Source organism: Euleptes europaea, chromosome 8 (genome assembly GCF_029931775.1).
Source record: "Euleptes europaea isolate rEulEur1 chromosome 8, rEulEur1.hap1, whole genome shotgun sequence".
NCBI lineage: Eukaryota > Metazoa > Chordata > Lepidosauria > Squamata > Sphaerodactylidae > Euleptes > Euleptes europaea.
The window spans coordinates 18202145-18274233 of record NC_079319.1 but is presented as its reverse complement, the minus strand read 5'-3'; the positions used below and the strand labels follow the sequence as shown (position 1 = coordinate 18274233).

The window sequence follows — 72089 nt, the reverse complement described above, 5'->3', positions numbered from 1 at the left end:
TTATCCTGAGAAGCTGACTAAATGGAAGATTCCGTTTTAAGTGTAACGGATGATTGGAGGAAAAATGTAAACCCGCTCCCACATCAGTGGGTTTGTGGTATGGCTTTACCGCAAGAGTGTTCCGTGTGGTCCTAAAGACCACCACATCTAGAAAGGGAATCTCATGCTCGTCCATATGTCCTGTGAATTTCAATGAGGGGCTCAGAGAGTTAAGACATTCAAGAAGAAGTTCATAAGATGAATTCGAATCAATAATACAGAATAAATCATCAATAAAACGAAAATATTTTATGACATGATTTTTAAACAACTGATGTCTGAAAAGTAGTTTGGATTCAAAAGAGATCATAAAGGTGTTGGCCACTGAGGGGGCGCAAGCTGCGCCCATAGCCACCCCCTGCACCTGCAGGTAAAACTGATCTTTATACCTGAAAAAGTTATTTTCAAAAATAATATCCAATAAATTTAGTAAGAAATGAGAGGGAATAGTCTTATCCTCCCTAGATTCAAATAGTTCCTCAATGATGTCACGAGCCTCTTCCAACGGAATATTAGTGTACAATGAAGCCACATCGAATATGGCAAGAATAGCATTCTCGGGTATTGGTACATCTTCGATCTTCTTAATAAAGTCACATGTGTCCTTAATGTAGGACTCAGTCATTTTACTAAAAGGTTGCAAAAAATAATCAATAAATTTTGATAGGGGTTCAACAATGCTGCCAATGGCTGAAATGATAGGACGCCCAGGAGGGCTATCAAGGGTCTTATGAATCTTAGGTAAGGAGTAGAAGACAGGTGCCCTTGGATATTTGACCATAAGATAATCTGCAGTAGGTTTTTGTATATAATTTAAAGTAAGCCCCTCATAGATAACCGTTTTCACAATGTTCATAACTTTTAAAGAAGGATCAGATGGTAAAGGTTTATAGAAACGTGAGTCACTAAGCTGTCTTAAATTTTCAGTATCATATGCTTCACTGTTAAGAATAACCAATGCCCCGCCCTTGTCCGCAGGCATACAAGTAATAGATGCATCCGACGAGATATCCTGTAAAATTTTAAATTGTTGGGGAGTAAAATTGGTATACTCTTGTTTCCACCTCCTTCTTTTCTCTAATTTATCAATATCCCTGAGGACTAACATTTGAAATGTGTTAATTTGAGAACCAGAGTTCTTTGGGATAAAAGTAGACTTAGGGCGGAATTGGCTGTAAGTATGAGTACCTCTAGATTGTCCCTGGAAAAATTCCCGAAGTTTAATGCTGCGGAAGAGTTTAAATAAATCAATCCGGGTCTGAAAACCTGAGTAAACAGGAGTCGGGACAAACCCCAAACCTAAATTTAAAACTCCGGTCTCCTCTGGAGTAAATTGTCGGGAAGAGAGATTCACAACTAGGTTGGCAGTTGTTTCTTTCTTTCTCTCTGGGGACCCCGAGGTGGTCTCGGGGCATAAGAAAAATCCCGACGATTGGGTCTAAGATAATAGGAAGAGCCGTAAGAACCACCACTGGAGATACTGGACCCGCCCCTATCACCAGAGGATCCTTCAGAGTCAGTTGATCTGCTCGGACCCGCTCTATCAAGGAAAGGGCGGGATCTGTTCTCCTTATTATTCCAAAAGTAAACTCTCTCCCTAGCATAATCATCTTTGTCCCTGAGAAATTTTCTCTTTTTATATACTTCAATGTCAGAACTGTATTTGTCCAGGTCCTTCTCCAGTTGTTCCAGTTGATTTTGAAATATATCCTCAGAGGTAGTAGCTTTAACATCAGCCTTACATTTATCAGCCTCCTCCTGGGCTGTTTCAACCTCTTTGAGAGATCTTTCAATAATGAGCATCATCAAATCGTATGAGCACTTATTAAGTATCGCCATCCATTTAGAGTTAAAATCTTTGTCTGAACGATATAAAGCTGGGGATTTTTGTACTCTCAACCCTCTAGGTATGATATTATTCTCAATGTAATTCGATAATGTAACAGCATGAGATTCTGACCTTATCTTGCGTCTAAGGGCATTCCAAACTTTACTCATATCCCCATTATTGGGTTTCTTAGTCATCCCCTTTTTTGGTAACATTTTGAAGATTCTTTCTTTATCAGAATCCGTATAACTAAACATCTCCATGTCAACAGAGCCTAAGTATAGAAGAATCTAATAAATAGTTACATATGCTGAGCAAACAATAGTTGAGAAAACATACAGCACTGGCTCATAAGAACAACTAGCAAGTTATAATTACAATCACTTTTACTCAAGATTCAGTATAGAAATACTACAAAACTACTACAAAAAAAAAAAAAGGGGGGGAATAAATGTGAAGCCACACAGCCGGTTACATCACCGGAATAATTCAGCAAGTACAAATACCCAGTTCAACCAACTGAAAAGAAAAGTCCAATTCCTCTTGTTCTTGTAATCCACAACTTCTGATGAGATTCAAGGAGAATTCACGTGTAAATCAGTTCATCAAAGTAACATCTTCTACGCTGATATTCAATGTAACGAAAAATGGTGGCAAAAAGAAGCTCAAAATCCAACTCCGATGGTTTCAAAAGTCAAAAATGCCAAATCATAAAAATTCAGTGACAAGTTGAAAATCAGTGACAAAACGACACTTCCGGATACGTGTTCGTTTCGCTCAAAAGCTTCATCAGTTGTTATAATTATATAGGGTCAAAGACCTCTGAAAACATAAATAAATAAACGTCTCAAAGTCATAGCGCTCATACAATCAGATAATTTCATAACATAGTATTAATACCGCAATTTATTGCTCATATGCTTACCCTGCAGACCAGCAGACCAAACGCGTGTCTCACCTCGATTGAGGGCTGTGGCTGGAGATCACCCACTATTACACCTGATCTCCAGATGACAGAGATCAGCTCACTTGGAGAAAATGGCCGCTTTGGAAAGTGGATCCCATGGCATTATACCCCATTGAATACCCTCCCTTTCCCAAACCCCATCTCTCCCCTCAGTCTCCACCCCTAAAATCTCCAGGTATTTCCAAACCCAGCGCTGGCAACCCTACTTACCTCACAGGGTTGTTGTGAGGATAAAATGGAGTCAGGGAAAACCATGTATGCTGCCCTGAACTTCTTAGAGGAAGGGTGGGATAAAAATGCACGAAATAACTAATACTCTATCCCCTATGGCTCTTGGGGAAGACATTGTTTAGGAATGTTATTGTGGAGAAAGCAAAATAATTCTGTATATCTTTCTAATATATTTTTACCCAACCCTTCTTTAAAGGGGCTTATTGTGGCATATGTGATTGTGCTTTCCTCGTTTTCTCCTCACAAAAAATGGGAGATGAGGCTAAGAGGGAGAGTGATTGACCTAAGAGCACCCAGTAAGCTTCATGGCTGAGTAAGGATTCACTGTTTAAAGCCAGAAAATACACAAAAACTGCAGTTCAGGCAGTTTTCACAAGGAGAGGGGTAGTGGCTCAGTGGCAGACACTCTGCTTGGCATGCAGAAGGCCCCAGGTTCGATCCCTGGCATCTCCAGTTAAAGGGATTAGGCAAATAGGTGTTGCAAAAGACCTCCGCCTGAGACCCTGGGAAGCCGCTGCTGGTCAAAGTGTTGTGACCCCAGTTGTCATAGAGTCCAATGAAGACAATAAGGAGGAGGTTGGGTAAACTACAGCTCTTTATTGTGGCCAAAGCAATAGAACCGGGTGCGCAGACTCCAAACCAAACAGAGTCGTGAGACTGCCACACCCGGGCAGAGGGAAATCAGTACCCTTTATACCTTGAAGGCGGTTACATTCCATTAAAAGATACATTTGACTATACAGTCTTCAGCAGCATCACTGAGTATTAAAGATACGAAGTCAGCACTTGTTCTTGCGCAAGCGCGCCTAACTGTTCTTTCGCTCTATTGAGGAACAAAGCAATCTATAGGAATCAGAGAGTTCTTTGTGTGCACGAAAGGGGATGGAGGGAGGGAGGACTCTGTCCTTGGGCAGAGGCAGTCTAATAGGGATGTGTGTGCGTGTCTGTGGTGCTGGGGTTTTCAGACAATGGAGTGTGTGTGTGTGTGTGTGTGTGTGACCGGATGATTTTCAGGGACACAACAAAAGTAGACAATACTGACCTTGATGGACCAAGGGTCTGATTCAGTATAAGGCAGCTTCAGGTGTTCAGTGCATAGGCATTTAGCCCAAATCCAGATCTGCAGAAAAGGAACTGTTCCTTTGTTTCCTGAATTCTGTCGCCCAATCAAGGAGTTCCACACTCCTTGCATATTGAGGTGGACTCCTTTTCTCTTCCCCTAAAAACAGAGTAGCGAAACAGCACTGGAAAAGATCTTATTACTATCGTGTCAAGATTTTAATTGCACTTTGGTGTAAGAATGGTCTTCAGAAACCCAAGAGGCAGTCCAGCCAGGCCTCATTTGCGTTCAGATTCATGACGCTAATGCGGAGATTTTACCTAGGCCACTTTCCTTTGGCTTCTTGGTTGTCCCTAATGTCCTTTCTGCTCTTTTTAGCCAAACAACACAAAGGCTAACACCCTTATATTATTTTCTTTCCTTTAATTTACGAGTAGTATTCCTTGCCGGCCCTCCTTCCATTAGTACATCAAGCAGTGGTGAATGTCTTGATGGAAACTACTGCCTCCTTCCCTTGCTCAGTTGTTTAGGAAGTGGGGAGAATTTACAGTGCAATCCTAAAAAGAGTTAATCGAATCTAAATCCACTGATTTCAATGGGATTAGACAGGAGTAACTGCATAGGATTGCACTGTTAGACACAGTTGTTTTCCAAACAGTGTGTTCAAGTTGGACATATTGCAAAAGTGCTCGATTATATTAAAATCACAAGCACAGATAAGGGCTTAAATTTGTTTAAAGCATTACCAGAGGAGCAAATTATATTTATATTACAGCACACCCCCATTCAAAAGTAGCTTTGTGTTTATTGGGGCTTGTGTTAAGAACTGTGTATTCAGTAAATGTTCTCTGCCCCCAAAGGCTTGAAGCCTTAAAATCCTAAATAAATAGTTGCTTTTATTTGATTTTAATGTTATCAGTTCAGTTCAGCAGGCTATTCTACCCACCCCTCCCCTCGTTGTTACCATAATACTGCTCTGGATTTTTGTATTTGATGTTTTTGCTATCATGCCAATAAATAAGGTTATGGATGGAATACTGCTCTGGGGTGGAACAAGAACCATTCAATACAAATTAAAGCCAGCCTCAACTCTGCCTCTGGAGTTCTACTAATCAGGTCCTTTGCTCAGATCTCCCAGCACATCTGTCAGTGGGAGCCACATACAAAGAGTGCTTATGATATGCAATTGACTCATTTACACCGAATATGCCCAACCTCCTTCCCTTCCTCTTCCCACAACAGACACCTTGTGAGGTAGGTGAGGCTGAGAGAGGTCTGACTAGCCCAAGGTCACCCAGCTGGCTTCTTATGGAGGAGTGGGGAAGCGAACCTAGTTCACCAGATTAGCGTCTACCACTCTTAACCACTACGCCATGCCGGCTCTCTGAATTACTAGTCTGAATTACAGCAGATTCCACCTCTTTTCACCATGTACTTAGGATGGTATACATGTTTTCTACATAATAATTCTGTCATGTGGGTAAGAGTGGGAGAATGGCTGGCCCATGGTTCCCCAGTGAGCTTTATGGTCCAAGTAAGGATGAATCCCTGGTCTACATCACTATCTGTCCTTGATGAGAGTGTGAGGTTTAATATCCTGCTTTCTCATTGTAACCAGTCATGTAAAAGAATCTTTATTTTCCCATTAATCAAAGTATAAAGGTCTTGGTCCCATTAAACATGAGTAGCTTCAGCTATATCAAATCATTTAGTTTTTTTTTTTTTACAATGAAAAACTTGTTTCCATATTAATGTCCTCCACATCCAATGTGGGTTTAGTAGTACTTATTTTTAAAATGAAGATAAGCATGAACTTGACTAGAAAACAGATAGCAATATTTAAACTGACCAGAAGCAGTGATCTTCCAGGAAAGCAGTCTCTAATGACAACATTAACCTTAATGGACCAATCCACAGTAGATCCCACATGCTGTTCCAACAAATCATTAGAGACTGCTTTCCTGTCTCTAGAATCCCAAGCGGGGCATGACCATGATAGGCAACCCCATTATTTGAATATATGAAGCTGCCTTATACTGAATCAGACCCTTGGTCCATCAAAGTCAGTATTGTCTACTCACACTGGCAGCTGAAGCGTCATCATGACACTCTAGGAATTGCCGGATCTCCTGGATTACAACTGATCTGCAGGCGACAGAGATCAGTTCACCTGGAGAAAATGGCTGCTTTGGAAGGTGGACTCTGTGGTATTATATCTCTTTGAAGTCTCTCCCCTCCCTAAACCCTGCCCTCCTCTGGCTCCACCCTCAAAATCTCCAGGTACAATATGTCTCAATGAGGAGCTGGCAACCCTAGTTTTACTTATAGACCAAAATAAGCTGTTTCACCCTGTTTAATGAACTCATTATTGTGCTGTTAAAATAAAGGGTTCATGGGAGTCAGAAAAGGGGATGGAGGAAGTATCAACCATCCCCTAAAACTGGGGCTGAGATCCATAGGTCCACACAGAAATTTCAGCAAGTTATGCAGCCTTCTTAACATCTGTATTTAGCTTTATTGACCACTCGCCAAGACACCCTACCCTCTGCTAGCCAGCCACTGAGGGCTCTTACAAGTTGCAGGGTTGATACAGAACCCTATGTGTCTCAGGTAGGTTAGGCTGAGAGTGCGCAACTTGTCCAAGGTCAGTCAGCATGTTTCCATGACAGAGTAGGAGATTCAAACCTGGGTCTCCCAGATCCTAGTCCAATATGCTAACCACTACACCACACTGGCGATCTAAGCACTCGATTGCTACCCGCAGAGAACAGGTAGTTTGCTACCCATGGCTGAATTTTCAAACCAAATATGAAAAAGTGATTTGGTACAGTCCTCGGAGCCCTATACTACCTGATTTATCCGGATATGGGTCAGTTTCCCAAACGTAAAATCTGGAGTCTTCACTTACCTTGCCGGGCTTCTCTTTCTGAGGCCAAAGAAGAAGCACATTACAAGCCACCTTGACACTTGCTTATGAACCATAATAGGATGCCAACCGGTCATGAATAATGAATAACAAGGGTCGGCAAGAATAATGGAAATGTAGACAGGAAGAAAGTGCTGAGCTTATGTCAATAGATATCAGAAATATGAAATAATAAATATCAGAAATAATGAAACTAATGGGTGTCACAGTTTAAAGTCTTGATATTTTTTCTGTTCAGCAGAGACTTTACAGCTTGATACTTGTGCATGCTGATGAATCATTACAGGGAAAAAATGCATTTGATCATTTATTTCCAGAATATTTTTCTAAAGAGTTTTAGAAAACCCTGTCTGTTAATCAAATGATCGCATAAAGAAAGACTGGGTCAGATCCCGGAGGTCCATTCTGCTAGCTTACTTTCAGAATTAGTAGTTTTCCTCAATGCAAAGGGCTCTTTTGAGTATCTTGTTATTTATTTTATTTAAGTATTCCTAGGCTGCTCATCTCCCCGGTTTATGAAAGGGAGAAAGAAGTTCCAAGTTACAAAAAACAAATAGACCAACAAAGAAAACAAACACATCTGGGCTGGGTATGCCAATCTGACATTCACACGTCCTGGGTGCATGCCACTAGCTATCAGCCGAAGGTCCAAGTGCCCTTTGACTCTTTCCCTTTGGCTAAATACCTGCAGAAAGAGGAAGAAAACAAGTTACCGCAGATGGAAGGTAGCTGCTACTAGCTGGCTGTACCAAACCAGCAGGATCTTTCTCACTCCCCCTCCCCACCCATCAGCATCAGTGACTCAAGACTTGATCTTGAGTCAGGGAAAGCCTTCTCATGCTGTAAGAAAGCACCACCACTAACAGAATGGGCCTGTGGGATCCACCCTGCCCCGTTTCCATACATAAATCCTTACATTAACCGAGAGGAGCATATGTTAGAGAATGTCTTGGCTTGGAGTCGCATCCCCTCCTTAAGATTTGTAAATCTGGGATAAGCTCCTTTAGGAGTCGTGACAGAGCACCTCTTAAATTCCAAAGCACGTCTCTCGGTTAGCTTTCAAACATGGTGAGATGATACGGTGATTTAATTGTACACTTAGGCTGTGGATACGGCACGTTAAGTAGGTGATTTGGATGGCTGTAAGGCTGGTTTGTTGCAGCCACTGTAAATGTGGGGAGAAGTGGGTATCAATATCTGGAAATAAACTGTTTTAGTTTTACAGTACTGCCCACCCATCCTGAAAGCCATACCGGCAAGAGGAGGAGCAGATGGACTTGAGCCATTGACAGCTAGGAGTCTGCTTCTCCCCTCTTCCAAAACAGAACTCTCCAGCAATAAAGAGAGGAGCTCCTGGTCTACATGTGCAGTGGGCGATGGAATCCTGAAGTGATAGAATATACTGTATCTGCTGGTGGGACCTGTTTGATACTCCATTGGGACCTGGGATTCCCCTGAATTACAGCCAATCTTCACTGTAGAGATCAGTTCTGCTGGAGAAAATGGCTATTTTGGAGGGTGGACTCTTTGGCATTGTACCCCACTAAGGTTCCTGTCCTCCCCAAGTTCCATCCCTAGATCTCCAGGAGTTTCCCAACCTTGATCTGGTAACCCTACCCCCATCCCCCACCAGTGGCTGGGGGGGGGGGGGCTGGCAACTTTAGCATCACATTAAAAAAAGCCCAACTCCTATAAGGTAAAAAAAAACTAGCTTAGTAGGAAGAAAAATTCAGTCCCTCCCTGTATGTAATTTCCTGTTTACAGGGAGGTGTGTTTTTTTTCTTTTTTCTTTTTTTGCGTAGGTCAACTTATGCATTAAACAAAAAAGTGTCCTGTAGTGATTGTTGTACTTTAGAGACACATCATCATAGGAACACAGAGGATTGGCGTTTACAGGGGATCTCTGCTGGCTAGGAGGGGGGGGGGGCTGCAGGCATTAGGAGTCAGATAGCAGTCAGGAAAGCAAATAGCAATAAACTGTGTGTGTGTTAAGTGCCGTCAAGTCGCTTCCGACTCATGGCGACCCTATGAATCAAATTCCTCCAAAATGTCCTATCTTTGACAGACTTGCTCAGATCTTGCAAATTGAGGGCTGTGGCTTCCTTTATAGAGTCAATCCACCTCTTGTTGGGTCATCCTCTTTTCCTGCTGCCCTCAACTTTTCCTAGCATGATTGTCTTTTATTACATTTAATTTTATTATTACTTTTAATTTTACTTTGGTGTGTCCCTCATATGAATTAACCCTCTGCATTGTGTGTTAAGTGTCCTCAAGTGCTTCCGACTTCTAATGACCCTATGAAGAAATGACCTCCAAAACACGCTATTGTTAGCAGCATTGTTTAGGTCTTGCAAAGGATTTACTTGATTGAACCCTAACTGATCACAGTTTCCTCCTACAGTCTGAAATGGTATAGTCCATTCTACTGCCTCAGAACTCCAACACATTATTCTGCTGTGTGCTAGACCACCTAGGGCTGAGGGGAAGGACACACTGACCTCAGTCACTGGGCAGAAGAGGAAGAGGTTCATGGAGGATGCTCCCCCTCACATCAGCAAAAATGTCAGGGAGACTATGTACCCCTCCACCAGTAATTTAATGTAAATATGTGTATTAAGTGCACAGAGCCCTTGGGGCAGAATAGGCTATAAAGGGATTGATTAACAGTGTAGTCCTAAGCAGAGTTCTCCTCTCTCAGTCCATTGACTTCAGTAGACTCAGAAAGGTGTGATTCTGCTTAGGATGGCACAGTAAATTATTCATTTAATGAATAATTCTGCCTCTTTAATATGGGGGTAACTTCATTGATTTCTGTGATGTTGATCTTGATTTATACCTGAGGTCATTGGTAGGTGATGTTTTGCCTTCCAAAGTGGTCTGGAAATACTGCGTTTCTGGGGAATCTACAACCTCAGATTGACTGATCTATGTAGCTGCCAATGGAGCACAAATTGGCTTTCACTGGGATGATACAGTTCCAGAGATTCTGGACAGCTCTGTCTTACAATGCATCTTCAAAGGACCAGTTCACACATGTACATCGATCACTTGATGACTTCAATCATCAGAGGGTGATTTGCAGGTTTGAATGTGCTATCATAAGTCAAGCAGACCCACTAATAAAATGTTCATAGTACGTTAGGTCATTGCATATGACCTGACCTGGATAGCTCAGGCTAACCTGATCTTATCAGGTCTCAGAAACTAAGCATGGTCAGCCTTGAGGTCAGTATTTGGTTGGGAGACCATCAAGGAAGCCAATGGGTTCCTACTCCAAGGCAGGCAATGGCAAACCTCCTCTGAAGGTCCCTGGCTCTTCAGGAACTCCCTCCACCACCATGTTTAAAACCCATGGTCTGTAGTAAAAGATCTAGGTTTGAGAGCAGTGGCACCGTAGAGAGCAACAAGATCTTCAGGGTATAAGCTTTCGAGAGTCAGTGCTCCCTACCTCAGATATTAAGATACTATCAGGAACTGAGTATAATTTGACATTACATATAATTTGCTATGGAAAAGGACTTCTGCATTTCTCTCTGCTATATTCCTTGGGGTCCTGAGGAACATCTGACAGTACTCTTCACTGATGGTCCTTGAACCATAGCTTTGGAATCCTTGTAATGCTGTAGTGTCCTATTTCATGTGACATTGTGACATTTAAAAAAGGTAAAGGTAGTCCCCTGTGCACGCACCAGGTCATTACTGACCCAAGGGGTGATGTCACATCACAATATTTTCAAGGCAGACTTTGTTTATAGAGTGGTTTGCCATTGCTTTCCCCAGTTGTCTACACTTTACCCCCAGAAAGCTGGGTACTCATTTTACAAACCTCAGAAAGATGGGAGGCTGAGTCAACCCTGAGCCGGCTACCTGAAACTGACTTCCGTCGGGATCAAACTCAGGTCATGAGCAGAGCTTTGACTGCAGTACTACAGCTTTCCACTCTGTGCCATGGGGCTCTTTTCATTGGGACATTACTCCCCCCCCACACACACACACGTCTTAAAACCATCAGTTGTAGATCATGATTTTCTTTTATACCATCGCAGCAATCACAAACATTGGCTCACATAGAAGTCCCCAAATTAAAGAAAGAAAATAATTGTCTATGGCAAAATCTCCGTGTCAAGGATTCCAGAGATAGGTTAGCCCTCTAAAAGAGTAATGAAGATGTTTGGAATAATAGCACCAAGATATATCTACTTGATCTGTGACATATTTAGGATAAAAGACCTCTGCAGCCTTGTAAGGGCATTCATGCTGTTCATATCAGTCTTCGTGTGGCAGGATGTGCCAGAATATTGTTAATGACCCTCCAACAGAGAGACTGAATTAATATACCCAAGGAGGCACGCATACAGATTTCCTCGTGAAAAAAACTGACAGCTAAGTTGATAATCTTGGGGAGAAAATGTGGCACGTGCATAGTGATTAGTGGGGCATGCCCTCAGCTATGATATTTCCCCCTTCTGTCAGTCTCCTCCAAACAACATAATCTACATTATCATATCCTGCATTTAAATATCTAACTCTGGACTACAGTTCTGACACTGAGATCATGATAGCTAAGTAGGAGAGGGGCTGTGGCTCATTGGAAGAGCCTCTACTTTGCATACTGAAGGCCCCAGTTTCAATCCCAGGCATCTCCAGTTAAAAAAGGACATCACAGAAAGTGATGTGAAAGACCTCTACATGAGACCATGGAGAGCCGCTAAGTGGATGATTCTGAGCTTAATGGACTGATGGTCTGATCCCAGTTTGAGTGGTAAAAAGCCCGTTGCTATGTGACGCAATTGCATCAGCGCGGCCATGAGCACATGATCCCTTGTTCAGCTCTGCCCCAAAAATCTTCTGCCAGAGAAGAGGGGGGACCTGGCAACCCTAAGCATTATCCTGCCTATGAGATCCAGGGTTATTTAACTTCTGAGATCCAGAACTATTTAACTTTATTATCCTTGGGTTTGATCCAGCTGACTTTTTCACTCAGTCCATGCAGATCCTCAGTGTAGCATGTTTTGGCAGTCAGAGGGCCCCCTCCTCCTTTTTCATTGGTTGGATCCAACCATTTATTTTTAAGAAGGTCCTTGGAACAGATCAGAACTTTTCTTGGTTTTATCCGTCATGAATATGAAATTGCCAAGGGACAGTAGCCCTGTACAAAGGTTTGTTCATATCAGTGAAATGACAGTATCCATAAAGGAAACCAAATCTGCTGGATTATCATTCCATTCCAAATTAGCAATCATCTGTCATTTCAGAAGACCTGAGACTGATGTGCCCGAAAGCATACAAGTCCATAGAAGAGGTGAGATTTGAATATCGATCTCTCCCAGATCTAAAGCCAACTACCTCCTGTCATATTTTAGCTTTGGGGACATCCATAGGGTTGCCAGGTCCCTCTTCACCACCGGCGGGAGGTTTTGGGGGCAGAGCCTAAGGAGGGCGGGGTTTGGAGAGGGGACTTCAACACCATAGAATCCAATTGCCAAAGTGGCCATTTTCTCCAGGTGAACTGATCTCTATCGGCTGGAGATCAATTGTAATGGCAGGAGATCTCCAGTCACCACCTGGAGGTTGGCAACCCTAGACATCCATCCAAATCTGAATGACACATAAGGTATAATAGCTAGGGTTGCCAATTGCCCGGTGGTGGTGGGTAAACTACTGCCCATCCCCTGGGCTGCCCGACGGCCAGCTGAGGGCCGGTGGGCACTGCAGGAACAAGAGCGGGCACTGCTGGCACATACGCGCGTGCAGATGCAGCACACGCATCACTTCCGGTTTAACCTGAGTGACATGGACGCTCTAGCACCCTTCTCAGGAAGGGGTCCATTCTAAGAGCATAGTCACTCAAAAGGCACTGACCAGCTTCAGGCTATGGTTTCCATAGAGTTTTGGCTGGGATAGCTAGAGTGTCCCTGTCACTTCCGGGTTAATCTGGAAGTGACTTAGGCACATCGCACGTGGGCGCGCCATACCAGGCGCACGCGCACTTTGCTCACTAATGCCACAGCCCCGCGAAGCTCCCGCCGGTGGAGCTGTGGGGCCTGGCAAGACTAACAATAGCTCTCATTCTGGAACTTTTTCATTCCAGCAAGAGAAAAAAAACCCAAAGAAATTATGATCCTTTCATGTCTTTTTTTTGGGGGGGAAGGCGATTCTTGCCCCCGACACGCTCTTTGCTTCACTTCATCAGGAGGGGGAAGCCCCAGAAAAAAGACGTTCCCTTCCTAATTTAATTTGTGTTGTTCTGCATTTTTATCCATAAAAACGTGAGCCTCATGTATATGACAGGCACGACACTTGCAGAACCTTATTCTCCCCGGTGGTTGTGATTTATGCAAATCACTTTTCTGACCTCTGTGGCAATGGTACTGATAATGAACCTGCCAACCTTAAAAATGCACACATTGGTGGAAAGCCTAGCAGTCTTGCTGACACAGCAAGGGAGATTGCTCAGAATGCATCTTCCTTCCCGAGATCTCACTCCTTCCTCAGGCTCATTCTTCATTTGAGCACCACATCAAGTTCAAAAAGTTGACTCTCCTTCTTGAATATCAATCTGGGCCTGGCCCTAGACACCTGAAAGGCCGCCCATCTTCCCTGATCGTGACCTTTCGTGACAGCTCATTTCCTTGGGAACAATGGAACTGTCAATCTCCAGAGTAAGAGTTCAGGGCAAAAGAGACAGTCTTTTTTCCTCTTGGAAAATGGCCAACGGCTATGAAATCAACCCCCAGAAGAGATTAGAGCTGTAATCAGGACGGCAGCTATGGGGGTCAAACTATCAAACCCATTTCTTATGGACTTCAATTTCCCATAATTATCCAACCCAGTTTATTTTCCCCACATGCTGAATTAATTTGAGCAAACGCCATAAAATCAGAAACTGGGGCAAATCAGTTAGCTATAAAAGGGAGGGAATTCCAGGAATCCTTTGTCGGAACTTCTACCCACCCTCCTGTATTTCAGGATTTATTGACTGGTTTTATTTATGTATCAAAATATTTATATCCCACCTTTCCTCATGGCTCAGGGTGCTTACAAATCATAAAATGGCTTACAAATTTTGCCCTATGTTTGAATTATTGTTTTTTATGTTTTGGGATGTGTATTTTAGCTTGGTTTTAATGGTTTTGTTCATATTGATGGACTTAGAAGGGTGTCACTCTGCTTGAGATTACACAGTGGTAGGAGAATCACAAGGAGATGGGATCCCACAGAACATAGTTAAGTTGTGGAACTCTCTGCCCCAGGATGTGGTGATGGCTGCCAACCTGGAAGGCTTTACGAGGGGAGTGGACACTTTCATGGAGGAGAGGGGTATTCATGGCTACTAGTCAAAATGAAAGCTAGTCATGATGCATACCTTTTCTCTACAGTATCCAACGAGCATGCCCAATATATTAGGTGCTGTGAAACACAGGAAGGATGCTGCTGCAGTCGTCTTGTTTGTGGGCTTCCTAGAGGCACCTGGTTGGCCACTGTGTGAACAGACTGCTGGACTTGATGGGCCTTGGTGTGATCCAGCATGGCTTCTCTTATGTTCTTAACAGAGCTTTTCCATTACATGCTCTTGCTCCAGTCCTTTGAACCCCCAGAGGACCTCAAGAAGCTTACAGGGCAAACTGAGTGTCTGCAGTGGGAAGGGGGAATTGGTAGAAATCAGCACTCCCTCCCTCACTGATACAAGTGCCCTTGGACTATAGGTCCCAGCCAAAGTATCTGGTCCATCTGACCAGAACAAAATTTCAGTATATGATAATACAGTGGTCCCCAACTATGTTGAGCCTAGTCGCACATTTGGAACAGGAGGTAGACATGTCACCATAAAATGGCTGCCATGGAGGACGGGACCTAGAATCATAGAATCATAGAGTTGGAAGGGACCACCAGGGCCATCAAGTCCAACCCCCCGCACAATGCAGGAAATTCACAACTACCTCCCCCCTCCACACCCCTAGTGACCAGAAGATAGCCAAGATGCCCTCCCTCTCATCATCTGCCTAAGGTCACAGAATCAGCATTGCTGACAGATGGCCATCTAACCTCTTCTTAAAAACCTCCAGGGAAGGAGAGCTTACCACCTCCCGAGGAAGCCTGTTCCACTGAGGAACCACTCTAACTGTTAGAAAATTCTTCCTAATGTCTAGACGGAAACTCTTTTGATTTAATTTCAACCCGTTGGTTCTGGTCCGACTTTCTTGAGCAACAGAAAACAACTCAGCACCCTCCTCTATATGACAGCCCTTCAAGTACTTGAACATGGTTATCTTATCCTTTCTCAGCCTTTTCCTCTTCAGGCTAAACATACCCAGCTTACCTATCACAAAATGGCTGCCATAGGGGGCTGTGAGCTAAATATAAACATAGACTTTTCCACAAAATGTTGGGAGGTTTCAAGCCAATCCTCCTGCAGTGGAGGCACTCGTTTCGGTTTGGGTGCTTCCCATAGACATAAGGTAATTCCTCATGGACTGTTCTGAAGCACCTCTGAAACACCAATGAGGTAAAGAAAAGCTAGGATATGCTTTGGTGAAGCAGCAACCGGGTATCAGAAAACATATTTGGATCCACAGTGCCCTTGGACAATATGTTGGGAATGACTATGGTCATGCATCAGGACTAAATTACATTATCTGCATAGTAACTGTTACAGTTTATGCTCAGTGGCTCACCACAAAGGAGTGCTACCACGCTACCACCATGAAACATTACAACTGAGTTCATGAACATCTCAATTTTGCCCTGGAACTGACAAGGTCCTTTGCTCTAATTCTGCTTTTGTGAGATGATACCAGATGTTTTTCATCCGTTAATCCATAGAAAAGTTTCCCTTTATATCTATTAATTGTTTGAAGGCACTGCATTATCAGCATTTTAAAACGTTGGAAAGTGTGGGGAAACTAGTTTTTCAAAGGAATCCTTTGCCGCGGGCTTGTCACAAAGCTTTTTTCCCCGAAAGCTCCTGAGGTTGTTTATGAATCTTGAGTTCATGTCTTAGGTGACCCTCTTAGAGCTTTTTATTACCCCTCTCACAAAATATTGTAAGGAATTATAGTCCCACCGGAAAGAGCTGCCAGGGATGCTCATGCCACGGGTGATTCAGTGGAACACTTAAATATGCTGACATAAATTTGTTTTCCTTAATAAAATGAATGAAAATTGTGCTTCCACTGTGATAAAGCATAACCTGCCAGTTTCTTCCAGATTTATCTTTATCACAATGAATGTCTACTCTGTCTCATACTGCATAGAATCATAGCATTGGAAGGGGCCATCCAGGCCATCTAGTCCAACCCCGCTTAATGCAGGATCAGCCAAGAGCATCCCTGACAAGTGCTTGTCCAGCCTCTGCTTAAAGACTGCCAGTGTGGGGGAGCTCACCCCCTCCCTAGGTAGCTGATTCCACTGTTGAACAACTCTTACTATAAAAAAGGTTTCCCTGATATCCAGCCGATACCTTTCCGCTTGCAATTTAAACCCATTATTGCGAGTCCTATCCTCTTCTGCCAACAGGAACAGCTCCCTGCCCTCCTCTAAGTGACAGCCTTTCCAAATACTTAAAGAGAGTGATCATGTTCCTCCTCTTCTCCAGACTAAATATTCCCAACTCCCTCAGCCTTTCCTCGTAGGGCTTTGTCTCCAGGCCCCTGATCATCCTCGTCACTCTCCTCTGCACCCGCTCGATTCTGTCTAGTACATTTTTATTATCTAGTACATTTTTATTCCTCCTGGCATAAGATTACCCAGTGAACTTTATATCAGACATCTCACAGATCCTACTCCAACTGTCTAACCCTTACATCACACTGGTTTATCAGGGTAGTGAGGATAAAATGGGATAATATTATTACAGTTAATTCTGCAAGTTCCTTCATATGAAGCAGGCTTAGAGCACATCAGATCATTCACCCACCCAACTCAATTTTGTCTACTCAATAAGCAATGGCTGGCCAGATTTATGGTAGAGAACTATGTTTTCCATCACCTTCCAGCATGGTGTGTAGTGGTTAAGAGCGGTAGTTTGGAGCAGTGGAGTCTGATCAGGAGAACCGGGTTTGATTCCCCACTCCTCCACATGAGCAGTGGAGGCTTATCTGGTGACCTGGATTTGTTTCCCCACACCTACACACGACGCCAGCTGGGTGTCCTTGGGCAAGTTGCAGCTCTCTTAGAGCTCTTTCAGCCCCACCTACCTCACAGGGTGTCTGTGGCGGGGAGGGGAAGGTGATTGTAAGCTGGTTTGAGTCTCCCTTAAGTGGTAGAATCACCCTTAAGTGGTGAACTGATTTCTATCAGCTGGAGATTAGTTCTAATAGCAGGAGATTTGCAGCTACCATCTGGAGGTTGGCAACCCTATTAGTTCCCCTGGAGAAAATGGCCACTTTTGCTATTGGACTCTATGGCATTGAAGTCCCTCCCCTCTCCAGACCCTGCCCTCCTCAGACTCCATCCCCAAAATCTCCAAGTACTTCCCAGCCCAGAGCTGGCAAGCCTAGGTTCTGCTCAGAGACCCAGAGTGGTGTAGTGGTTAAGAGCAGTGGTTTGGAGTGGTGGACTCTGATCTGGAGAGCCAGGTTTGATTCCCCACTCCTCCACATGAGCAGCAGAGGCTAATCTGGTGACCTGGATTTGTTTCCCCACTCCTACACATGAAGCCAGCTGGGTGACCTTGGGCTAGTCACACTCTCTCAGCCACACCCACCCACCTACCTCACAGGGTGTCTGTTGTGGGGAGGGGAAGGGAAGGTGATTGTAAGCAGTTTGATTCTGCCTTAAGTGGCAGAGAAAGTTGGCATATAAAGACCAACTCTTCTTCTCAGAGGAGTGAAACTTATCATGGCGGAGCATAGAGGGATAGTCCCCTCATTTGATGGAAGAATGGGACTAAAAAGTAACAAATAAGGGCTGGGATACAATGTACATGCACAGTGCCAGAAGGCCCAAGTTACTCACCTCATTGTGAGTAATTGCAAGTCAGTGAATACCGCCTCTAATTTAGTGCTTTAGGATTAATTGATAGTGGGTTTCATATTATATGTATCATGCCAATAAATAAGGTTATGAATGAATGAATGAATATTATATGTGGATGCGCAAGATCCCTCTTCAAAACTTTGGCTTGAAACATACAATATGTGCTGGAGCAAATAATGCCCTCTTGGTATAGCAAAGAGGGTTGTAGTAGACTTTGATTGTCTGACACTACTCTGAAGAGGTATTTCCACACTCCCAACCAATCTAATCTGAGCTAAAGCTGATGCCTGCAGGAAAGCACTGTACATCAATCTGGGAGCCTGGGCAGGCTGTTAAGTGAGGAGGTAGTCATGAATGTCTTCTGAGTCATTTGATCAAATCACTGTCATTCAGCGTAACTGGGAGAATAAAATGAAACACATATATATTTACTCATATGAAAGCCGCATGGTATATAACCCTATCTTGTCAGATCCTGGAATCTAAGCAGGGTCTGTACTTGGAAAAAAAGACCATCAAGGATGGCTCTGCAGAGGAAGGCACTGGCAAACCACCTCTTCTTCTCACTTGCCTTGAAAGCCCCTTGCTGGGGTCACCATAAGTCAGCTGTAACTTGATGGCACTTCACACACACATGTGATTAAATATTCAACCTGTTTTATTTTTATTATTTTATTTTACAACATTTATAACCCACCTTTCTACCCTCCCAATGGCCGCCAAGGCAGCTAACAAACTGAAGCATGTATAATTTTTAAAAAAATATCACATTTTAAAACCATTAAAACAAACCCCTTCACATCATTAAAACGATAAAAATAAAGCTAAAATACATTAAAAGGCATAAAAACAATTACAACATTGGTCAGGAAGGATGGATCACTGAAGGATTACCAAACAAACCAAAACAACTCGGCGCCTGCTGGTGGAAAATGGCAACAGAACCTAGATCATAAGATCCATGTGGTTGGATACAAAAGATTCCAGGTTCAAACCCTAGCATCTCCAATCAAATGATACCTGTTAAAATTCCAGTTAAATAAAGGATGGGGAAGATCTTCCTTTGACTAAGACTCCAGGTAGTTACTGGCAGTTCCAGTAATCAGTAAACAAGATGGGCCACTGGTCTGACTTTGCATAAGGGACCGTCCTCTGTCCATATGTTTTATTATAAAATGCCTTTTAAAAGAACATTTAAACCCATTAAAGGCTTTGAAAAACAAAAACTACAGCATGTTTATCTGAAGGAATGCCAATGACTCATAGTAATAATGTCTCTTGTTTCAGAGGTGGCAGGGGGAAAGTTATGGAATTTGAGCTGCTCTTAGAGTAGGTGTACAGATTTTTTGATATTCTCAGACAGTTTGTCAGTTTCGAGAAGGGTTTCCCCCCCCCTGTCTTTTATAGGGCAAGACACAGTATAGTCACCTTTCTTCTCCAAATGATCTGCACTGAACATAGCAATTAAAGCATCTTCAAATTGCTTCCAGTGAAAAGAACAGTGTGTCAGACCATGACTGGAAAGACCCAGATTCAAATCCACACTCAGCCATGAAGTTTGCTGGCGAACCTTAGGCCAATCACACTCTGTCAGTCTAACTTACCTTATAAGGTTGTTAGACAAAAAATAAAAATGAGTGGAACCATGTACACCCTACGTAAATGGAAGAAAGGTCGGATAAAAACCAAGCAGTCTGTCTACTGGCAGAAACGGGAATGTGTCCAGGAAAGTTTTCTTCGGTTCTAAGCAAGAGTTGGAAGAATCACAGCATAAAGCTCAATGTGGAAATGCATCGCCCCTGCGTGTGGCGATGACTTGCATAACTTTCAAGAAGCTAGGGGGACTGCTAGTCAATAAGTGTCACTATGATCGTGATTATTATTTGGAAACAGTCTGCAGCCCCAGAATAACCTGGACACTAGACACTTATCTTAAACTATGCCTTTCTTGAAGGAGAGAGCTGTGTCCCACTCCACACTTATTCAATCCTATATCCTGTTGTCCATCCTCCTCTAGGCACACTGGAAGCTTTGACATAAACATGACCATTGGGCAAACTCACCTTCCTTGACTCCCATGATCAGATATGAGACGAGCTGTTGATTTGGATTGCCTCACTGGCAAAGATTGAAGTTTATGGCTAGCAGCTTTGAACTTGATCAATAGCAACCTGATCACAGCATCTGCAGGGCCACATCATTGCATCTCCAGGTCTGGGTGTTAACCTCCGAACTGCTTGCAGTGCTCACCGTCTCTTAACAAATATTTGCAATTTCTGCTCTTGCACCATTACACTGTTTCTACTTTTAGGCAATATTTCTGGTGCCATGATGTAATAGCCCTAATCTGCTCAATCAGGGTGTGGAGAATCATGCAGGTATATGTCTGCTGACATCAGTAAACAGAGGGGAAAGCAGACTTATGATCATAAGGAGCAGACACAGAAGCACACAGAGGCACATAAATAGTAAGTCTCAACTAAAAAAATATTTTTCTTTTACCTATGCACATTTTGGCACTGTCTGTGTGTATGTGTGTGGGGGGAGCTACCACGAAAAAGCACTTTAATCAGTGACCTAATAGTAGTTCTCCTTCTGCTTATTTACACTTGGGTTTATGCCTCTATAATTTTTTTTGGCAGTTTGTGCCAATTAGTGCTATTACACCACAACACCAGGAATATCGTCTAATGGCAGAAGTAGCGTAGTGATGGAATGAAAACTATTGTGCACTGCACTGGGGAGCGGCAAGCGGCTGACGATCCTAGCAAAGAGAGAAGCTATGTAAGGTCCTTGAGCAGGTGAATGAGAAGGAGACCAAATGCCCATTCCCTGGGTTTATTCCTTTCTCTTCAACGAGTGGGCCAACAGAAGCAATCGAGTTCTGCACCCTCAGCATGTTACTGTCCGCGTGAAGATCTCTTGTCATTCTCGTAAAGGCAAGGCTACTGGTGTATCATCTCTTCCTAGGTAAGCAGGCTTCCTGCTGTTCCTTATTCTTTTTCCCATCCAGCAAGAGCAGGTCCATTCCAGAGCGAACATTTGATGTGTCGTGTGTTGCCTTCCCTCCCCGCTGCAGTGTGAAGTAAGAGCAACTCTCCCAGCTGAAACCTGTCATTTTCATTTTAGCAAAGCCACAAGAGGTGCAGGTCTGTATTTTCTATATGCCACTAGCTGCTTTCGCTGCTAAGAGATTAAAAAACAACAACAGCATGTTGTTTTCTGTACAGCCAGAACGACTTGTATGGTGTTACACAGCCATTTGGGGACTTGTAAACACCGCTATTTTGTAGACTGAGCCGAATACCTTGGAAATATAACTCATCCCGTGAGCCATTGTGGGGGCGTTGCACTTTATAAGATGGATCTTAAGGCAGCAATTCCCAGATTGCGTGGCAGGTCACGCTGGCGTGTATAGGAGAGAATGAATGTGCCTTTGTAAACGAAGCTGCCACGTTGAAGTCCTTATTTTATCTCCGTCTGAGTAAAGATGTTCCATGCAGTTTCGATTTCCTCCCTCTCGGTAAGAGGACATTGACTTCAAATATCCCTCCCATTCGGGGGGGGGGGGAATCAGTTGTGCCACTTCAGTTTCCAACAAGGAAACAGATTTCCTAAAGCTACACGCTTCTCCGCCATACTGAGAAACATTGCCAATTGTAATGAAATTTTTCCAGGGTCCCTCCTAATTCACCTAAGTGCTCTTTTAGGCAAAATTCAATGGGAACTGGTGTTTCCAAGTTTTCCTTAATATATGTGAACCAAAGCGGTGATTGGGGGGAAAACCTAAAGCCAGCCTACTCAGTGGCCCAGGACCTTACTCTGCTCTGGTTAGACCTCAACCAGAGTACTGTGTTCAGTTTTGGGCACCACAATTTAAGAAAGATGTAGACAAGCTGGAACTTGTCCAGAGAAGGGCAACAAAAATGGTGAGGGGTCTGGAGACCAAGTCCTATGAGGAAAGGTTGAAGGAGCTGGGTATGTTTAGCCTGAAGAGGAGAAGACTGAGAGGGGATATGATAACCATGTTCAAGTACTTGAAGGGCTGTCACATAGAGGAGGGTGCCGAGTTGTTTTCTGTTGCTCAAGAAGGTCGGACCAGAACCAACGGGTTGAAATTAAATCAAAAGAGTTTCCATCTAGACATTAGGGAGAATTTTCTAACAGTTAGAGCGGTTCCTCAGTTGAACAGGCTTCCTCGGGAGGTGGTAAGCTCTCCTTCCCTGGAGGTTTTTAAGAAGGGGTTAGATGGCCATCTGTTAGCAATGCTGATTCTGTGACCTTAGGCAGATGATGAGAGGGAGGGCATCTTGGCCATCTTCTGGTCACTAGGGGTGTGGAGGGGGGAGGTAGTTGTGAATTTCCTGCATTGTGCAGGGGGTTGGACTTGATGGCCCTGGTGGTCCCTTCCAACTCTATGATTCTGTGATTCTATCTAATCCCAGTCTTAATTCACTTCTCCCCAAATTGCTGTTTTTCTCATTGGACCAAACATATAGGAAACTGTAACTATACATTTATTAGCTAGCACCCCATAGATTCCATGTGTGGGATGGTGAGCTGTAAATAAACTTGCATTGCATGCTTTTGTGGGTTTCCGTGGAGAGCCTATTTCATTGGGGCTTCAATACAGGGTTGCAATCCTCCAGGAAGGACTTGGAGATCTCCTGGAATTATAGCCAATCTCCAGATGACAGAGATCACTTTAGAAGGTGGACGCTATAGCGTCATACCTTGCTGAAGTCCCTCCCCTCCCCAAACCCCATCCTCCTCAAGCACCTTACTCAAAATCTCCACAAATTTCACAAGCCAGTGTTGGCAAATCTACTTCGATATGTGTTTCAGTAAATTCTTCAATGGCTTGGAGCTGGGGTACTTGAAAGACCTCTTTCTACCATACGGTGCAGCCTGCATCCTCTTCCCACGCTCTGCTGTTTGTAGCAGTTAGGTGGGTGGTGAGCACAGACAGGGCTTTTTCCATGGTGGCACCTCCCCCTTGAAATGGCCTCCCCCTTGAAGCTAATACCTAGTACAGGCATACCTTGGAGATATTGCGGGTTTGGTTCCAGACCAACGCAATAAAGCGAATATCGCAAAAAAAGGGAGTCATAGGGTGAAAACGCATGGCCGCTTTAGCCTCCTTTATTCCCTGTTTCAGCCACGATTTAGCCAGGATCGAAAGCACGTTCAGCGAAACGGTTGTGTTTGATCCTGGCTGAATCCTGGATGAAACAGGGAATAAAGGAGGCTAAAGTGACCATGTGTTTTCGCCCATACAGTATTTTTTGATTTCCCAGTGCATATAAAAGTTATGTTTACACTATAATGTAGTCTATTTAGCGTGAAATAGCATTATGTCTTTTAAAAAAACAATGTACATACCTTAATTAAAAATACTTGATTGCTAAAAAATGCTAACCATCATCCGAGCCTTCAGTGAGTCGTAATCTTTTTGCCGATGGAGCGTCTTGCCTCGATGTGGATGGCTGTAAAAAAAATGCAGCAGCTGAGAAGCGCAATAAAGCAAAGCACAATAAAATGAGGTATGCCTGTACCTACTTTACAGGCCAAAACAGCCCCCCACACACACACACACGGCTTTTAACGGAGGGGTTCTGTATATTTTTAATGTCTGCACGCATCCAAAGTTCTGTTTTATGGATATAATTCAGGCTGCTGAATATTGTTTTATTCTGTTTTTATGGCTTGTTTCAATATTGATAATGATTACATTGCTGTTTTCATGGTTTATTGTGTTGTTTTTGCTTTGTGAGCCAACCTTGAGCAAGTCTCTGAAAACATGGCATATAAGCATATAGTGGGTTTACACGTGGAAGACCATTGTATGGCGAGGAGACAGTGGATCTTTACAAAACCCCACAAACTTCCTAATTTTGCCCGGTTCCAATTTTTCCTGGGATTCAGGCCTGCCCTGCTAATTTCCCAGCCAATTAGTGCTCAGCTAGAGATAATGCTAAAGGCAGTAAACAGGCTGCCTATGGGAAAACATCCCAAGGACAGGTGCTGGTACTTGCATGCAATTAGCAACTTTTGAAAAGCTAGGCAAGCCTTGAAGTCTTTGGATTTCACTGGTTGATGGAAAACTGTAGATGTATGACCTACAGTTAGCCCCACAGAGTGACAGCTCAAGATGATTGTCAGTAGGGTTGCCAACCTCCAGGTGGTGGCTGGAGATCTCCGGCAATTACTGGTCTCCAGGCGTCAGAGATCAGTTGGGCCGCTTTACCACTCAAACTAAGAGGTAAAGGCCCTTTGTGAGGTGGCACTTCTGGTTCCAAACCGGAAGTGCAGCGCGTGCATCGGTGTGCGCATGCGCACACGTGCGCACTTAAACAAGAAAACCTCCCGCTGGAGGAAAAGAGGGACCTGGCAACCCCATGTTGAGGTGGAAAGTGCCATCAAGACACAGAACTTTGGTGATCCCATGGGGTTTTCACAGCAAGAGATGAACAGAGGTGGTTTGCTACTGCCTGCCTCTGCATAGCAACCCTGGATTTCCTTGGTGGTCTCCCATCCAAGTATTAACCAGGGTCAAACCTGCTTAGCTTACAAGCTCTGATGGTATTTGGATAGCCTTGGCTTCACTGCTACTAACATTTAGTTAAACCTTAATAAACGCCATTGTAACCAGAAGCCATTTGATCTCTTCTTGGGTATCCTACAAACATAAACATGGAGTCTGGGAGGCCATGGCTCTAAAGCAAGACAAAGCATTCTAAATAAATAGATGTTTATCTTCCAAAAAGCCCTCGTGAAACTTAACTGTATAATTCAAACACATATATTATTAATGTCACATGACATTGTACTAGATAAAAAACAGAGTGCTAACCTCTCTCTTTTTTTAATCTCCTGGTAGGGATATGTTTTGCTTGCTGTCTGAATATATAAAGGTGCCTTATACTAGATTAAACCATTAGTCCATTTAGATTATAGGGTGGCGTATCTCAGCCTAAAAAAAAAAAAAAGGGTGTTCCCGAGCCCTAACAGCTTAGGAGGCCGCCTAACGGCAGCTGAGCCTTCAGCCCGGCGTCGTGACACCCCAGGAATGCCTCCTGGGATACCATAGTGAGCAACCGGGCCTTCACACCGGTGTTGGGGCCACAAACACATGCGTACATTGCCCGGATGCTGGCGCTTTGGGCCCTTAGGCCGGCGAAGCCCTTGGCCAGCCTCCAGAGCACCTTTCGTCCTGGTTGCCAGCGCGGCTCAGGAATGCACGGTTCATTTCAGTCTCTCCTCTCTTTATTTGTTTGCTTTGGAACAATGCCCTTCTGAACTTATACTTTTAGTGAGTAAAAGAAGCATTTTGAAAAATTTTCTATAAAAACATGTATCAAGAGGAATAGCTGCCCTCCAACACAAATGTCTCACATGAAAGAAAACTATGGAACACGTCTGAGATAGATATTAGTCACTGCAGCGTTAGGTTTTAGAGAAAATGAATTCTAAAAAAAGAGGGTCCTTTACTCTTCTCTGACAAATATCTGTGTTTCTGTGCAAAGAAGAAAAAGCCGAGTCTTGCATAGCTATGGTACAACTTAATGAAAAACCTTGTCAGCCCAACTCTAAACTTCTGTGGATCTTTATTATTGCAGTATTTTATGTTTCTTACACTGCATTTTACCCATAAAATAGATATGCTTTTCAACATTATACTTATGTGTATATGTATATATGATGCATTGCACAGATGAATGTGGTATGGATTGTGCCTTAGAATGTACAGCATGTATACACAATTTAATCAGAAAGCGAAGGGAAATGAAAACATTAACAAAAATCAAACACTCTAAAAAGATATGAAATAGTGAACATTTGCTCATCCCTAATATTGATAATGTGATGTGGAATGGTATGGTACAGACCGATCTTATCAAATCTTGGAAGCTAAGCAGGGTTAGTAACTCGGATGGGGCCATGGAAGTTTCTGCAGAGGAAGGCAATGGCAAACCACCCCTGCTTCTCACTTGCCTTGAAAGCCCTTGGTGGGATCACAAGTCAGTTGAGACTTGATGGCACGTACTTGGGGTGCTCAAAAAAAAAAAAAAGATTTCCAGTAAATTTCAGGTTTATTGGCCCCATTTATTTCTGGGTAAACTGAAATAAGCCAATACTCATACCGGTAAATGGGTATTTGGCTTAATTTCCGGGTTGCCTGAAAAAATTCGGGTCCATTATAGTCTATAGAATTTATTTTCAAGGCTCTGAGAAGGGGGGTGTTTTGAGGTGGAGTCACCAAATGTGCAGTGTAGCTGCAAAGGACTCTCCTTATATGGACATCGAAGTTTGGTGAAGTTTGGGACAAGGGGTCCAACTTAATGGGCCCACTAAGGGGTGTCCTCCCATTGCAGGGGAGAGGGCAGTCCATCTCCCATTGGTCCCTGCTTAATGTTCCTTTCATCACCTGCTTTACTATCTCCTCCTACTTTCCCTTCAGCCTGCTCCCACTGCCACTATTAGCAAAGCTACAATTGCCCAAAAATAGCAAAAAGGGATTATTAATTACAGTGTTTCCAAAAAAATGGGGAAGAATCATCACTAACCTTAAACAAAGACCATATTTCCATAAACTTATCAGCAGTTGTATCTTCTTGATTTATATTTCTATTTTGATATGTCAGTTTAGCCCTGAGAGCAATTTTCCATAGTCTCATAATCCAATCATTAATAGCAGGGGGCCCACAGAGGACTTCTAATGTTTTGCATTGTCTTGCAGCAGTTAACAGGCTCATTATAAGATCATTATATCTAAGGCAGATATACAGTTTTTAGTGTAGCATAATAAAGCAACCTCGGGATCAAACGATAAATCTTCTAAAATATACAAAAAATATACAAATGAGTGGCAGACTCTAATCTGATGAACCGGGTTGTTTCCCCACTTCTACACAAGAAGCCAGCTGGATGACCTTGGGCTAGTCACAGTTCTCTTCGAACTCTCTCAGCCCCACCTAACGCACAAGATGTCTGTTGTGGGGAGAGGAAGGGAAGGAGATTGTAAGATGGTTTGATTCTCCTTACAAGGTATAGAAAATCAGCATATAAAAACTAACTCTTCTTCTACTAGCCGAGGAGATCTAAGGGAACCTCCATGATTACAACCAGTAAAATTCTGAATGCCAGTGCTAGGAGGCAATGTCATGGGAACGCCTTGGTGTCTATGCCTTATTGTTGGACCTCCAGAGGAACTGCTTGGCCACTCTGTGAGACAACATGCTGGACTAGATGGACCACTGGTCTCATTCAGCAAGGCTCTTGTTCTTATATACACACTCTTATGTTCTTATATACACTGGAGGTAGGAAATAAGGTACCCAATAGGCAGGTACATCCTAGAAGGGCACACTCAAAACTCGTCTGGAGCTGTACCGTGAAGGGCGAAATCAATAGAGTTGGTCAGCAAAGCACATCCAGGATTACTGCTAGGTTCCAAGAAATCGGAGGGTTTTCTGAATCACAGTTGGGTACCTCTGATAAGCTATTGCTGGCCAGGATTTTTAATAAAGAATCATGCAGGGCTTGATTTACTCTATTGCAGCTGCCTATGGAAAGCTTCCTACAGGATAGAACTATCTGCCTTATACCAAGTCTGCCCATCTAGAAAGCTGCCTATTGTGAGTAGCAGCAATTCTCCAGGCTCTCAGATGCTTTCTCAGTACCAGCAATCTGATTTTTTTAAAAAACTGGAGGTGTGATGGATTGAACAAGGGACATTCTACATGCAATGAATGTACTCTACCACAGCCCTTCCCAGTGCAAGGATGAAGGTCATATTCTTTGAGTGAATGGCTGGAGGTTGATATGGGATATGTGCACTGTACTTCCATTAGTTGGTATGGCCTAGTTTGTGGATTGTTCATGTACATATGATGGTGGGGCGAAATGGAACTTGGTTGTCCTCTCCCCTTAGCCATTAGCACACCAGGCCAGAGAGACCAATGCAAAGAGAGACCTCCCATATCCTCATGATGCCCTCTATTCATTTTAAGAATGCAATTAGGGTTGCCAACTCCACTTTAGATAATTCCTGGAGATTTGCGGGAAGTACCTGGAGAGGGTGGTGTCTGGGGAGGTGAGGGACCTCAGTAGGGATGCATTGCCATAAAGCTCACCCTCTGAAGCTGCCATTTTCTCTAGGGAAACTGATCTCTGTAGTCTGTTGAATAGTTGTAATTAGGGTTGCCAGGTCCAGGTTTGGAAATACCAGGATATTTTGGGGGTGGAGCCTGAGGAAGGTGGGGTTTGGGCATGATACCATAGAGTCCACCTTCCAAAATGGCCATTTTCTCAGGTGAGCTGATCTCTATTACCTGGAGCTCAGTTGTAATAGATCTCCAGCCACCACCTGGAGGTTGGCAAACCTAGTTTGTAATCCTGGGAGACCTCCAGGCCCCTCCTGGAGGTTGGCAAGCCTGGGCCTCCTTGGGTGAATGGTCCCTGCTGCTATGGTAGACTAGATGGAATACTTTATTTTCAGTTCAGTCTCTTTTGTTGACATTCAGTATTAATCTGTGGGGGGGGGGGGGGATGTCCCCTGACTCCCCAAAAGCTGATACAATTAAAAGAAAACACAAGGACAAAGAGATGCATTTTCATTAGTATTCTTTGATTTCCCTTTTGTTTTCAACTGATTTTATTTCCTTACAAATGGAGCAAATTATTGCTTCCCAGTGCAGTATCTGAAAAATCTCCTTTGAAGACGCAGGCTGTGGGAAGTGCAGAAAATATGCGGATGCCTTTCATTTGCTGACACATTTGTTTGCAGACGCTGTCTTTGGCTCTGCCTCCTCGAAGCCACTAAGCCTGCAGTAGCCGGGCGAAGTAATTCCTTCAACTTTACGCAGAGTGCCATCTAATGGCTTCCTTGTCTCAAATGAAATGAATCTCCCTGCGTGAAAACGAAGATTATGTTTTAAGGTGCCAATTAAAATAAAAGTCTTGAGCGGAGCTCATACATCCATTAGTGCAGTGAACAAAGCAAAAAGGGGGAACTTTTAGCTATACAATCCAAGGCCCCTGTGTGATTTATAGGGTTGCCAACCTCCAGGTACTAGCTGGAGATCTCCTGCTATACGGTTGCCAGCCTCCAGGTACTAGCTGGAGATCTCCTGCAAGTACAACTGTTCTCCAGATGATAGAGATCAGTTCACCTAGAGAAAATGGCCACTTTGGCAATTGGACTCTATGGCATTGAAGCCTCTCTCCTCCCCAAACCCCACCCTCCTGAGACTCTGCCCCAAATCCTCCCTCCGATGGCAAAGAGGGACCTGGCAACCTTAGTGATTCAGCCAACAGAATCAGGGTGCTTAGAATAAAGGACAGGAGCATGAAAAATGTTATATTTTTCTCAAACTGTGGGTCAGGACTAAAACTGTGGGTTGGGACTCAGGTTGCCAACCACCAGGTGGGGCCTGGAGACCTCCTGGAATTACAACTGATCTCTAGGATACAGAAGAAGAAGAAGAGTTGTTTTTTATATGTCTACTTACTCTACCACTTAAGGAAGAATCAAACTGACTTACAATCACCTTCCCTTCCCCTCCCCATAACATGCACCCTGTGAGGTAGATGGGGTTGAGAGAGCTCTAAGAGAACTGTGACTAGCCCAAGGTCACCCAGCTGGCTTTGTGTGTAGGAGTGGGGAAACAAATCAATTTCACCAGATGAGCATCCGCTGCTCATGTGGAGAAGAAGGGAATCAACCCTGGTTCTCCAGATTAGAGTCCACCACTCCAAACCACCACTCTTAACCACTATACCACACTGGCTCTCAAGTCAGTTCCCCTGAAGAAAATAACTGCATTGGAGGGTGGACTTATGGTATTTTTCCCTGCTGAGCTTCCTATGCTGTTCCAACCTGGCCCTCCCCAGGCTCTACCCCCAAAATCTCCAGGAATTTCCCAACCCAGAGTTGGCAACTCTAGTTGGGAACCAAAAGTGGATTGTGATTCTCTTGTTGGTGGGTTGAAAGGTCAGTAAAGAAGAGGTGGGAACAGGTAAGCTGGAAAAGGAGATTCAGGGAGCCGTGTTAACAAATTTGAGTTTGCTTCTGCATGTTGTGTGAAATGGCTATATATTTTAATCACAAAAAAATGAAAAATAAAATAAAATATAAACTCGTTCAATATTAACTGATGTGAGATTCTTGCATTCTGTTCTGGGGGGGGGGGGGTAGCATGGAGCTGTTTGATGAATGGGCCCTGAAAAAGAAAAGGACATTTGGAGTGTCATGGCATACACAGAGAAGCAGACAAGTTTAGGAAGGGTGTATTCCCCGAAGGCAGAGAGCCAGTGCTGTAGGCAATGTGCGCTCTCGAATCAAAGTGTGTGACGGGCGGCTGTGCAGAAGAGAAGTGCTTATACCCCAGGGAAGGTACAAGAAGTTTCCCATTACTTGGAAGGGTCACCTCTGGTAAAGTTTGACGGCTTCTGTGATATGACAGACACGGTTTATGAATGGAAACCTTAACGAGAACACAGAAATCTGGGGGCTGGCCTCCTTCCCTATCTGAATCTATCAACTGGGATTCATTTTACCCTTTTTTTTCTAGAGGTTACACTTTACCAATTGTTGTCAGTCCTTGAGTACAATTAATGATAAACTTGTGTATTTCTAAAAATCTATTTATTAGAGCAGCTCCATTAGTCAAAGAAAGCCTCTTTTCGGCAAGGATATAAATCAGTTTCTAGATATGGGAGGAGATATCTTTAAATTCACTTTGTAATACTACTGAATGCTCTCGGTCCCAATGCACACAGAAACATTCACTGCTTCTTCATGGGCAGCATGAACAATTGAGATCCTGCCATGTTCTGATAACCTTTTAAATATTAAAAACTACCAGTATAACTTTCTTAATCCTTCCTGTAAACTAATGGAAGTGCCCAGATTCATTTTCTTTATTCTCTTCTCTTCCATTGATTGCAATGGGAAACACATTCCAACTGCTGTTTTATATTGCTTCCAGTTGGAATGAAATTTTCATCACTTGTATCCACAATCAATGGGATTTTGCCAGCCAAATCCCATTCAGATCAGTGACGGTATTCTCATTTTAGATGCAATTAAATGCAGATTACAATCTCCCCCCCCCCCCATAAATTGGGAAGAAAATCACAGAGATTTTTTTATTTACTTACTTACTTTCTTTATAGTCTGCTTTTTGTGTGAAGCAGTGTTGTTGGGACTAGTGCCGGAGAAGATAGACAGACTATAGAGATTTGTTCAGCTACCTGATTCCAGCAGCGAGACTAAGATTCTCTTATGACAATAGTCTTGAGCACAAACAGTTCCAACAACAGAACAAACAAAAAAAGAGTCACAATAATAATAACAATAAATATGCGTATGACAACTAGGGCATCAGGTTGTTCAGATCTATCTAACGGTTAGATTTGATTACATGGGGGTTGGGGGAAACTTGGCAACTGCCAGGGTGATATTATGATCACTTCCAGCCAAAAGGGTCTGTAGTTTACAATGGGCTGGAATGCTAACTAGATCCTTTACAAAGGGAGAGACAAACATAGTTCTATACCTATGACATTTTGGACAATCCGATAGACAATGGAGCAAAGTGTCCAGGCTCCCTGTCTGCTTCACACACTCCAAAGTCTTGTAGAAGATTCTGAGGTATGTTCTAGGGGTGTAGAATCAGCTCACACAGGGTCCTGGCTAGGTTCTCATTGTTTCCACTCTGCGGGATAAGAGTGTATTTGCCTTGTTACGGGGAAGGGAATTCCTTTCTCCAATTTTTTTTTTATAGATATAACCATTGAATCCTCTTTGCTTTTAAAAGAAGAGTTTCTTTTTCATTTCTCTTTGAAGACAAATCCACGCACCCTTTGGCAACTTCAGCCCTGGCAGCTGTTTTATGTCATGCACCACAGGATGGAGCTTTAGCAGGAGAACAGGAAGGTGTGGGAAGACATTGCCTGCCTCTGAGCATTGACAGAGTGAAATTCTGCAGTGTTGCTGAACTTCCTTTCCTGCTCCTCCACTCTTTCCTGCTCCTCCACTCTTCAAATTCACCTTTGATCAACACAGAATCAATTAGAAACAGACTCCAAATACCTAACATAATGCCATGGTCCCAACAAGAATCAGGTCTCTTTGGTCCTTGGGCAATTAGTTCCCTGAAGTTGCCTTCTGGTTTGCAGGAAATGGGAATTGGGTCTGGGGGACCTAGAGTTGACTTGTTAAAAAAATGTAACACCGAGTTTGAATCTTAGCTACCAGTTGTGCAAATAACTACGTAACTGCTCAAATAACTGCTTACGTCCAGTCACTAGAAGGGGACAGAGACACTACGTCAGACTCCAGTTTCTAGATAGATAAACAGCAAGGAGTCAGAAAGGAGGAAGTCTGCATCTTCCTTACTCAGCATTGAACACATGAAGCTGCCTTATACTGAATATGACCCTTGGGCCATCAGTCAGTATTGTCTACTCAGACCAGCAGCAGCTCTCCAGGGTCTCAGGTAGAGGTCTTTCACATCACCTACTTGCCTAGTCCCTTTAACTGGAGATGCCGGGGATTGAGCCTGGTCCCAGAAGGTCAGGCCAGAACCAACAGGTTGAAATTAAATCAAAACAGTTTCCGTCTAGGGCTGTTGATTCCGTCCGTCCCGAACCGAAAACAGCCGAATTTTCCCCGATTCAGCGGTTTTTCGGTTTGGATTGAACTCAAAAAAGGCGGGAAAATGGGGAGCCGAATTCGGCGAGTTCGGGGTGTTCGTGAATAAATTCAGCAAATTCAGGCCCTTTAAACAGATCTGCGCTTTCCAGCTGGAAGGTGCAGATCTGTTCCCCCCCCCCCCGCGTGCCTTCACGGGCCTTCCCTGAAGGCGCACAGGGGGCTCTTTAAACAGATCTGCGCCTCCCAGCTGGGAGGCACAGATCTGTTCCCCCCTGGGCGTGCCTTCATGGGGCTTCCCTGAAGGCACGTGGGGAGTCCTTTAAACAGATCTGCGCCTTACAGCTGGAAGGTGCAGATCTGTTTAAAGGCCCCCCCGTGGGCCTTCATGGAAGCCCCATGAAGGCCCACAGGGGGGGATTTTCCCCCAAACTCCGGATCTCGTGCCGAAGTTCGCGGATCCAAAGCGGGGGAGTTCGGACTTCGGCACGTCCCGAATTTAAACGGGCCAAATTTTGCAGAAGCTGAACTTTTCCGAATTTTTTTTTCAACAGCCCTATTTCCGTCTAGACATTAGGAAGAATTTTCTAACAGTTAGAGCGGTTCCTCAGTGGAACAGGCTTCCTCGGGAGGTGGAAAGCTCTCCTTCCCTGGAGGTTTTTAAGAAGAGATTAGATGGCCATCTGTCAGCAATGCTGATTCTATGACTTTAAGCAGATGATGAGAGGGAGGTTATCTTGGCCATCTTCTTGGCATGGAGTAGGGGTCACTGGAGTTGTTGGGGAGGAGGTAGTTATGAATTTCCTGCATTGTGCAGAGGGTTAGTATAGATGACCCTGGTGGTCCCTTCCAACTCTATGATTCTATGATGCTGTTCTATGACCTTCTGCATTCCAAGCAAATGCTTACCACTGAGCCACATCCCCTCCCCAGCAGTCATGCCTCCTTGTGGTTTTTTAACTTTGATTTTCCCCCCAACCTGCCTTAGCCCATTAAAATTTTATTATTTGTATTACTTGTATTATTAAGGGCTTAATTTGTAAGAAACGCTTTAATTCCATCACGCTGTCTCGAGGGATGTTTCCTAGATCTTTAATGAACTGGACGAAAAGCAAAGTTACAGAGCAGTAACAGAAGCAACAATAAGAGGAAACCCTTCCATAAACATAATTGGTTTTGGATTCAACTGGCTTGTATGTCTGCTTGGGAGATATGCCACTGACGGTCTTAATTTTCAACTCATTATCAGTTCTACACAGCACAGCGTGTAAAAAAAAGTGAGTGAGCATTTTGTAAATATCTGGCTCTCTTCTCAAGAAGGAATCATAATTATAAATTCTTACGATGTAAAGGGTTCTGTAATCACTCTATCCCTGGTGTAACATTAATGGGCTATGTTTAATAAATCAGGTTTATGACTCATTATAAAGCCACAGTAATGTTGCGACGTTATATTTTCAGCCGCATCTGCACGACGCATTGAAGTGTTTTACTTCCGACTGTATACGGCTGTAAAAGCATAAATAAAAATTAGATCACAATAGCGCTTCGGCTGGGTGTCAGATGCTTCCCAACGTAACGTCAATATGCTTTTACCTCACCATTTCTATCATGTTTCTTCATGGCAAGGTATTGTCCTCTGCTGTCTCGGAGGGAAAACGGATGATGCTGCGATAGACTATTCACAATTACGGTTGGCACAAGACAGCCATTTCGTGTGAAGGAAATGTGACTCAGCTGGAGTTCCTCAGAGAATGCATCCGGAAACAAACATTTATTTCAAAGACACCTTCACACAAAAACATTGAGAAATTAGTGGCTGATCTCACCAAGGAAGCTCATGCGATGGGGGCAGTGTTAAAGGACCAGTATTGTGGGTGACAAGTTGACTCCAGCACAGGGAACCAGGGGCCAGGGAGACAGTTAAGAAGCAACCCAGGGGTTAAAGACAGAAAATCAGAAGGTAGGGTTGCCAAAGAGTGCAAATGAAGGGAGGAATGTTCTGGGGGTACAGTTTCATGGGAGAAAATTTAAAAATGGCCTTTTTACCATCCAGTTTCCAGCGATTCCTAGAGTTACTTTGTCACTTTGTAAAGATCTTCTGGTATGTACACAAGGCTGCATTAAAAAAAAATTATCCTGCTGCTGCTCACAGTGGTGGCAGACAACAGGATCTGGGGGCAGGGGATTCCCCCTCCCCTCGCAAGGGCTTGAAAGTTATATTAGAAGCCAAGACTATATCAAATCATAAGCCAGGAACCAAGGTTGGAGGGAAGTCTGGAAGCCAAGATGCCAGAAAACCAGAAGTCGAGACTTTGCCAAATCATATGCCAGAAGTCAAGGTAACAGGGAAGTCTGCAAATATGCCTGATGGAAGAACAGATGCAAAGACTGTGCCAAATCATAAGCCAGGAGTTGAGGCCACAAGGGAAGTGAGGAACAGTGGTTAGGCATGTGCAATCATAAGCATAGTTATGTTTGAACTCAATGGTCTTGGAAGTTTGTAAGACTGCTTAGGATTGCACTGTAGATCTAAGGGTTACGGTTAGGGTTAGGCAAGTAGCCAGCATGACCAGGACCAGAAGTAGGGTTGCCAGGTCCCTCTTCGCCACCAGTGGGAGGTTTTTGGGGCAGAGCCTGAGGAGGGCAGGGTTTGGGGAGGGGAGGGACTTCAATGCCGTAGAGTCCAATTGCCAAACCGGCCATTTTATCTAGGTGAACTGATCTCTATCGGCTGGAGATTAGTTGTATTAGCAGAATATCTCCAGATATTATCTGGAGGTTGGCAACCCTAACCAGAAGTGAGGGCTGTTGGCTAGTGTGGTTTATCTCTGTTCTGGATGAAACTGCAGTTATCCTTGCCAAACTAATAATATTTGATAGAAATAAAGGTAAAATGAGGAGGCCAGGCAGGCTCCCAGTCTCGTGTTTCTGCAAACTATGCAAAACTGAATTATTCAAGACCATCTATGGCAATGTCCTAAGTATTCACCTAGTGCCAGACTTGATCTTTTCATGCAAAGTTTTGTTGACTTTTGGGGGCTGACTTTTTTGTGTGCTGCTCCTGACTCCTTTTAGTTGGCTGCAAATCACTTTCTAGATGTGCTGCTCTATGTATTTAATTTATTATCCAACCCTGTTTCTGCTGCTGTTTATAGAATTGGGGTGAGTGTGTGTGTGTTTTAAACTGAATCTTGGGCACTCCGTTGGGTGTGGTTTACAAGTACATCAAAAAACGAATGAAAATGAATAGCCGTTCGCTCACGATCAAGAGTCACAGTCCTGTGGAACTGGGCGGGAAAAACCCAGAAAAGCCAAAGTTTACCTCCAACAATAGCCACTAGAGGGGGCACTATCTTTGTGATGTTGCTAGCCTGGAGGCTAGAAACAACTCAGGGTTGAGCTACACAGTACAATGGGCCTCTTTTTCAGCTCTGTAAATAGTCTATTTGCATGATTAATATATGAACTATGAAAAGCAGAAGTCCCCTGAATTGAAACTGAGAGCGTACTAAGCAGTAAGAATTTTTAATATATTGCCTGGGTTAGATTTTCATCCAAGGGGTCTTTATTATAACCCCTCCCCAAGTGCTTAATACCAGACCTTCAATGTTGAAGGACTTGCCTGTTTTGGAAGTCTAGTTTCCAAGGAAGGACCTCTTCAGGGTCATAGACCTACAGTGCAATCCTAAGAATTTACAAACTTCTAAGCCCATTGACTTCAATTGAGGGCATAACATTGTTTATGATTGTACGGTTCCTGCCCAAAACACTGGTTTAAAACATCTGTGAGTGAAATATTACCACAAAACATGGTATTCCATTTGTGGTCAGGTTGTTAACCCCTTCCTTGCCTTGCCACGGTGAAAAAAATGGCTTCGATGGGAAGGAGCAAAGGTTGCTGCTGCTGGTTCTCCACAACCATGCCACAGGAAGCTGCCTTATACTGAATCAGACTATTGGTCCATCAAGGTCAGCATTGTCTACTCAGGCTGGCAGCAGCTCTCCATGGTCTCAGGCAGAGGTCTTTCACATCACCTACTCTTCTCTTTTTTAACTAGAGATGCCGGGGATTGAACCTGGCACCTTGTGCATGCCAAGCAGAAGCTCTACCACTAAGCCATAACCCCTCCCCTATGCCTTAAGCAAAAGCCTGCAGGGAGTTCTTTCTCATCCAGCTCCACAGACAGGGTTGGATTCTATGCCTCTTTTCCACTAAGCCTTCCTTCAGTAGAGAAGATGAAGAACTTTTTCTGGCGGAGAAAGGCTTCCTCTGATGAAGAACAGACTTTCATCGTTGAAAAAAAGTCTTCCTCTGTTGGAGAAAAAATTGGTGAAAGGAAGTCATAAGACCCAGCTAAGTGGATGGAAGCAGTAGAATCCAACCCACAGCCTATGCCAAGAATTCACTTTGCTGACCAGTCAGTTCCTACATGCAGTGAACACTGGTTCAGAGCTAGGGTTGCCAACGTAGTTGCTGGAGATCTGCTGCTGTTACAACTGATCTCAGGTCAACAGAGATCAGTCCACATGGAGAAAATGGCTGCTTTGGCAACTGGACTTTATGGCATTGAAGTCCCTCTCCTCCCCAAGCCTCACCCTCCACAGGTTCCACCCCAAAAACCTCCCACCAGAGGTGAAGGGACCTGGCAGCCCTAGCACCATCCTCTGTATGACAGCCCTTCAAGTACTTGAACATGGTTATCATATCCCCTCTCAGTCTTCTCCTCTTCAGGCTAAACATACCCAGCTCCTTCAACCTTTCCTCATAGGATTTAGTCTCCAGACCCCTCACCATCTTTGTGGCCCTCCTCTGGAAACATTCCAATTTGTCAATATCCTTCTTAAATTGTGGTGCCCAAAACCGAACAGAATACTCTAGGTGAGGTCCAACCAGAGCAAAGTGATACCATCACTTCGCTTGGTAAATGGCAATAAATGCATGTGTGGGTAGAATGTTAAGTTCAGGTCCCCATGTTCAAATCCCCATGAATCTGCTGGCCATTTTACTATGTCACCATTTGTTTATGTCACTCTATTTCCTCATTGCAACAATGTTTAAGGAAAAGAAATAAGCAAAGAACTTTGGAGAAGGGAAAAGACTACAGAGAGATAGTCATACAATACATTTGGTGCCAGAAAGTTAACAATTTCTTCATCTCTCTTTCTCTGTGATGGAGAAGCACAGGAGTCCATATCTATTGTGCCCTTAAAATGCCCAACACATTGTCAATTTAGGTTGTATGTGTAGTACTATTCACTTCAAATCAATTGGCTGTTGGGCTAGAATAGAGCCCAGGTGGACAATGGAATATTATTACCTTGTCATTCATGTTGTGATCTAAAACCTAAATATGAGCTTCAGACTGACATGTTCAGAAATCCCATATCTGGACAGAATCAACTGATTAAGAGCCAATTTCTTTCACTCTACAGTGTTTATTGGTTTTATGGCCTGTCCAGAGAGAGAGAGGCATCCGCTACTGAACACCCAAGTACACAATCACTTTGTCATAAATGGGCTTTGAATAGCATAATGTGTATTATTTATATGCTGTTGAATTGCTAAAATAATGGGCTCCATTCATTCATTCCTTGGCACTCTTTGCAATGACACAAGAGAGCTGTTTACTAAGCTGCCAATTAATGTGCTAAACATTGTTTTATTTATGCCCGAAATAAGTATGTTGTATCTTTGCTCTGTCACATACCATGCAGGTTGGAGAGCTTATACGCCATGTATCTTTATCACATCCCCTTTATCAATGGAGCAAAGGCAGCAGAATTGCAGTTCAAAGTAAATGTCCTAGGACTGCTCTAGATGCATAGCCTCACACTTGTCACCATGGTTTCTGTCTCACAGTAGCTAGATAACTCTTTTACACCTACATGTGCGTAAAGTTTATAATGCTTCTCTATGGAGGAGGGGGGCAACCCCTTCAGGATTGCATTAAATTAGACCCCCTGACCCAATCTTCACCAGACTTTAAGGCTCATGCAAGGGGAGAGTCCCTTGAAGCTACCCTGAAAATTTTGGAACTCTACCTCCAAAAACGCCTCCCCCAGAGCTCATCAAAAAAATTCCCACAGGGAAAAACCTGGGAAAAGCCCAAGCCAAAAAAAGCCGAATACATATTCAGCTGATTCAGTGATCAGCTATCCAGTTTCAGCTTTATTCCCAGTTTTAATATTCGGGTTAAATTAAACCCAAAAGTAGCCGAAAAGGCTTTTTCCGGATTTATTTTTGGTTCAGGTTTATCAATATGCACAACCCTATTAGGCAGTTGTTCTTATCAGGGCAGGGAGTTCCATTTTGGAATATTTCAGGACTTCGGAAAAAGCCTTAAGACATATCTTCCAGCAAGCTTCTCTCTGTCACTTCAGTCAGGCTGATTCCAGTTCTGCTGCTTCTTTTTCTTCCCCATTATCACTTATGAATTGTCCTCTGTGTCCCCATTATCACATCTGATGCAGGGTTCTACCCATCACAAAACAGAGCATACTTCCTTGAAGAAAGACCATACCACCCAACCCCCACCTAGTTGTCCTTACCAAGTATCCTAGCCAGGGCTGAAATCAGTGTCCTGTCATACCATGAAGATCTCAGGTAATATGGGCGTGTCCTGCTAGCTCACACCAGCTTCTATTTTCTATACTGAATAAATAATATTGAAGTTTAAGAGTAGGAACAGGTTGGTCACAAGGGGAATAAATCCCTACTAGTTTGCTTCCAGAGAATAAGAAACTGACTGGTGTTGCTAACAATGTATACTATTTCTGTACTATCACAGGAAGTCATTTTACCCATTGATAGAATGATTACCCATTGATAGAATGATCGCTGGGATAATATCACAAGCTTTCAACCCATTTGGATTCTTTCTTTGATCTAGCCCAAGTATCAAAGAGATTGAGATGTTAAGTCTATTCTGGTCAGGGAACAGCAGGAGAAAACAAGGTATTTCTTCTGCCAAAGCCATAGAGCAGAACTCATGGGGCAGGGGTCAGATGACCTTCTTTTTTGGTGAGAAGAAATTAAACAACATAACAAAGATGAAAAACAGTAATGGTAGAAGGTGAAAAAGGGCTAGATACAGATACCATAGAAGAACATGACAGTCTCCTTTAGCTGGAAAGCAGGGGGAAAAACGCTTCTCCAAAGATAGTCTCTGTCTTTTGGTGAACAGAACTGGCCCCTATTGATGATATTCCCCATTGCTTCATTATGATTACTCGAGGTGCTGCAGAATGTCTTTTCGAGACATCTATGTGAATAAGGTCCTGCTCCTTATAGTTGTTCCCAAAAGGTCCGTGTTGTAGGGATGGCATGGATGTGGCTGAATGGTTATAATGATCTTGAAACACTAAGTATCCAACCAGTGCCATCAATACCCAATGGAATCAGAAAACAATGTTTGGGCATATTAAAAAGCCTTGTCCCATGTAACTATAATTCAAACATTCAAAATGCCACGGAAGAAATACATCATGTTAAATCATTACCAAATTCTTGAGACAGATTCCAGCTCAACATGCCAAATACACATAGTAACATTTACAAATAATCAAATATATCATGTGAAAACAGAAGACTCCACATGGTCAGTGTATCATTTAGACCAAGCTGGAGCATTTTTCATTTGTTGAGTGAGCCAGCATGGTGTAGTGGTTCATAAGGGTGGACTCTAATCTAGAGAACCAGGTTGGTTTCCCCACTCCTCCACATGAAGCCTGCTGGTTGACCATGGGCTAGTCACAGTTCTCTCAGAACTCTCTCAGCACCACCTACCTCACAATGTGCCTGTTTTGGGTAGGGGGAAGGCTACTGTAAGTCACTTTGAGTCTTCTTACAGTAGAGAAAGGGGGGTATAAAAACCAATTCTTCTTCTGGGTAACAGAAATTCTTTATTCTGGGTGTACTTGCTTTGATTTAATGATCTAACCAGTTAACAACACTGTCAGCTTCCAATCTTTAACCACTCAATTTTTCTCAAGGGCAATCATACTCTTTTTGAAGAAAACTGACGGAATAAAGTCATCAATGTGGGATGAGATGGGACTAAGTAGAATTCCCTCCAAATCAGATCATACTGCTTTACTAAACAAAGAGGTTAGGTTTATTGTCCAATACAAGCCTAAATCAGATAAAACAGTAAATGTACTGGTTTGCTCTAGATAAGACAAAAAGAAGTCAACTCACACCGTATTTCATTTCAAGATATCCATGGCAGCGATGGTTCCTAAAGTTATAAATCCAAGCCCCTCATGGCCAACTTGGCAGAGAGGCTCTGTATGGAATCCAGTAGGGCAGCTTTCACAAACTCTTTGATTTGAAGACCAAAAGCCTTGGCTGAAGATTTAGTTAAATCATGGTCATAAACAGGCTGCAGGGCACAACATGATCCAAGAGTGTCGCACAATAGGCTAGGCAAGTTCAAGCGTGACATGGGAGGCAATAAACGTTGGGGGGGCGTTCTTTGATTTTGTCTGGGGTTATCAGAAACAAAGGGATGGAAGAGATGAGCTCACCCCATGGCTGGGATCCTTTGAGCAGATGTTAGCTACATCCCGAATGAAGATGCAGGCCAATGTAACATAAGCCGTTTGACCCATACAGATACAAACTTTACAGAGAGTCCTATTTACAACAACTTAACACACAATATTTCTAATGGTATAGGCTGCAAAGTTTTCATCTATGTACAATAAAAACATGGAAGAATATTGGGATCATTCTTCACCAAATACCAGGCAGTTTAAGTCCCATCTTCACAAGGGCTTGTGTGTATACATTACAACATGTACAGGCTGCATAGTCTTGATTCACATCCTTTATTTTTGCAAGGGTCACAAAAGGAGAACCTATATGATTTTTGGGATATTTAAGCAAGCAAGTCTTTTGGTTGCCAGTTATTTAGAGTGTTAAGATTATTTTTGCCCTGACCTGGATAGCTCACAGTAGCTAAATCATATCAGATCTTGGAAACTAAGCAGGGTCAGCCCTGGTTAGTCTGTGGATGGGAGACCACCAAGGAAGTCCAGGATCGCTATGCAGGGGCAGGTAATGGCAAGCCCACTTCTGTTTGTGTCTTGCCTTGAAAAGCCTACAAGGTTGCCATAAATTGGCTGAACTTGATGGCACTTCCCACCACCAAGATGGGTTTTACTTTCCGGGGTCACCACATAATCACCGATACTCAGTTCTCTCAAAATTACTTTTAATTCTAGAGTACATTTCCAGTTGGATGCATCATTATTGTCTTCAAGGTATTGCCAAAAACTCATATTTACCTGGCTCAGTATAGGAATTTCTCCAGTTCATATTTCTTGGCTGCCTTATGAATGACTCACTCTTTCTCTGAGAATGATTTGATAAAGTGAGCTTCTGAACATGAGCAGTTCAGCATTGTCACTATGGGGCAACATGGATCTTAGACAGATGACTGTGTGAATATGGCCCTCTTTTCAATTGGGGCCCAGATCCACACTATCTTCCTTCCACTGCCTCTTGCTCAAAGGAGATGCTGGCTTAGGTTCTACACTTGGCTAAAAGAAACCCCAACATCTAGGCAGTGACCCACATGCCAATGGATCAGTGTCTAAGTGGCAAGGTGCTTGTTCCAAGTTTGGATGGAACATTGAGATCCGGAAACAGAGATAATGAGAAATCACATTTATTATAAAGAAGTATAAAAAAATATATTGGCGGGGGATTAGCCAATTTAAAGCAGCCAAAGAGTACCAAATAATATCCAATACTCAGTACCCAGTACCAAGTATCCACTATAGTTACATCAATCACCCTAATGCAATAGTGGGGAAGGGCTGTAGCTCAGTGGTAGAGCATCTGCTTGTCATGCAGAAGGTCACAGGTTCAATTCCTGGCATCTCTAGTTAAAGGGACTAGGCAAGTAGGTGGTGTGAAAGACCTCTGCCTGAGACTCTGGAGAGCTGCTGCCAGTCTGAGTAGGCAATACTGACTGATGGGCCAAGGGTCTGATTCAGTATAAGGCAGCTTCATGTGTTCATGTGTTCAATACAAGTCTCTCCATTGAAGAGGGTAGGCAGAAGCCAAAGAGTGAGAAAGACAGAAAGGAGGTTATAGGCACCAGAGGCGGATCTACTGTGAAACTAATGAAGCTTAAGCTTCAGGGCCCCCAATCCTGGAGGGGGCCCCGAAGCAACTTTTTTTAATGAGTAGATTTCTCTACAAAATTGATGGAGTTTTTTAGTGATAGAATCATAAGCCAATGGGTTGAAGTACTTAATATTGACTTTAGAACATGCTCTAATACTAGGCTGACCATACGTACCGTTTTGAATGGGACAGTCCGGTTTTTGTCATATTTCCTGGCCATCCCGTCTTTTTAATTAAAATGTCTATTTTGTCCCGTTTTGAATAAACCAAGCCAGTTTTGTTGCCTTGCCCTCACCACGCAGCTTTATTTTACACTCGGAAGGAAAAGGCACAACTTGGAAGAAAAACGTGGCCCGTCAATCAACATGTTCCCACCCACTGTGCTGTTGCGAGCCTCTGAAGCAGCATGCCAAAAAATGCACAAGGCTTGTCTTCCCCTCCCCTTTGGCCACCTCGGGATCATCGTGGCTAGTTTCTGAGAGTGGTTGAAAGCAAGGAGGTGAAGCCGGAATGCACTAAAACGAATGACAGGCTAGCCAATTAGAAACAATGGGAGAGGCTGCACAGCCCATTGAAGATAATGGGAGCCTGGATTACAATGCCAATTGGCTTGCATGAGCTCCATTGAAATACATTATAGCCCAAAAAGAGTTGCAAAGAAAATGCGGAATGGGTTTTCCAGGAAGGTCCTTAAACCCAAATATACTACTCTGGGACTGGAATGACAGCCCATGGGACTAGCACAAGCGTTCTGGGACCAGAATGATAGTTCCCAGAGTGGAATGACAACCCCTGGGATGAGCAGAAGTGTTCTGGACCTGGATTGACAGCTCCAGGGGTGGAATGACAGTCTCTGGGACAAACAGAAGTGTTCTGGGACTGGAATGACATCCCCCAAGGTTGAATGACAGCCCCCAGGATTAGCACAAGTGTTCTGGGACTGGAATGACAGCCCCCCCACCCCGAGTGGAATGACAGCCCCTGGGATTAGCAGAAGTGTTCTGGGACTGGATTGACAGCCCCAGTGGTGGAATTCGTGGGTCACAAAATGCCTCAGCTACACCAGATGTTTTAGTTGTGGTTTTCCATGTTAAGGTGCCTAATTCTGCTGTTACTTGAACATTCAGAATACAGTTGATCAAGTTCCATGTTCTGCTTCAAATTCCTTATTGCACATAAGAAGAACATTAGAAAAGTCATGCTGGATCAGACCCAGGCCCATCAAGTCCAGCAGTCTGTTCACACAGTGGCCAACTGGGTGCCTCTAGGAAACCCACAAACAAGATGATGCAGCAGCATTCTCCTTCCTGTGTTCCAATGGACTTAATATAATAGGCATACTCATCTGATCCTGGAGAGAATAGGTATGCATCATGACCAGTATCCATTTTAACTAATAGCCATGAATACCCCTTTCCTCTATGAACATGTCCACTCCCCTCTTAAAGCCTTCCAAATTGGCAGCCATCACCACATCCTGGGACAGGGAGTTCAACAATTTAACTGTGCATTGTGTGAAGAAATACTTCCTTTTATCAGTTTTGAATCTCTCACCCTCCAGCTTCAGCAGATGACCCCACGTCCTAGTATTATGAGAGAGGGAGAAAAGCTTCTCCCTGTCCACTCTCCCTGTACCATGCATAATTTTATAGAACTCTATCCTGTGTCCCCCTTAACTGCCTTCTTTCCAAGCCAAACAGCCCTAAGCGTTTTAACTGCTTCTCATAGGACGGTTGCTTTAGTCCCCCGATCATTTCGGTTGCTCTTTTCTGCACTTTCTCAAGCTCTGCAATATATTTTCTTAGGTGTGGTGACCAGAACTGTACACAGGATTCCAAGTGTGGTCTCACCATAGATTTGTACAAGGGCAGTATGATTTCAGCAGTGCATTAATATTTATCATGTTGCTGTAAAATTATATAAAATTATTACAATTAAATACTTTTATTTACTAGAGTGGATATTTCCTATATTTTCCTATTGCACATTATTTTTTTCTGAATATGGCATCCATGTACTCGTGTTCCTATTGCTGTATAGTTGGGACATATTGAGAAAACGTGGCCCCAGGAGCATAAAAAATATTTTCATTTAAGCTCTTGGTTTGAGAAATATTGCACATATTTAGCTAAACAACTAAAATTTAGTGAAATGTTGTATGTAGTACAAAATAACAGTATTATTTTTAAATTTCTCAATTTGATTTTACCCAGTCACCTAGAAAGTATACCCGGCTCTTATGTAATGGAAATGCTAATAGCAACAGGCTCTTCTCATCAGTTAAGGCACACTGATTAATTACTGGCATCCTTGATTAATCACTCATTCCAAGAGACTGCCTGGGATGCCCATACTTGTCCAGTTACATTGTGATCTCATGCGGAGCTGCTCCAGTCTAAATCCATTGAAATAAAAGGATTGGGACTGGAATGACTGAATGGCATCGTAGTGTTAGTGCAAATGTGTAAGCTGTAGCTCTGCATCTTCTGCTGCCTCTCTGTCTTTTGTCTCTGCAATGGATAGAGATTAGGGATGCCAGCCTCCAGGTGGGACCTGGAGATCCCCCTGAATTACATCTCATCTCCAGCCTACAGAGATCAGTTCCCCTGGAGAAAGTGGCTGCTTTGGAGAGTGGTCTCTATTGCATTGTACCCCACAGAGGTCCCTGTCCACCTCAGACTCCATCTCCAAATCTCCAGGAGTTCTCCAACTTGGATCGGACAATCTTACCGCTCTACCCCCCGCCGGTGGCCAAGGGGATCCTGGCAGCAACCCTAATAGAGATGTGTGTGTGCACCTAGAAGCAAAACATAGAGTGGAACTAGGCTATGCATCAAGATGGTGATGGGGAAACCTGAAGAAAATGGAAGCAACGTCATAACTATGTAGAATGTGTTAATAAGTTTTCCTTTGCATGATTGGTTACCATCAATAAGTAAAGTATCAAGGTTTTTTGCATGGTGAAAGTTGTGTTCAGACTGCGCCTTCTGAACACTCCCCCTTTTATGGGTCTCACTGGGATCATTTTAGGAACAAGAAAATTCAATAAAACCTAGCTTGAAGTATAGAAAAAACTGTCCAATGTCCTATCATATTTCTTCTGCAAGTTGAATGTCAGCCAAAGTCTTTGTCTGAAATGTGGTCAGCCATAACCAGATGATTCAGAAGATAGCATGGGAGATAAAAAATATCACACTAAGGAGCAGAGTGACTTAGAGATAGATGAACAAACATTTCTCATTGTAAATAAGTCCCGTTCCTGTGGATTGCTCATCCTTGCATGTTTAAAAATGTGATGAGCAATGTTGACCCCACAAGGATAAATATTTTTGACTTCCATTTAGCTTTTTTTAAGATGAGAAATTTAGCATCTTGAAGGACTGAGACAAATGGACAGTGTTTCAGCTTCCGCCCTTCCTGACAGTGAAAACAAAAACTACTCTTCTCTTCATTATTCAGGTGGCATATGTAGTTGCTTCCCCCCCCCCAAAAAAAAAAACCCTCTGCAGATACAGAAAACTTTAAAAAATCTTGCTGCTTATCTGCAGTCCTGTGAAATTTAATTCCATGTGGGGGGGGGGAGTAGAAGAAGAAGAGTTGGTTTTTATATGCCAATTTTCTCTACCTTTTAAAAGGAGAATCAAACCACCTTACAATCTCCTTCCCTACCTCTCCCCACAACAAGCACCTTGTGAGGTAGGTGAGGCTGAGAGAGCTCTAAGAGAACTGTGACTAGCCCAAGGTTACTCAGCTGGCTTCATATGTAGGAGTGGGGAAACAAACCCAGTTCACCCGATTAGAATCTGCCGCTCATGTGGAGGAGTGGGGAATCAAACCTGGTTCTCCAGATTTGAGTCCACTGCTCTTAACCACTACACTTGCTGGGGAGCGCTGATGTGACTGCAAAATCAAACTGTATCAAATTCCACAATCATCCCTTTAAAAATTAACTTTTCTGTCTGCTTCTGGAGTTACTCCATGTTAGCAGGCTGGTAACAAGAATATCTTTTCTAATGTGCATTTAAATCACTACTTTACATTAATGAGCTTCAGGGCCTGCATTTTTAAAGCTTTCATTTTGATCGGTGGGGTTGCCTCTTTTGTGAAATTTAAGAATGTCTCTACCAGTATCCCAGAAAGAGCCACCTACCAGTCAAAAGACAGAACACTGATGAGTGTCAAAGACACACAAAGCATCATCCCCTTTCACAAACTGGATGTGGTGCTGGAATCAACTCATACATTATGCCTATGACAAAAAAATAGAATGAGAAGGGTAAAAAGGTGAAAAACTAATAAGACAAATGACTTAAAAACGGAGGGGGGAACCCTCAGGACAGCAGCTGTCAATCATAAATACAGCTATCAACAGTAAAAGTCAATGAATGAATCAACAGGATCACAATTCAGTTAATCAGACACCAAATTCCCTCCCAGATAACATAGATTGTGTGAATGACTATGGCATTTAGGTTTGCCAACCTCCAGGTAGTAGCTGGGGAGATCCCGCTATTACAACTGATCTTCAGCCGATAGAGATCAGTTCACCTGGAGAAAATGGCCGCTTTGGCAATTGGACTCTATGGCATTGAAGTCCCTCCCCTCCCCAAATCCCACCCTCCTCAGGCTCTGCCCAAAAACCTCCCACGAAGAGGGATCAGGCAACCTTAGAATGCCCTCCCCTCCAGCTGTTCACCAGGAATTGGATTTCTTTACGCAGGCTTTTTGTTCTTTGGGTTCTTTGGTTGTTTGTGGTTTTCTTCAGTAATTTAAATCTTAATCATTGCTGTGTTTTTATATGGTTGTGAGTCATGTGGATTTAATTTTTAATGAGGGCATGATGCTTGTTGGAAGTCAAATGGGCTTTTGGTTTTGCTATTTTTATTGTGTGTTTTGCATTTTATTGCAATATGATTTTTACTGCATTGCTTCTGTTTTATTATGCTGTAAGCCAAGAGCCTTTGGGCTGAAGGGCAGGCTACAAATAGTTCAACATTAAAAAAACAAAAAAAACAAAAAAACAGCCGGAACACAGGCAAGCTCGTGCCTCAGCAATGTAATCAGAGACAATCACAGCTTGGAGGTTGCCCTGTGCTTCAGTTGCCTGGTTCCAAAACTAACCACTGGTTTTGTGCCTCCATACAAATTGCCCAAAGTCCTTTGTTTCAAAAGAACATAGAAATATAAGAAAAGCCATGCTGGATCAGACCAAGGCCCATCAAGTCCAGTGTTCTGTTCATACAGTGGCCAACCAGGTACCTCTAGGAAGCCCACAAACAAGGCAACTGCAGCAGCATTATCCTGCCTCTGTTCCACAGCACCTAATATATTAGGCATGCTCCTCTGATCCTAGAGAGAGTTGTTGTTGTTAGCATTTATTACCAGACCAGATCTGGATTGGGACCACTGGCAAAGGGTGCTGAAACCTTTTCCCGTCAGTGTTTTGCTGGCCTTAAATGGTCCTGGGGAGTCAATATTTGAGGAGGAGGAGGAGAAGGAGGAGAAGAAGGAGAGGTTTTTATATCCCGCTTTTTCTTTACTGTAAGGAGTCTCAAAGCAATTTTCACTTGCCTTCCCCATCCACAGCAGGCGCCTTGTGAGGACTGGGGAATCAAACTTGGTTCTCCAGATTAGAGTCCACTGCTCTTAACCACTACACCATGTTGGTCCTCAGAGAAGCCTGCATGTATTAATGACAAATAATTGCATGTAGCATGGAGAACCAGCATGGTGTAGTGGTTAAGAGCGGTGGACTCTAATCTGGAGAACTGGCTTTGATTCCCCAGACCTCCACATGCAGCCTGCTGGGTGACCTAGGGCTAGTCATTGTTGTCTTCGTGCTCTCTCAGCCCCACCTACCTCATAAAGTGTCTGTTGTGGGGAGAAGAAGGGAACGAGACTGTAAGCTGGTTTGATTCTCCTTAAAAGGTTGATAAAATTGGCATATAAAAACAAACTCCTACTCCTACTCCTACTCCACTGATTTGTTTTTTTGGCAGTTCACGGAATCCGTAGCACTCTCTTCCAACACCACATTTCAAAGGAATCTATTTTCTTCCTATCAGCTTACTTCACTGTCCAGCTTTCACACCCATACATAGTAATAGGGAATACGATGGCATGAATTAATCTAGTCTTGGTGGCCAGTGACACATCCTTACACTTCAAAATCTTTTCTAGCTCCTTCATGGCTGCCCTTCGCAGTCTCAATCTCCTTCTGATTTCTTGGCTGCAGTCTCCCTTTTGGTTGATGGTGGAGCCAAGGAATAGAAAGTCTTGAACAATTTCAATTTCCTCATTGTCAACCTTAAAGTTGTGTAATTCTCCTGTAGTCATTACTTTTGTTTTCTTGATGTACAGCTGTAGTCCTACTTTGGCACTTTCTCTTTTAACTTTCAGGAGTAGTCGTTTCAAATCTTCACTATGTTCTGCCAATAATGTAGTGTCATCAGCATATCTCAAATTATTAATGTTCCTCCCTCCAATTTTCACTCCACCTTCATCTAAATCTAATCCAGCTTTCCTAATTATATGTTCTGCATATAGATTGAAGAGATAGGGAGATAAAATACATCCTTGTCGAACACCTTTGCCAACTGGAAACCATTCCGTTTCTCCATATTCTGTTCTAACTGTGGCCTCTTGTCCAGAGTACAGGTTCCACATCAAAACGATCAGATGTAGTGGCACACCCATTTCCTTTAAAACCAGCCATAGCTTTTCATGATCCACACAGTCAAGAGCTTTGCTGTAATCTATGAAACACAAGCTGATTTTCTTCTGAAATTCTCTCATATGCTCCAGTAACCAGTGTATATTTGCAATATGATCTCTAGTGCCTCTTCCTTTTCTGAAACCAGCTTGAACATCAGGCATTTCTCGTTCCATATATGGTAACAGCCTTTGCTGTAAGATTTTGAGCATCACTTTACTTGCGTGAGAAATTAATGCGATGGTCCGATAGTTGCTGCAATCTTTGATGTCCTTTCTTGGGAATTGGAATGTAAATGGATTGTTTCCAGTCTGTGGGCCATTGTTTTGTTTTCCATATCTGTTGGCATATTCTTGTCAAGATTTTGATGGACTCGTTCTGTGGCTTGGAATAGCTCTATTGATATCCCATCTGCTCCTGGTGATTTGTTTCTCCCGATTGCTCTCAATGCAGCTTTCACTTCACTTTCTAAAACTGTAGGTTCTTCTTCAAAAGATTCTTCTTGGAAAGAATATTTTATCCTTCCAGCTCTTCTGTATAGTTCTTCGGTGCATTGTTCCCACCTTTTCTTTATTTTGTCCTGTTCAGTTAATGTATTTCCATGCTGATCTTTCAGCATGCCTAACCGTGCTTTAAATTTCCCTTTGATTTCTTGGATCTTGTGGAACAGATCTCTTGTTCTTCCTTTTTTGTTGTTCTCTTCTATTTCTTTACACCGATTATTATAATAGGTCTCTTTGTCTCTACATGCGAGTCGCTGGAACGTTGCACTTATACTTTTGATTTTATTTCTGTCACCTTCTACTTTTGCTTCTCGTCTATCTTTGGCAATTTTAAGAGTTTCCACAGACATCCATCGAGGTTTTTCTTTTCTTTTGGCTATAGGAAAAGTCTCTGCACATTCTTCCTTGACAATATCTCTAGTTTCCACCCATAGTTCTTCAGGTTTACATTCACTTGAACTCAGTAATGCAAATCTGTTCCTTACATGGTCTTTAAACTCTTCCGGAATATTGCTTAGATTGTATTTTGGTGCTATGATTGTTTTGGTGTTTTTCTTAAGCTTTTTCTTGATTTTCGATATTAACAATTCATGATCTGTACCGCAGTCGGCTCCTGGTCTTGTTTTGGCCGAGAGAATAGAGCTTCTCCATCTTCTGCTTCCAATTATATAATCTATTTGATTTCCATACTGGCCGTCTAGTGATGTCCATGTATACAATCGTCTATTTGGTTGCCTGAAACATGTGTTTGCAATGAACAGTTTGTTGTCTTCACAGAATTCTTCGAGGCGTTCTCCTACTTCATTCCATACTCCTAGCCCAAATCTACCAACAACATTTGAATCTGCTTTGTTTCCTACTTTTGCATTCCAATCACCTATGATTGCCAGCATATCTTGTTTAGGTGTGTGATCAATTTCTTCCTGAACACTGGCATAAAAACTTTCAATTTCTTCCTCATCCGCATCTGTAGTTGGGGTATAAACTTGAATGATGCTTATGTTGATAGGCTTTCCCTGAAGTCTGATTGATATTATTTGGTTAGACTTCGCATTATAGCTCCTGACTGCCTTTGCTACATCTTGCCTCACTATTAAAGCAACTCCGTTTCTTCTCTTTTGTCATTCCCTGAATAAAACACTTTGTAATTTTCTAACTGAAAATGTCCTAATCCAGTCCACTTTAATTCACTTACTCCCAGGACTGAAATGTTTAACGTTCCATTTCTTGTTTAACAATTTCAAGCTTACCCTGATTCACATTCCATGTTTCTATTATATGCGTCGAACAGCTTCGGACTTTCCTTTTGCATCTATTCATGTCAACCACTGAACTCCTTTTGGCTTTAGTCCAATCGCATCATTACGAACAGCACTACTCGTACTTGCCCTCTGCTCTACCCCAGTAGCAGATTGAGTGCCATCCGACCTGGGGGTCCCATCTTCCAGCACTATATCTTTTTTTCATTTTGGAATGTCTCATCATAGGGTTTTCAAGGTAAAGTTTGGTCAGAAGTGGTTTACCAGTGCCTTCTTCTGTGCAGTACTAACCAGGGTTAGCTGTAGTGGCACTGCCGTTGTCTATGAAAGATCCTCCACCAGTGTCACCTTCCACTACTGCTGCTGCCCAGTAGCTAACCTTCAGGGATTCCTCTGCCCCCATCCCCATTGGAACTGCCTGTTCTCTTCTGCAGATGTGGCCATTGATCCCTTAAGGGAGTGGATGCATCTTCGTCTGGTGTCTCAGCTGTGACCATTCCGTCTTGAGTGACTGCTAGGAGTTTAGTCTCTTGATAGAGTCTTGACCCCTTACGGTATTGCTCTCAGCTTCCCTGACACACACAAACCCCCTCACCACGTGCATCCAGAAGGGGGAGAAGTGTTATAGACAGACAATATCAAGCATTAAGTTAATATCAAGTTGAGTGTTCACATCTGTTTTATTGGTAGCATGACTCCGGTAGAATCAGTGTATTCCCTCTTCCACTGGCACATTGAAATGAAAAGTTAGGTTTTAAATTGTGAAGGCTGTAAAAGTTTGCTGTAAACTGATTAGGTTTTATATGGAACAGCTTGACAAATTCCACAAAGTTGCAAATTCAAGCACCCGTTTGCACTGCATTAACATTCATTAAAAATATCATTACTCCTGTCTCTGCCTTATGGTAACTCTCCAATGCACTGTGTCACATTATAGGTAAATCCTTAAGTGTTTAATACAGTATGATTAATTGGGCAACACAAAACAGAGCAGAGGCCAAGAGAAAATAGCCACCACTGCAAAACGATGCCCCTTAAGGTTTTTTTTTCTTTTTCTGTTTAAATTTTCCCTTTAAAAAAATACTTGGAACTATTCCAGTTCCATTTAATTTTAGGGAATATACAATTTCCCAAGGAGTTGTGATAACTTCAGTGTACAAAGATAGAGCTATTCCTTGAATGAGTGCAATAAAAAGAATTTTCGATCCATCTGTGATTACTAAGCAACGAGCAACAATGTTTTTCAAGGTTGTGTGTGTTTGTGTGTTAAGTGCCATCAAGTAGCTTCCGACTCAAGGCAACCATATGAATCAATGTTCTCAAAATGACCCATCTTTGACAACTTTGCTCAGATCTTGCAAATTGAGCACTGTGGCTTCCTTTATTCAGTCAATCCATCTCTTGTTGGGTCTTCCTCTTTTCCTGCTGCCCTCAACTTTTCCTATCATGGTCTTCTCCAGTGACTCTTGTCTTCTCATAATGTGACCAAAATACAATAGCCTCATTTTAGTCATTTTAGCTTCTAGGGTCAGTTCAGGCTTGATTTGATCTATAACCCACTGATTGTTTTTTTTTTTTTTTTTTTTTGGCCATCCACGGTATCCGTAACACTCTCCTCCAACAGCACATTTCTTTCTATCAGCTTTCTTCAATGTCCAGCTTTCACACCCATACATAGTGATAGGGAATACGATGGCGTGAATTAACTTAATCTTGGTGGCCAGTGACACATCCTTACACTTAAGAATCTTTTCTAGCTCATTCATGGCTGCCCTTTCCAATCTCAATCTCCTTCTGATTTCTTGGCTGCAGTCTCCCTTTTGCTTGATGATGGAGCCAAGGAATAGAAAGTCTTCAACAATTTAAATTTCCTCATTGTCAATCTTAGAGTTGTGTAAGTCTCCTGTAGTCTTTTGTCTTCTTGATGTTCAAGGTTTGCTATTTCTTTATTATCTCAGAAAAAATGGAAGCAATGTCCACATGCTTGCAACTGTTGTTGTTTTTTAAAGGTCATGGTCCAGTTTTGGTGATCCCTTGTAGAGATCAACTGTTCCAACGCACTCTTGGGGCTCCCTGCCCTTTTACTGGCTGGTGTGTTGAACAAAGTATGTTAATCCATTCCTCACATTTCTATCCCATCCTTTCTCCAAGAAGCTCAGGCTGGCTTTCTTGAATGGGAGGGAATCTGTTTTGAATGCAGAAGGGCTCAGATTCAGCCCCCAGCATCTTCAGAAAAGATAGGTAGTAAGTGATGGGAAAGTCCTCTATCTGAGACCTTGGACAGCTGCAGCCAATCACAGTAGACAATAGTGAGCTTGTCAGATTAATGGTCTGACAGAAATCCACTTATTCCGCAACCTGTAACTTTTGCAGCTGAATGTATCTTCATATTAAGCAACAGCTGCATCAGTTGTGCCTGATTTCCACATCCCCCAGCCTCTCTCCACTGTCGACTTCCACCCAACCTTGCCTGAACATTTTTATTATAAAAAGGCAGGATTTGAGCTGTTTCTTCTACTTGATACAGATACCGCCATAGAATGCAGAGTCCAATTTTAATGCCTCATATAACTTGCGAATGATAGTTATAAATTGTGTTCCTATGACCTTTTTAATATTCTGACAGGTGACTTGACAGCCTTTCTCAGTCTCCCTGGTTCAGAACATCAGTCACCTGTACGGGGGAAGATGAGAGGGGGAGGAGAAGGCAACAACCATGGGCTATCTGAGAGAAATACTGAAAATAGGAGGAATAGTTTGTTTCCCCTAGTCTGGTCCTCTTGGAGGGGTCCCTTGGAGAATGGAATGACGGATGGGGGAAATCACCTACAAAGTGATGGCTCGGCAAGCTTGTTATTGCAGACGCTACTTCGTTTTGTGCCCTAGGATGGCAAGTGCTAGAAGGTCTAGAAGCAAGCATCAACCAGACAAATGGTTGAGCTGAGAAGCAAGCAAGTTGTGCAACTATGTGTAAGTTCTGTATCATGCAAACAGAGAAGAAGAAGAGTTGGTTTTTATATGCTGACTGTCTCTACCACTTAAGGAAGAATCAAACCAGCTTACAATCACCTTCCCTTCCCCTCCCCACAATAGACACCTTGTGAGGTAGGTGGGGCTGAGAGAGCTCTAAGAGAGATGTAACTAGCCCAAGGTCACCCAACTAGCTTCATGTGGAGGAGTGGGGAAAGCAACCTGGTACACCAGATTGGGAAGAGTTGGTTTTTATATGCCGACTTTCTCTACCACTTAAGAGAGACTCAAACCGGCTTACAATCACCTTCCCCTCACCACAACAGACATCCTGTGAGGTGGTTGGGGCTGAGAGAGCTCTAACAGAGCTGTGAATAGCCAAAGGTCACCCAGCTGGCTTCGTGCGTAGGAGTGGGGAAACAAATCCAGTTCACCAGATTAGCCTCCGCCGCTCATGTGGAGGAGTGGGGAATCAAACCTGGTTCTCCAGAGTCCACCGCTACAAACCACCACTCTTAACTACTACACCATGCTGGTGTGCAAGCCTGTTATATTAGGTGCTGTGGAAAACAGACAGGATAATGCTGCTGCTGTTGTCTTGTTTGTGGGCTTCCTAGAGGCACCGGGCTGGCCGCTGTGTGAACAGACTGCTGGACTTGATGGACCTTGGTGTGATCCAGCATGGCCTTTCTTATGTCCTTATGTTCTTATAGTTCAGAGCTGGGGAGGGGAAGCAGAACAGCCTCAGATCCTGCTGAGATGGGTCTGGAATCTTAATCAACCGCCTAATGGGTTAATCTGCTTTCCACATTCAATCTACTTGTCTGATGCAGCGCGGATCTCCACTCGATGGAGAGGATGTTTCCCTTGCTATAATGATTGCTGTTTTATCTCTCAAGTCAAGAGCTTGACTATAAATAGCAATTATGCCATAAAAGAGGGGAAGTAGGAGAAAACCCATTTGGAATAATCACAAGGAAAGAGAAATGGCTGGGACAGAAGTAGGGTTGCCAACCTCCAGGTATTAGCTGGAGATCTCCTGCTGGTACAACTGATCTCCAGCCAATAGAGATCAGATCACCTGGAGAAAATGGCCACTTTGGCAATAGGACTCTATGACATTGAAGTTCCTCCCCTCTCCAAACCCCAACCACCTCAGGCTCTACCCCAAAACCTCCCGCCAGTGGTGAAGAGGGACCTAGCAACCCTAGACAGAAGTCAAGGTTGAAATAGAACCCTAGATGCTAGAAATTCCATATTGCAATGTCTAATTAGAAAACTCTCAATAAACAAAAATCACAGTTTTTATAAAGAACACCAAGACAATTCAACCCTTACAACCATCCACCATTATATTTTTGGAGTTAAAAATTATTCTTGTCTTCTGAGGCTTTTTGGCCTGGATGGAATTTAGTCAGGAGTAACTTGATTGCCTAGAAGGAAATATATTGCAACTTTTTAATGGCTTCCTCGGTATCATGGCCATATGGTATGTAAGATAACCATGCGATATCCACTGTAAAAATGTAACAACGTGTATTCAGGTAATATCAGGTAAGCTGAACCATCCCTCTATTTGGATTGCAATTCAGTTGCAGATTGCAATAAACATCCTTGTACGTTTGGGGGTGGGGAAGAAGCTTTTTTTTAACACGCAAAAATTATGTATAAATGGATTGTTAATGCTTTCCCCATGCTTTGTATATTATCCATTCTGAACATCCTACAGAAAAAAGTTAACACATAAAAATGATACAGGTGCTTTCCTTGGCTGTCTTGATCTTGCTATGGGTGGGATAGAGGAAACCGATTGGCTCCCCTGTCGAATATACCATCCTCACTCCTTTTTCTTGCCTAGTTGTGTATGTTTACATGGTTCACGAAATATTTATGCATTCTCATGCTGCCACCTGAGACCTGTAGTTTAACTGGGCAAGTTCCAAGCATTGCCAACATGGTGAGTGCTGCCAACTGATGCATGGCATGAATGTCAAAGAGCCAAAACAGCACTTACAGGTTGAATAACCTGCCAGTGATGCCCTGGGGCAGGCATAATCCATGCAACTAGTGAGCGTGGGTCAGCGGCAGCCACTCGGTCAGCCACCATGTAGAGGGCCGCAAATGCACAGAAGCTTAATCACATTTTGAATGGTGAGCAAATTGTTGAGGAGCTTTCAGGACTCAGCACACAATGTGCACAGCACACAAGGGAAGTTTCATTTTCGAACACTTTATGTAGAGTCTGTGGCATCTCCAGTTGATATATTCAATTCTCGCTTCTGTGTTTTTCGTTTCAATGTAAATTAACACCAAGAAGCATAATAAAGAGGGCAGGACTTTGGGTGATGTCACAGCTTACCTGGTATTACCTGAATACACATTATTATATTTTTATAGTGGATATAGTATGGTTATCTTACATACCATATGACCATGATACTGAGGAAGCCATTAAAAATTAGGAAGAATTTTCTAACAGTTAGAGCAGTTCCTCAGTGGAACAGGCTTCCTCGGGAGTTGGTAAGCTCTCCTTCCCTGGAGGTTTTTAAGAAGAGGCTAGATGGCCATCTGTCAGCAAGGGTGATTTTATGGCCTTAGGCAGATCATGAGAAGGAGGGCACCTTGTCCATCTTCTGGGCATGAAGTATGGGTCACTGGGGGTGTGTGTGGGAGGCAGTTCGGAATTTCCTGCATTGTGCAGGGGGTTGGGCTATATGACCCTGGTGGTCCCTTCCAACTCTATGATTCTATGTATCTTTCACTTTTGATTTGTGCATTGCTGAGTACAATCAATACATGAACCAGAAGAATGGAAGAAATTCATCTTAGATTCCTATTTAATTCTTTAGCTCTGGAAGGAAAATATGTATCTAATAGCAGTTCTCAACATATAAGAGTGACCTCCCTTGGACAGTTCATGATAAGGAGAAAGCTTCGAAATGATCTAGATCAGTTTATTACTTGTTTCGGCCAAATAGAGTACACTCAATCAACCACCACACCCCTATATTAACACTATATACATACACCATGATTGTCCAAAATAATGTACATGAAGTACTCTTAGGTTGCTGTGTACACCTTTTCCCAGGTAGGAACAAACAAATGAACCCTATTTTGTTTCTATTTTTGTTAGTCATGACTCATGCTTTTTGCTATTGGTTTTGTAGATTCATTTCTCAAGATGGTGTGCAATTGCTGTATGGATATACAGTATATATAATATATGCATCATGTATATGTTTAATATATGTATAACGTATTGTGTGTCATTATTGATGCACAAATATGTTCAAAATTGGCAAATTTTTCTGGCAACAATGCAGTGCAAAGAAATATAAAATGTCTACAATCCAAACTATCCCAGGTTCCTTTTCCAGAAGGCATGGGCAAAATTCAAAGCAGAGATTTGGAGGTTGAAACAGCAGGGATGAGAAATTCAAAATCACCTTTATCCAAAGACTGAAAACCCTGTTCCAGGACTCCGGGGTGTACATATGGTCATATTTCCAGCAATATCCAATAATCTCTGTCACTACACTGCCTACAGGAGCTCTCTTTTTCTTTTGCTGCCTTCTTGACCCTTTTGGTTTGTTTGAAATTGGGCATAAGTGACTCCAATCTGCAGAAATAGAAAAGTCTCATTTTCCTTCCTGTGTAATCAGAAACTAGAAACTACCAACACCTCCGTTTATTTTCACAACGATGAATCCGGGGGAGATAACGGTTGCAATAGGATCGACTTTTATATTGAGCCTCCTTGAGGGCACACATTATTCTACTGTACTTTGTGTGCAGTGGGATAAGTTATTTATAAGACTTGCTATAGGCTTCCCAACTTTCTGTGGAAACCTGGAGATTTCCTGGGATTCCTGATGTGAAAGACCTTTTCCTAGAGACTGTGGAGAGCTGCTGCCGGTCTGAGTAGACAATACTGACTTTGATGGACAGAGGGTCTGATTCAGTATCAGGCAGCTTCATAAGTCAGGTAGGTGAAGTGAATAGACCTCTGCCTGAGATCCTAGAGAGCCGCTGCAGGTCTGAGTAGGCAACATTGACTTTGATGGAGCAAGGGTCTGATTCAGTATAAGGCAGCTTCATGTGTTCATGTGAGACCCACCGCCGGTCTGAGTAGACAATACTGACTTTGATGGACCGAGGGTCTGATTCAGTATAAGGCAGCTTCATGTGTTCTTCCTTTGCGCTCCACATCATCTATCAGCTTAAATGTTGTTTCCCCCACTCATAAGCATTGTAAAGAGAGAAATGCATGTTTACAAAGGACACACCTGTCCCCTTGTAAAAAAGCTAATAACAAAGCAAAGATCCCCGTTGCAAAAAGTGAGACCAAGCAGAGACTGAAGGGTTAAACGCCCTGTCATTCTTAGCTTGGTCTCAAGGCAAACTGAGGGTGCACAAAACTGCAGTTTGCATTGTATGGACAGAAAGTTTCATCTCATATACTTGTTTCCTCCATTACAGAGTAAGCATTGATCTCAGTATTCTGGCAAATGAGCACAGAACACCAAGACGATTCACAGACACAACTAGTAAATGTTATCAAATAAAATTTTGTTTTATTAATATTTAATACAGCATACTTTGCTTTCTGTGTAAGTTCTGTCTAGTTTGCCTTGGTTTTCTCCATCCCACTGTTGCAACCTTATGCCTCCCACAGCTCACTTCTGGCTTGATTTACTTGTGGTAATTTCCAAAATGTCAACTATTTCCCTATTATTGACTTCAGGTTCATTGTTACTTTTTCCAGAAAAAAAAGGGGGTAATCTGTCTGCAAGAAACAACTATGAGAATGAATGCATATCTGTTGTGAATTATTCTTACTAAACTAGACCCTTAAGGTTGCCAACTCCAGGTTGGGAAATTTAAGGAGATTTGGGGGTGGAAACTGGGGAGGGCAGCATTTGGTGAAGGGAGTGAAGGGGAAGGACCTCAGCAGGGTATAAAGCCACAGGCCATTTATGCAGGGTCAATTCTGATGCTTACTCAAGGCTCTTTTTTAAAATGCAACCTTTAAAATGCCTATTCACGGCCCCAACGCAAAAGGAGAAATTCCACCCACCCCCCACTGGCCTGCTCCTTCTTTCCTTCCATTAGCAACCACCGTTTGCATAGCTAACACATGACAGTGGTTGTGTATGCTTCCTTGAGGGGATTCTTCGAGGCAGGGGCGGAGCAAACACAAAAGGTCGCGTTAAAGGGGCTCTTAAGAAATGCGAAGTGGGTATGCGCCAGCTTCACAGTCACTTCTTCAATGACGGTTCAGCGTGCAAAACTCAAAAAAAAAAACTTCAGCCTGGAACACGCTGCTAATTGCCAAGCATAAATGGCCAGTATGGATGGATGGTTAGAAAGAGAAGTGGAGCAGAAAGAGGGGGAGAAGAAGAAGGAGACGGAGGAAACAGAGAAGGAGGGAGATTCCAGGGGGAGGCAATGAATGAATGGAGAAATGAATGAATGACATTAATTTCTTTATTGCTTTCCCCATTACATTACACTGTCCAAGTGAATTGAAAAAAATGCATTGGTTCTGAGTTTCTCTTAATTTGTTTGGAAATGAACTCAGTTTTCCGTGTCGTACAACTCTACCAGTGTAATCTTATGTAGAGTCATCCCAGTCGTAGTCAATTAAAGTCAATGGGTTTAATTTGGAGTAACTTTAAAATAGCAAACGGAAAGTTTCCCTCCAGTTTTGCCAAAAGCAATGTTTGAAGCAAATTTGGACTAGATTTGTGAGTGAAATGTCAAGACAAATACGCAAGTTGTTGCTTACACAAAATATTCAAGGAAGGCGAAGATGTGTATAGGATTGGGGAAAAGGGGGCAAGGGCACAGTCCTCAGTTTTTTAGGAAAACATGGTGCAAATGTGAAGATTCCTTTTGGGATTAAATATCTAAGGAAATTCAAGAGAAAAATGAAGAATTTGCTTTTGTGTGTGAGATTGTGCAAGGTTCTGCCCAAGGTGTGGTATAATGGTAAGAGTGTCAGGCTAGGTTCTGGGAGACCCAAGTTCTAATCCTCAATCTGCAGTGGAAGCTGACTGGGGCTAGCTTACTTTTTCTTAACCTAACCTACCTCATAAGGTTGTTGTGGGTATAAAATGGAGGAGAGGAGAAGGATGTAAACCTCTTTGGGTCCTCATTGGGGAGAAAGATGGGGTATACATGAAATAAAAATAATATTTTTTCATATAATTAGCTGCAAAACTTGTGAAAAGAAATCTTTAGTGTTCTTTTTAATGGAATGTTCACTTTTAGAAGAAATTCCCTGCAGAATGAATAGATAGATAGATAGATAGATAGATAGATAGATAGATAGATAGATAGATAGATAGATAGATAGATAGATAGAATCTTATTTCTATCGATATAAGTAGGGTTGCCAACCTCCAGGTACTAGCTGGAGATCTCCTGCAATTACAACTGATCTCCAGCCGATAGAGATCAGTTCACCTACAGAAAATTGCTACTTTGGCAATTGGACTCTATGGCATTGAAGTCCCTCCCCTCCCCAAACCCCTCTTTCCTCAGGTTCTACCCCCAAAACCTCCAGCCGGTGGCAAAGAGGGACCTGGCAACCCTAGATATAAGGTAATCTGGCCACTTTTCCACAAAAGCAGGGTTATACTTTTTTGCAAGGGCAGGATTTTTGAAATAGTTAATTTGCATGGTAGTTTACACCCTTCTTTCTTAATCTCTGATCTCTTTTTTTTACACTTGATTGAAATTTGAATTTCAAAGATTAATACCCCACCCCCAAAAAAGATCCAGCAGTTGCTCAGGCATTGAGAATTGCTAATAGTTTACCAAGCAGAGCATATGGCATTTTTACTGCAATGCAGGGGAACTGTCAAAAACTGAGTTTCTTTTGGCAGTTGATTGACAGGAGCTGATGTCTGGGCTTTGCAACAAATGTGTGACAGAGCAGTGTTGTGTTGCTTATGGGGAAAGAGGCAACAAGAAAACTTCAGCCTGAGAGTCGACAGGAATCCAAACTTTGTAGGCCCAGGCGGACAGTGAGAGAAACTTTCCGTACACAATTAGAAAGAAAAATGAATGAGGAGAAAGACTCTCAAAGGACTAAGCATTCAGGCATGGGAGAAGGGGAGCCTCAGTTCAACACCAAACAGGATGTGAAGGCGGAAATTAATGGTAGAAAAACAGAAGCAGGAGATTACATGGCATCAGGTTAATTTGAAAAGCTGCAGAGTGGAAAATGAGCCTCTGTGATCTTGCCAGGATGGCTATGCCGAAACCCACACACCTTGCTCACGAAAATATCTTGCAGACGCAGCGATTCCAGAAGAGTTTAGAGAAATGGTACTCAGCAGAGCTGGTGCAAAGGAGTCATTATCTATCAACTTATTTTTGTTTCCTCGCAAGGGATTACTTTTTTTTTTTCAGTAGAAAAGAGCAAGAGTCTAGTTGAACCTTAAAGACTAACAAAATGTCTGGCAGGGTATGAGCTTTCGTGAGCCACAGCTCAGTTCTTCAGATATCTGACGTATCTGAAGAACTGCGCTGTGGCTCGCGAAAGCTCCTACCCTGCTAGAAATTTTGTAAGTCTTTAAGGTGCAACTGGACTCTCGACTACCCATCGTGATCTATCTCTTTCTTTCGCCATTCCACACGCATTTCATCCGTGAAGCCACTGATGTTGGCAATACTAAGCGGAATACCTTTCCCATTTGCAAAGAAATCCTAAACCGAGTTCTACCCGTCTATAGCCACTGAAGTCAATTGGCTTAGAAGTACGGTTGCCAACCTCCAGGTGGGGCCTGGAACTCTCCTACTGTTACAACTGATCTCTGGACAATAGAGATCAGTTTCCCTGGAGAAAATGGCTGCTTTGGAGGGTGGACTCTATGGCATTGTGCCCTGCTGAGGTGCCTCCCTCCCCAAACACCAACTTCCCCAGGCTCCACCCCCAAAATCTCCAGGTATTGTTCAACCCAGAGTTAGCAACCCTAGCTTAGAAGGGTGTAATTTTTCTTAGGAGTGTTCTGCCAGTGATTTCACTAAGCCATGGTCAGTACTTATTTTCTGAAAGGCATAAGGGATAATTCCCTATCCCCTGGGTGGAAGCATTCTCTATTATTTCTATCAATATCGGGTACTCCGAACATATCTCCACAAAAACAGGGTTATAATTTTTGCAAGGGCAGGATTGCTCAAATAGTAAATTTGCATGGTAGTTTACATCCTTCTTTCTTAATACAACAATCTCATGATGGCTTACAAAATAAAACCAACATGAGTCTGCAGCATAAAAGTACACTAAAAACAACAACAGAACAGCCAAAAAGCAGCAAAAGAGAACAGACGAAACCATAAAAGCTCCAAAGCACCACTTAAACCATTACATTAAAATCATCATCAGAATGTTAAAGCAGTGGGAAAAACTTCAAGAACAAAAGCTTGGGAAAATTTAAAAAAAATGCCTAAATGGCAGGAGAAATGGCACCAGGCAAATCCCTATGGGGAGGAAGTTCTAGAGTCTCTGAACCACAGCAGAAAGGGCTGTCTCACTTCTGAGAATTATCTTAACAGGTGGGCAGGTTCAAGTCACCTCTTCAAATACCCTGGTCCCAGACACTCTGGGCATTTATAGTTAAGAAGAAGAAGACAAAGAAGAAGCAGAAGCAGAAGAGGAGGAGGAGAAGTTAAGGTTGGTTTTTATATGCCAACTTTCTATACCACTTAAGGAAGAATCAAACCGGTTTACAATCACCTTCCCTTCCCCTCCCCACAACAGACACCCTGTGAGGTAGGTGGGGCCGAGAGAGCACTAAGAGAGCTGTGAGTAGCCCGAGGTCACCCAGCTGGCTTCATGTGGAGGAGTGGGGAAACCAACCCGGTTTACCAGATTAGCGTCCACTGCTCATGCAGAGGACTGGAGAATCAAACCTGGTTCTTCAGATTACAGTCCACAACTCCTAACCACTGCCCTTAACCACTACATCACTCTGGCTCTCACAACAACCGTTAAGGAAACAACCATTAAGCCTGTCAGTGCTCTGAATGCCTTCTATCTGAAGGGTGTCACAAGCAGCTCCGTCCATCTCAATCCCAATCAGAGGCTGTCATCTTCCTTTAGTCTCCAGATTTGCAAATGAACTGGTGTTGGCTGGGATTGCTTTTAAACTTTTACTGCAACAAATCCATAAATTATTCTGTGCTAATTCCCAGTCCAGTCACTTCTTCATTGAAATGAAAGACAATAATGACTTTTGCTATCACATCTAATGGTTATAGGGACCCAAACACCCAGATTCTCAGGGGCTAAAAAGCTAATGCAATTGTTACACTAATGCAGGGGTCGGCAAACTCATTAGTCAAAAGAGCCAAATATCAACAGTACAACGATTGAGATTTCTTTTGAGAGCCAAATTTCTTAAACTTAAGCTATATAGGTAGGTACACTGTTTATTAACTTAATAAACTTTAATTAAAGTTTTAAGTCTTAATTATACTATAGGTACACTGAATAAAACTTGATATCATACTTAATAGTGATCTTATTTATTGATAAAAATTAAATTGTAAGTCCCTGTCATTTCCCCCTCCCAGTCTGTTGAGTCCTCGTCTGGAGGCCTGGTCTACCGCCATAAAAGCCTATTGGTAGACCTGGCCTCTGAAGGGGGACTTTTTCCCCTCCTCGGAGTCCAGGTCTACCACCAAGAAAGCCAGTGGGTAGACTTGGACTCCCAATGGGACTCCGCCGGAGGTCAGTTCTTCCAAAGGAAGCCCGCCCTGCCCAACAGCTGGTAGGCGGGGGGGGGGCAGGAACCGCCGAGCCGACCGCCCAGCAATCGCGTGGCTAGAGGGGAGGGAAGGCTTTAGCCTCCCAACCATTGAGGGAAAGGGGGATCTGGCCATTCTCCATGTCGGGGGGGGGGAGACAGCGCGCCTGCTTGCCTGCTCTCTCGCGCTCGCTCTCTCTCTCAGGCGCGCCGGTTCCGCAGCCCGGCTGCCAGTGCGAGTGGGCACGAGAGCAGGGGCTCCGAACCAAGTCCGGAGAGCCGCACTCAACGGGCCAAAGAGCCAGACCCCTGCACTAATGCAAAAGATCTATAAATGCTCTCAAAATTCTATTTCTATTAAGATTTTTTTTCTTCCTCCAGTTTGAGGGGTTTTTTCCTTGTCTTTTCTTGGGAATCAACTATTTTAACTAATGTTTAGCGATAGTGCCCCCCACATGCACAGATCTGATTGGATAATGCTCTTCATTTAACAAAACTAATTGTTCCCTAGGAACATTATTCTCATCTCATCAGGATGAATTCATGTTCGGAGGGGGAAACCATCGGAGAGCAGTACCCATCTCTGCTACTGCTGCAAAGCTCAGTTCTATAAACAAAATTATGTTACTCCTACATTTGTTATTGCCCTGAATTAAATTTATGATGATAGATGACGCCGCGGTGTTTACATCAGAGCCTAGGACAGTTAATCTAAACAGTTTCAGAACTGCAAACACCAATTTCATGGTCAAAGTCAGAAAGCATATCTTGCCAGCAATTAGGACTGTGGTTTTCAAAATGTATACTGAAGAACCCTGGAATTGTAACACAGTAGGGTTTCTACATGAAGATCAGCAATAATTAGGGTTGCCAGGTCCCCCCTGGTCACCACCAGGGGAAGGGGAGATAAGGTTGCCAGCTCCAGGTTGGGAAACTCCTGGAGATTTGGGAGTGGAGCCTGGGGAGGACAGGTACCTCAGTGGGGCACCATGCCGTAGAGTCCGCCCTCCATTTTCTCCAGGAGAACTAATATCTGTGGTCTGGAAATGAGCTCTAATTCTGGGAGATCCCCAGGTCCCCCCTGGAGGCTAGCATCCCTACCAATAATCAATGACTTTTCCTGAAAGATATGCTTACCCACCACTGCTGATCTTCTCCTTAAGTGTGCATCTGCAGGAAGGTGTTTGGCTGCTTCAGAGTTACTCAAGAGTAACCCTGAGTATTGCCACATTGCCTCCCAAGCTTTGGTAACTTATATTGCTATAAGGTTACTGGGCAAGATCCTGCAGAGGTAAAGTCCCAAAACCAAGAAGGGCATAGAGTACCTTTTAGATGGGGGTGGTCTCTTGCCAATCACAAGCAGGGAGCCAATATTTCATTAGCAGTTTGGCTATTCATGAGCAATGCAAGCCTGTTGGGCAGACAGCTTTCTGGCTACTCAAACAGCATATTCAAACAGCTGGCAGCATTTCATGCATGTCTGTTCTCACACAATCTGGTGGTACATCTGGTCCCCCCACCCAGACCTATCATCACTGGGTGCTGCTCTCTGGCCAGTAGTTAAGAGTAAGCCAAGCAGTTTGGCTGTTTATGAGCCAAGCAGTCAGTTGGTCAGTAATTATAAGTAAACATTGCACATAGTTGTTTCGTGTTTGTCAAAGTCCATGCTATGGAGGTAAGGCGGCAAGGTAATAGCCCAATTTTGTCAGATCTCAGAAGTTACTTTGCGTCACTACTTGGAAGGGAGGCCACCAAGGAAGAGCCTGCAGAGGAAGGCAATGAGAAACCACCTGTTTTTCACTTGCTCCGAAAGCCCCTTGCTGGGAATGCCATAGGTTGGCTGCAACTTGATGGCACTTTACACACATATACACACACACACAAGTCCATGCTATTGACATTTATGTTATTTATATTATTTATAGTCCACCTTTCTCACTGGGACTCGAGTCAATTCAATCAACAGAATGGGTCATTCAATAAAAAGATGAAACAGGATTTGGGTTGTAGAACCAACCAGAAACCGGGGGGGGGGGGATGGACAGAATTGAAGCAAAGCATAAGTGTTAACATGACACATTATGCAAGGTTTGGGGGAGGGGCCATGGATTGTCTATTCAGCAGCTCTCCAGGGTCTCAGGTAAAGATCTTTCACATCATCTACTTGCCTGGTCCCTTTAGCTGGCCGTGTCGGGGATTGAACCTGGAACCTTCTGCATGCCAAGCAGATGCTCTGCCACTGAGCCATGGCAGGTACCAGGGAAGGGCAAAGGAGGTAGGCAAAATTCTTCTTTCCTTCTGGCCAGTTCTGCTGCCTGTTCACTAACCTCTACTGGCCCTGCAGTAGAACAGCAGATATATCAGGTTGGGACTGGAAGCTTTGGGGGGGTCACTTGAGGTTCTTCAGGAGCACCATGAGGTTTTGAACCCCTTTGTATGCTTAGATTATAGTGCAGAATGACCTGAGCTGTATGACTTCATGAGTTTCCAAAGGTATCTATCCAACTCTTAATGACTGATTGACCATTCCATTTATAATCCACCTTTCTTGCTGAGTTTCAAGATAGGGTTTACAACCTCCAGGTGGTGGCTGGCGATCTCCTGCTATTACAACTGATCTCCAGGCAACAGAGATCAGTTCCTGTGGAGAAAATGGCCACTTTGGCAATCGGACTCTATGGCATTGAAGTTCCTCCCTTCTCCAAACCCCGCCCTCCTCAGACTCCACCCCCAAAATCTCCAGGTATTTCCCAACCTAGAGCTGGCAACCCTACTCAAGGAGGACTCCAACTAAAGACAATGCAGTTAAGAACAATATAAATTAGCAAACACATTAGACAATAACACATCATTACAGGACAGCTGAACAATGTAGTGAAACACCATATGATGTACAATAGTAAGACAGTTGGGTTAAAGCCGGATCACAAGATCATAGGACAATGTTCTTGAGTGAAGCTTGAGTAGGAGATGAACTTTGCTCTGATCCAGAAATCCGGTTCTTCTGTTGAGCAAGTGTGGCAGGGTGAACAGCCTGGGAATGGAGGAAATTGATTTGGCGTCCTCACTCAGACAACACAGCTGACTGAGTTCCCTTGGGCCAGTCTCTTGCAACCTAACCTACCTCAGAAGATTGCTATGAGGGTTAAACTGGAATAACCTCATTACAAATGCCACTCCGAGTCCGAGGTCCCCCGAGGAAGGGCGGGATCAAAATTTGAGTGATGGAATAGAATGCTCTTGGAGCTGATGCACAGCTCCAAATAAAATACATTTCGGAGGTAATTGAAACAAAAAAATTAGCTCATCACGAGATCCCTAACCAGCATCTATTTGCCCTGGAGGGTGTTTTAAGGATGAAGAGGGCTGGAGTTCCAATGTCACACTTCACGCATAAAAGAGGTCTAACATCAAGTGCCTTAGTCGTAGCCTCAAACCTAGCCTTCCAGCTTTGCATTTTGGTCTTTGAAGTTATTGACAACCTCCCCGCAGACCCAGGCAGGCATCAAAAGGCTTCTTGAACAGCTGGTGAGTTATCAAGCATAGCTCCTGGGCCATCTTCAAATTCGTATGCCACAACATGTGCAGGCAGGGCCAATCGATGTGCACCATCGCAGCCTTTATTTCCACGTCCTTCACCCACAAATTGGCAAGAGTCCTCTAATACTGACATATTTCTTCTTCATAGTTGAACTACTAAGTGATGCAGAGGGACCTGAAAACCCAAAACACCGAAACAATGGACTGAAAGATGTAGTATTAATTTAGCCAAGAATCCCCCAATGGACAATCAACTTGGCTCATGGATTCCACGGAGCAGAGGTCATGATAACCTGCCTTAGTCATTTCCTCTTTTCTTAGCCTTCAGTGGTTTCCCACAGTTACAAAGTATAATAAATTGTGATTCAGTGAAATGATTGGTGGTTCTCTTTGAGGCAGATATCCCCAGCCGTAATGCAGACAAGATTCATTTTGTCTTGGGGAAAAATGGTTAAGATTTCCATACGTTGACGCAGCTCTGTACATTTTTTCCCCCTGGTACCTTCTTCATAATAGTCCAAAAGCACAAAATCCAACTACCCTGATGAAGCATGGCACAACTGAGTTTGGTCATTGTCTGGATAAAAGACTTCTTGGGAGCATTCAGAATGCATGGATTGTCTCACAGGTCAGATAGGATATGATTGAATGAAATAGTTAAGTGCATAATTCAGAAACCAGAAAAAATGTTGATGGAAATGTATAGGAAGCTAACAGTGGAAATTCCTAAGCAGCGTTACATCCTTCTGTGCCCCTGGACTTCAATGGGCACAAAAGGGTGTAATATTGTTTAGGATTGCATTGGTAGTTTCTCAGTTTCTTACAATAATTCACCAGGTGAAACAATCTTCATTTTATCCTCACAACAACCCTGTGAGATAGGTTAGGCTGGGAGTGTGTGACAGGCCCAAGGTCACCCAGCAAGCTTCCATGGCAGCGTGAGGAATCAAACCTGGGTTTCCCAGATCTTAATATGACACTTGAACCACTACACTTCCATTGCAAACAGCATGGGGGGGGGGGTGTCTGGAGAGAACCTGGTCTAGGATATTCCGATTCCTTTCATCTTTGGCCCTTGAACTCCCACTATCATCCTGAAACTGGCAGTCAATGTTGAGATTCCTAGTTTTATTTTCTGATGAGTTATGCCGCTCACAAATGTACCGACAGATGGACACGATGATCTGCTTATTACTATAAATGTGTAGTAACAGCCAGCCAAATGATTTGTTTTGTTATGATATTTGGTTTGGATCAGGGACGCCGCTTGCCAGCCTGTTTTGCCTTTGTTGCTCCCCACGTTGGGGTGGTTGTCCGGGGCTGCTTTTTTTCTCCACCATCCCAGTTGGGCTCATGACGTCATTGCGTAGATGATGCTGATGGCTCTCCTCCCTTCCCCTGCCTGCTTCCACCTGCTGACAGCTGAGAGTGGGCAGGCAACAGGAGCGATTGGTGGTAAATCGCCCTGCCATAAGCGAGCAGTTGGGAACTCTACTGATGAGCCCTCCCTCAATGGCCAAAACCGCCCTGGAAACAGCCCTGTCTTTTAATGACAGAAGCCAACATTTGACGGCTGGCAATATTGTGTACTTGCCTAGCAACAGTCATGGAGCGCATTCGTTTCTTAAAGCTACAGGTGCTGCGTGGGGGGTATCCCCTCAATATTATTTTATTTTTTTGATTTCAGATGTTCCTGCAAACCTGAGACGGGTTTTTGTTTTTTTTTAGTTTTGTAGAAAGGTCTTCTTGTCTGTCCATGACTCCAATATCTAGATTTGGCTATACTGAACATTACATATACTTTTTGGGAGAACTATTTGGGAGATATGATTTTTGGGATAACTACAGGCCACACCTTACCTGGAGGGTGGCAGTGATGCTGGATTAAGTTCTCCCTCTGTAATGTATTTAGTTGGTGCAAGGACTGTGCTGAACTATTGAACTGCTGAACTGAGCTGTGCTGAACTGTGTTGATCTTGAGGCTCTGCTCCAGGCTCCGTTGCCTGTTCTTCCTATTGGACGGTGTAATTTGGCCGTCCAACCACGGACTGGGTGATGGCTCTGGGTGGTTGGGAACTGGGTGGAACTGGGTGGTTGGTATATACATTGGGGTGTTTCGCAGTTAATTTAGTTCTCTCTTCCCTGTTAGCTGAATAAAGCGGTTGCTGTTGGAACTCTGTCTCCAGCCTCGTGTGTAACTAGGGTTGCCAGTAGGGCTGTTGAAAAAAAAATCGGTATAGTTCGGCTTCAGCAAAATTCAGCCCGTTTTTATTCGGGCCGTGCCAAAATCCGAACTCCCCCACTTTGGATCCCCGGAAATTCGGGGGTATTCGGAGTTCGGGGGAAAATTCGCCCCCCCGCGCGCCTTCAGGGGGCTTCCCTAAAGGCGCATGGCGGGCCCTTTAAACAGATCTGTGCCTCCCAGCTGGGAGGCGCAGATCTGTTTAAAGGGCCCCCCACGCGCCTTCAGGGAAGCCCCCTGAAGGCGCGCGGGGGGCCCTTTAAACAAGCCCCTCTGCGCTGTCTGCGCAGGCAGCGCAGAGGGTTTCCAGACCCCCCCCCCCAGCCCTGCCGGGACTCCAGGCAGGGCTGGGGGGGGGCTTTAAATAGATCTCCTGGCCAGGAGGCACAGATCTATTTAAAGGGCCCGCCGCTCGCCTCCAGGGAAGCTCCCTGGAGGAGCGCGGGGGGGGGGGGGAAACTGATCTGTGCCTTCCAGCTGGAAGGCGCAGATCTGTTTAAAGGGGCCGAATTCACCGAATTTATTTGGGAACACCCCGAACTTGGCAAATTCGGCTCCCCGGTTTCCCCCCCTTTTTGAGTTCGGTTCGTCCGAACCGAAAAACCACTGAATTGCGGGAAATTCGGCTGTTTTTTGGTTTGGTCCGAACCGAATCAACAGCCCTAATTGCCAGGTCCCTCTTCGCCATCGGTGGGAGATTTTGGGGGTGGAGCCTGAGGAGGGTGGGGTTAGGCGAGGGGAGGGACTTGAGTCCAATGGCCAAAGCGGCCATTTTCTCCTGGTGAACTGATCTCTATTGGCTGGAGATCCATTGTAATAGCAGGAGATCATCTGCTATTACCTGGAGGTTAGATATTAGTACAGAGGTGCCGTTTTTCTCCCCATTACCTGGAGGTTGGCAACCCTATGTGCAACCTATGTGTACATAATACTGTACCCTCCTCTGTTTCTTATCCTTACGTTGTACTCTTTGGGTATTTTAAAGTGTGGTATTTGCGCTTCCCAGAACATCCCCCCTTCCTGTTTCTGTTTAATATGAGGGGAAAAGGGCCCTTTTCCCTTTTAATACAAATATCTTTTTTGTGCTTGTCCACTTTCGTTTACATCTGCCTGCTCAAATGAAATTCTTTAAGTAGGAACTAGGACAAAGAAACTTCAACCAAAGCATGAGCATATATTGCAGTCATTATCCTGGCCTTTAGATAATTCTTCCGTGACAAAGGGAGCACAATGTAGGATGCTACAATAGCACAGAAGCGAGGCTAGAGTTGAAAAGTTCAGCCGAGGAGTTACTACTTTATCTTTTGTGAAAGTGGCAGCAAGGAAAAGATTCCACTTTGGGTTTTTCTATTTATAGGTTTTCATTTAATTTACAACGTTAGCATAAGGAAAGTGTGATTTATAGCTTCACATTTCTCATCTTTCCTGCTTTCTATTGTAGATAATTCAGCAGTTTCGGCGGCAGTTTTGCCACTCCTCCTGGGTAGGAGTACTTGCTCATCACAAAATGTACAGGCTGGCTTTATCTCCCCTTTTATAACGTAGGATGAAATATGTCTCTTGTCAGGGTTGCTGTGTATTTTATACTAAAATAATTGCATGATAACATTGTACGCTAGGATCAACCATTCTTTGCCCCGAATAACTGGAATTCTGTTGCCAGGATCAATCATGCACACTAGCAAAATTATGCTTATTTTATACGATGCTCACAAAACTATCATATAATTTGCATTTATTAAGTTATGCTAACTGGTATGATTTCTGTAAAAAGTACTGATGTATAATACTGGAACATATATTGGAACGTATCTCGAATGTACTATGTTTAACCTATGGTTGTAGCATGTTTATTTTCTTCTTGTTGTTGTTGTTATAAAATAATCTTAAAATAAAGAGTTTAAAAAATTATGCTTTTTTTGATATTTTATTTTGATTTTACTAGTTAGAGGAGAGAGAAAAGAACGATGTAGAACATTTAACACCCGTCCCCACCACCCCACCAGCACCAGTAGACATTTTCACCACTTGCTCTTCTGGCTTCTGAGGTTACACTCTTTCAAGCATATTAGCACATCCTTGAGGCTAGAAACTAGGGAGAGAGCAGTTCCACTCAGCTGCTATTTCACCGTCCCTTTATAAGTCGAGTTCTGCTGGAGTTCTTCCAGTGAGAAAGAATACTTTAAGGAATTTGACCACATGCAAGAAGCTGTATCCCTTTGAGATGTATATATACATCTTTAATATATTGTGACCCTGACCCTGGCTAGAATTTGG

General features: G+C 43.3%; 1 non-coding gene across 1 annotated transcript; it reads left to right on the top strand.

The window, feature by feature from the left end:
* The first annotated feature begins 42508 nt into the window (after nt 1-42508).
* TRNAD-GUC (transfer RNA aspartic acid (anticodon GUC)) lies at nt 42509-42580 on the top strand. The gene has a single exon. It is a non-coding gene; the product is annotated as a tRNA-Asp (tRNA).
* Nucleotides 42581-72089: the final 29509 nt, after the last annotated feature.